This window comes from Pinus tabuliformis, chromosome 2_2 (genome assembly GCF_031772625.1).
Source record: "Pinus tabuliformis cultivar Carrire ecotype Pingquan chromosome 2_2, CPIR1, whole genome shotgun sequence".
Lineage (NCBI taxonomy): Eukaryota > Viridiplantae > Streptophyta > Pinopsida > Pinales > Pinaceae > Pinus > Pinus tabuliformis.
The window spans coordinates 474,066,811-474,138,899 of NC_142300.1; the positions used below are offsets into that span (position 1 = coordinate 474,066,811).

The following is a 72,089-nucleotide window of genomic DNA, read 5'->3' on the forward strand; positions in this document are numbered from 1 at the left end:
GTTTCGACTTCCCAATTACTTCCTACATTGTTCAAGTCTCATCAAACTCAATCCAATCCTTAATTGCTAATGGAAATTCACTAACTAAACTTTGAACCTTCGTATTCTGATGTTTAAGATATGATACACACCTCAAAAACTCCAAGAACTTAGTCATATAGTCTTCGCATGTCATAAGTCCTATCGTCAATTTGTAGAACTCCTTAGCCTTACCATCATAATATCTCTCTGACAAGTAGTTCTTTTTTAAGAGTCTATTAAGCTCATTCCAAATCAACTCCTATATCTTGATACCTCTAACACGCTTCATATCTTCCCACCAGATGTCTAATTTCCCTTTGAGACTAAAAATGGCTATCCTAGCTCTCATATTCTCTGTCTAATCGTGCATCTCGAAGAACTTGTTCATACCAATCAACTATGCTTCTACATCTTTCGGTTTATTCATCTCTCCATCAAAGGTAGGAGGCTTGGCGTTCTTGAACTCATCTAGAAAGTACTCATTCTCATTCCTCCTGTAAGGATGATAATGATGATGACCATGATACCTCTCTGATCCGAAACTAGAATAGAACGCATAACCACTACCTCTCCTATCAGGTGTATCCATCCATCCCTGTTTGACATGTTCCCTCCGTGAGACCTGATATCATATGCCCCATTAGTCCTTTCCTCCTGTCCAAACTGGTTCATGGTTGTCCCTATATCTGAAAATTCGATAAGCTTTGAAGGATCACTACATTAACCTATGCTTTCTTTTCCTATGCTTTGACAAGCCCTTCCCATGACTTAATTATCCTGTCACTATCCACCTTACAACTTATGATCTCTACCTTCAAAATTCTCAAGGTATCTGTTATCTCAAGAGAGTACTCATCTCTTTGTTTCTCATTTGATCTGTAAGGAGAGTTACATGAACTTTAATCCACCAAATTTCTTGTCATGTCTGATATACTATTTCGTGCAACATAGCTTGTTAGATAACCAAATATACACATAATCCAACATACATCAGTGAAGTTCAGGGGAGGTTATCTCGTCTGCACAATCAATCTGGATTAGAACAACATATGTATATATAATGAAATCAACATGTCAATCGTGTCAACATCAATATCAACATAAACATAATGATGACACAAGACCACAACAACGACCATCACAAAGCATGCATAACAATCACATCGAAAACTAACATGCATGGCAATCACATTGACAACTAACATGCATGATAATCACATCTACCTCAAGGTCTAGTGTTGCAACCTCGCTATGATACCACCCTATAACAATCCCCTCCCACATTTACCCGAATTCACCAACGTGCCAAGGTAAACATGAGACGAAATGTTACTATGACATGACCTGACCTCCAAGCTCCAGCTATGGAAGTGGGGCAACCCACAACATCCCTCAGGGCTACTTTTCAAGGTGATTAGTGGTATAGAAACATTAATAGCTTGTAACATTGTTCGGTGGTATAAAAATGTCTTTTTTGTATACTATTATATAATTAGATAAAAAATTTAATTCTACTCATAAATATGTGATTAAAGTGTAATGTTTGATTTTTTTAAATGATTAATTAATAATTTTAACTCAAAAAGCATAATAAATAAATATCTCTTTTTATAAATAATAATAAATTTTATACTAATCAAGAAATTATTTATTTTTATTTATAATTGAAAGAAATATTTATTATATAAAATTAAAATTAAAGACAATTTAGTTTGAAAATTATAATGATATGATCATTATAATTTTTATAGCTAATCTTTAACCGTACCCTAATCATTACCTTTTATGAGTGGCCGACAAATTATTTGAAAGGAATCAATTTGGCTCCACGCATTAATCTTACATTACTGAATCATAAAAAATATACCAATAACATTGATTCAAAAGTACGTGGGTTTTCTATTGTTGTGATTATGAGAAAGGTATTTTTCATTTCCGAGCGGGTCACATGAATACCAAATTTCCTACATTGCTCTCATGTAACTACCTTAAATATACAAATTTCCCAAATTTCCCAGTAGGCCGGAACATTTCCATAACAATCAGGATCATAATCATAAAGGACATAAGAATGGAAGCAGAAAATTTATGACAAGGTAAAAAGCATGAAGTGGGATCAATAGAAGATCGGGATTCATCTCTATTATTGATGGGTATGGATGGAAATTTTCCTCAGCATCGCGGAAAATCTTTGGAAGGTGACTATAGACTCAAAAGAGCGTCAGGTCCATTACTAACCACAAACACCATGGCCAACCCCCATTTTATGTGCATGTCCAAGTGGCAGTGCATCACCCAAGCACCTGCATTAATAAGTAATGATCGCCATAATTACCATGACTATGCACAAAGTATCATCCAATTCAGAGTAAGAGACGACACAGAAGGAAAATGGAATGCTGTGAAATAAATACTCACCAGGATTGTTAGCCACAAATCTTATTGCAGCCCAGCCATTAACTAGAATGTTTATAGTGTTCTGCATAGGAGGATCCACCAGGTTGAACTTCTGAAGATCAGTTTGTGGATTATAATTACCAAATCCTGATCCCACTATGTAGAAGTCATAACCATGGAGATGAATAGGATGGCTTTCACCCGCAAATATATTTGTTCCTTGAAGAATTACTTGCACCATTGTGTTATAATTAAGAACTTTCACTCTTGTACCTTTCACAGGGGACCACAAACCTCTGCTTATAGTCAGTGTGGTGTAATCAAATCGCATAGAAGGGTTATCCGGGAAGTCTCTAGAGAATACTCCTTTCATGCCAAAATGTTGAGCTTGAAGAATTGACGAAGTTGTTGGCAGGACAAATGATATGTTTTTCATACTTGCTGCAAATCTTGATCCATTGGGACCTCCACAAGACTGCCCCAGGGATTTGATCAACCCTAATCCTATGGTGTAGAAGAGATTCTCGTTGACCTCCTGAGGAACGAAGACGGGGTGATCTTGTGAGGCCAAGCTTCTGAGACCATTGGCGAAGCTAGTGGCACTCTTGGTGTTGTTATAGAATGGAAGATTTGGCATGATTGGAGTTGATTTATTAGAGCTCCCCTCATATTCTAAGATGGCAGTGGTAGTGGTGTTATCAAATGGAACCCCTTGTCCGCTGGAATAAGCTCGAGCAGTCATATAGTATCTACCTGTAGCCTGATTGGCAGTTATAAGTACATCTGTTGTCTGGCTAGGGCCGAGCATCAAAACATTCGTCTTAAGAGGTTTTGTATACAAAGCATCCACCGCAACAATGGTCATCGTGTGGTTAGCTACCGAGAAGAACAGGTCACTATTGAGAGCAGCATTGATGACACGCAGAAGATTAGTTTCCCCATCTTTTACTGAGACACTGAAGGTATCTATATCCATGATTTGCAATTGATCATTTGCCAGCTGAATAGATTCAATCTATTTGATATGCGTTAATGTAGGAAGAAATGTACCTGAAGTAGAACATTTGTATAGGTCGCCTGGTTGTCCATTCATAGTAAATGCATCTGAAATGTTGGGGGCAGCTCCTATTCGGGTTGCTTGATTCACAACATCAATAACATTCCCATTCCACCATTCTCCTGTGAATTCAAACAGGGTCAAACATTTCAATCGCATTAGAATTTACATTGAAATCACGCTCCCAATTATATTTCTAACCAAAGAGCATAACAAATTGAATAGCTATAGCATACCTAGAAGAATGGGAATTTGGCGATGTGGCCTTGTAAATTTAAAGGGATAACTGCTTCCGAGCCTAGGCAAGATGATCAATGCTCCATACATAGTAGCTCGAAGCCAAGAGCTGTGCACATGCCACTAGAGAGTTCCTCCCGAACCAGTGATGGTGAATTTGTATGTGTAACTTCACCCTGGCTGAATGGGGCATTGTGTTATAAATTCAGGTCCAACAGACCACCCTGTGTGAAATTGGCACACTCCATGCCTGTAAATATGAGCATAAACAAATTATTCCTTTTAACATGCAAAACCAGACATACATGATGCTCTTCCGTTTAACAAGACTTAAAAATGCATTCGCATCAATATGCAGTACTACTCGGTGGGTTAGAGACGTGATGTACCAGTGAATGGTAGTGTTATATTGCACCTGGTTGTGCACTTTGATTTTAAGTTTGTCTCCATTTCTCACATGCAGCGTTGGACCTGGGAACTATCCATTCATAGTGATGATATTGTGTTGTCCCACATAGCCTTTTCACAGGTGTAGGTCGAAGCTGAATTTTCCGATTAACCAGCCACAAAAATCATTACATTAATAAGTGATGAGTTGATTAGATACTTGGGTATTACTCATACACAGTCAATGGGCGGAGGCAATTACTAAATTTTTCCCAGAGAAATTACCGCAATTCATGGAGAAGAATTTATGATACATCCATCTTAGTGACAGAGATATGAAGTGCACAAAGCACTTAGAATACCAGAAATTAGGATTTTCACGCTAATGTTCATTCTATCTTAATAAATAGTGCTTTCCTATTATTTCTATGCATGTATCCACCAAAAAAATTATGTAAAAAAAAGCTAATGCACCCAGGATGCTTCATCTAAATCTATATATTTATTTTTCGTATATAAATACATATTTTTCTAACACCTAATGGATTAAAGCAAAGACTTAAAATTCCAAGGAAGCAATATCTCCCAGCTCATTATAACACCTTTTTTCAAGCAAACTCTAACATACATTTTAAATGGGAATATTGAAAGATGAGAAGATGTACAACGAATATATGTTTGTGTAGCTTCGCCGAGGCCATAACAGTCAGCCAGGTTAGCAACGTTCAAAATTGAACCCTTCCTAGAAGGGCTAAAAAAAATTTACACTTCTAAAAAAATTTAAAATAACAAAATCACTCATCAATTACAAAGTTTAGATTAAATTTTTAAATTTCAAAAAAATAGAAGCACATAAATCACTTTGACTAGTAATAGTTTCGTAGAAGAGACTAGTCAAAGTCCAAATGACCTCATACAATTTAATAGTTATGTCATGATTTGGGGATGTTTCCTTGAGGCCCCCAACTTACGCCAACATGATGCAACTTGCAAAAGTAGGACATGCAACAGTCATGGTACTATTACACCTAGCACAGTGTCGAAATATGGCAACAAGAATATTCCAATTTAATTTGTCCTTGAAGTAAATTGTGAATTAAAATCTAATTTAGTCTTAACAACTACTTGGAAATAATTAATTAATTAATTTTAAATTAATTAATTGGAGAAATTCAACTTAGAAGTTTTTCTGAAGTCATGCAAGAGTTATCCCTTAACTTAAGGAGATAAGATTGAGTTATATTTGAGTTGTAATTAGTTAACACAGTTTACTGAGTTAAGTCTAGTTAAATTAGTTCCAAACTGTTTGAAGAACTAATAGTGAGTTAACAATCAGTTGATGCATGCATGCACTCAACTAGTGCTACTCCAGCTAACTGAATATTCCCTCATCAGAAACTCATGCCTATCTATTCTGAAAAAGACCCTGTTGAGATTAAAGTCAAGGACAATGTACTATCAGTTGCATGTGTTTTCTCATGGAGAAAACTCATGCATGCAATCAAGGATTTATCCTTGAGGATTGTGCAGTTTTGAGGATAGGGTTTTCCACCTGGTAACAGGGAATCATCCACAAGGAACAACGCAAGGAAATGGGAGCTTGGAGGGCAAAGAGGAAGGCTAGAGAGAAGCCAAGATTGCCCGTGAGCATCTGTGAGGATTGTACTGAGAGCTAGCTAGTTGTGAGAGCTAAGGCTTTGTATAATTCCTATGTATTTCCACCATGTATGATAATACAATAGTGTGGGATGTTTAGCTCAGGCTTTTCCCAAAAGTATTTTCATTTGTATTTTTCCATTGATTCTTCTTCTTCTGGTTATATTGTTCAGCTCAATCTTTAAGCTTCCGCAAATTGATAGTAGAAGTAGGTTATAGTGTTCTGACTTGATTTATATTGCTTTATCGAGTTAAACCACACATATTTTCTACATGGTATCAGAGCTAGATTTGTAGAAATTTTCTACATGGTATAAGAGGTGGATTTATAGAAATTTTCGACATGGTATTAGAGTTGTGAATGGTATACTGAGAAGAGAATTCAAAGTTTGAAGTTCAGGGTTGCAGGTGCAAATCGAATTCATATCATACTTCAAGCTTGGCCAATGGTGTTCTATGGCTTGAGAATCGAGTATGCCTTGGAAGGTAGGTCGAATTACATAGCATGGAAAGATAGAATGAAGGCTATATTAGAAGACAGTGGCTTGAAGGAATTAATTGATCAAGAAATCCCAAAGCCAGCTTCAACTAATGCACAAGAGTTAGCTGAGTGGAAGATGTGTGTGGCGAAGGTGAGACAGATCATCCTTGAGGGAGTTCGATACCATATTGTCTCGAGTCTCCATGGGAAGGATACTCCATTTTCAATGTGGAAGACAATGAAGGAACTCTACCAGAATAGTAGCGACCAGAGGAAATTGGTGCTCAAGGATAAACTTCGAAGAATCAAGATGGAGAAGGGCGATACTATCTCCACATATCTGAACAAGTTCACCACCTGCAGAGATGAGCTTGGCAGTGTGGGAATAACTACTATTGATGATGATATGGTGAGTATCGTTCTCCTTGGCCTTCTAAAGAGTTGGAATAGCTACCAAGACTCTATGAATGGAAGGTAGAAACTGCTAGATTGGGAATGTCTGTGGTCGCATCTTATGCAAGACGAGATCAGGAGGAGCACATGAGATGGTTCTTCATCCAAGAATGATGAGGAAGAAAATATGGCCTTAGCAAGTAAGGCAAGGAAAGGGAAGGGGAAGGCTTCCCATTTCAAATCGAATTCTTCTCATGGAGGGAATAAGGGTGACATGTCTAAAGTAAGATGCTTTAATTGTCACAAGATGGGAAATTATGTGACTAATTGCCCATCGAATAAGTCTAAGAAGGGATCTTTGGAAGGATCAAAAGGTGAGGAATTATCCTCTTAGTTCAAAATGGACTTTACCCTCATCACATGCATGGTGTCATCGATGATGGGTTGTGTCTGGAATCTTGACAGTGGAGCCTCATATCACTTGACCGGTGATAAAAATTTATTCAGTGCCTTGGAGGAGAAAGACCTCAAGATGCGCATAGAGATGGGTGACAATGGAAGGTATAGTGTTACAAGAGTGGCCACGGTTTCTTTTCAGAGGGAGCATGGAGCTCCTCTCACCTTGGCAGATGTGATGTATGTGCCTGGACTGAAGAAGAACTTGGTATTGGTCGTGATGTTGGAGGACAAAGGCTACAATGTTGTCTTCAATAAAGGAAACGCGTTCCTAAGACACATAGCCATGGGTCAGACAAGGAGGATAGGGATTCGAGTGAAGAATCTTTATAAACTAGAGGTAGATGATTGTGCAGCATTGAGTACGAAAGCAGAATTGGTGCAAAGACAAGACATTGGTGAGTTGTGACATAGGCGGTTGGGCCATTTGCATCATGGGGCTTTGAAGATAATGCAACAGATATCTACTGGACTTCCCAAAGGTAAACTTGAGCATTTTGACACATGCAAAGGTTGTACCTTGGGAAAGTACACCAAGTCTTCCTTTCATGATCGAGACAGTCAAGCAGAGGCTATCTTAGAGCAAGTTCATACTGATTTGTGTGGACCATTCTCGATGGAATCCACAACGAAGCAAAGGTATTATGTGATTTTCATTGATGACTATTCTCGTAAATGATGGATTTATTTCATGCAGAAGAAGGACCAAACCTTCACAAAGTTTTGTGAGTTCAAAGCTTTGGTCGAGAAAGATTCAAGGAAGAAGATCAAGGCCTTGAGAAGCGACAACGATGGAGAATATGTCTCTCAAGAGTTTAAGGACTTCTGTGCAATGGAAGGAATTAAACGAGAGTTGACAAAACCTCATAACGCACAGCAGAATGGGGTGGCCAAGAGGAAGAATAGAACTATTGTAGGGGCAACACAGGCAATGCTGCATGACAAAGGCCTACCACTTCACTTGTGGGCTAAGGCATGCAACACATCAGTCTATTTGCAGAATAGAAGCCCACATCACATACTTGGGATGAAGACACCAGAGGAAGATTTCTCTTGTAAGAGACTAGATGTGGGTCACTTCAGGATATTTGGCTCATCGGTATATTACCATGTGACAAAGGATGCATGGAAGAAGCTTGAGCCGATAGTAGAGTTGGGGATATTTTTGGGGTACACTGGTACACCTCACAACTATCGGGTGTACTTTCCTACCAGTCGAAGGACAATGGTTCGCAGAGATCTCAAGTTTGATGAGCAGAAGGCCATGCGAGTTTCCCTTGAGAGGGAGCTCCAACTATAGGCTATGGAGGAACTGTTGGTTCCTAAGGAGGAGGAGCTTCAGACTTATGCAAAGCAGCTGCATGCAAAGGTTCCAGGACTGGAGACGTCCACTCAAGCATAGTCTTCCAGAGATGGACAGAGGCACACAAGAGAGGCTGACAGATTGTTGGAGGATGTGAGAGAGAATGTGGGAGCACCATCTTCTCAGCGTAGATAGAGGAGGTCACCTGAGAGGTACACTGGATACATGGCCCTTGCTGGGGAATGTGTTGAGAGTGAGCCATCTTCCTTTGAGGAAGCAGTGCAGCAGCCGATTTGGGTTGATGTTATGGTGGAGGAGTATGACTCCATAGTTCGTAACAGTGTTTGGGACATGGATTCGAGACTAGAGAACAAGTCAGTTGTGAGTTCCCGTTGGCTTTACAAGGTAAAGAAAGCTGCTGATGCTAGTGTGGAGAAGAATAAGGCAAGATTTGTTGCCTGTGGCTTTTCACAAGTTGAGGGGATTGACTATGATGAGACTTTTTCTCTTGTCGCAAGGTACTCATCTATCATATCTATGTTGGCACTATCAGCACAGATGGGTTGGAAGATCCATCAAATGGATGTGAAAATTGCATTCCTCAACGGCCAGATTGAGGAAGAGGTGTACATAGAGCAGCTAGAAGGTTTTGAGACCTTTGATCATGAGTCGCATGTGTGCTGACTCAAGAGAGCATTGTACGGGCTGAAGCAAGCACCTCGTGCTTGGTACACCAGGATAGACAACTACTTCACTGGGTTGGGCTTCACAAAGAGTGAAGCGGATGCAAACTTGTACCACATTGTGGTGAAAGGTAAGCTGTTGATCATCGTACTTTATGTTGATGATCTCATATTGACTGGTGATGATCAGTTGATCATGTCTTGCAAGGAGGACCTTGCAAGAGAATTCGAGATGAAAGACATGGGTCTCATGCATTACTTCCTTGGCATGGAAGTGTGGCAAAAGGATGGGGAGTTGTTTGTGTCTTAGGGAAATTATGCCAACGAGATACTCAGGAGATTCCACATAGAGAAGTGGAAGCCCATGCAAACTCCTCTTGTTGGTAACCGGAGGAAGGAGGATGCTACTTCAGGGGAAGTAGTGGAAGCTACTATGTATAGGTAGCTTGTGGGTTCACTGATGTACTTAGTGAACACACAACCAAATTTGTGCTATGTAGTGAACTAGTTGAGTCAAGCGATGGTTAAGCCTACCAAGATGTTTTGGAAGGTGGCAAAGCAAGTATTGAGATACGTCAGAGGCACATCTCAGTATGGATTATGGTACAGACGAATAGAGGGAATGAAGCTACAAGGCTTCCCTGATGAAAATTGGGCAGGGAGTCCATCAGATCAGAAGAGCACATCAGGAGGGATTTTCAACCTTGGGTCAACGACAATTTCTTGGTACAGCAGGAAACAAAGGTTGGTTGCACTCAGCTCGGCAAAGGCAGAATACATGGCTGTAAGTTAGGAAGCATGTGAGGCCATCTGGATGTGGAAAATCATAGTTGGTTTGTTTGATCAGAGGATGGATCCAACTGTGATCTATTGTGATGATCAGAGTTGTATCAAACTCCTTGAGAATCCAGTATTCCATGATATCTCCAAGCACATCGACATTCAGTGTCATCATCTCAGATACTGTGTAGCGAAGAGGATCATGTTGCTGCAATAAATTTTGACAGAGGAGAAATATGCTGACATTTTGACATAGGCATTGTCAAAGTGTAAATTCGAGTTCCATAGAGACAGGACTAGGGTGGTAGATAATCCCTTTCTTATTGAGAGGGAGTGTTGAAATATGGCAACAAGAATATTCCAATTTAATTTTTCCTTGAATTAAATTGTGAATTAAAATCGAATTTAGTCTTAATAGCTACTTGGAAATAATTAACTAATTTAAATTAAATTAATTAGTTGGAGAAATTAAGATTAGAAGTATTTCTGAAGTCATGCAAGAGTTATCCCTTAAATTAAGGAGATAAGATTGAGTTATATTTGAGTTGTAATTAGCTAACTCAGTTTACTAAGTTAAGTCTAGTTAAATTAGTTCCAAACTATTTGAGGAACTAATAGTGAGTTAACAGTTAGTTGATGCATGCATGCACTCAACTAGTGCTACTTTAGTTAACTGAATATTCCCTCATTAGAAACTCATGCATGTCTATTCTGAAAAAGACCTTGTTGAGAATAAAGTCAAGGACAATGTACTATTAGTTACATGTGTTTTCTCATGGAGAAAACTCATGCATGTAGTCAATGATTTATCCTTGAGGATTGCGCAGTTTTGAAGAGAGGGTTTTCGACTTGGTAACAGGGAATCATCCACAAGGAACAACGCAAGGAAATAGGAGCTTTTAGGGAAGAGAGGAAGGTTGGAAAGGAGCCAAGATTTCCTGTGAGCATTTGTGAGGATTGTACTGAGAGCTGGATAGCTATGAGAGCTAAGGCTTTGTATAATTCCTTAGTATTTCCACCATGTATGATAATACAAAAGTGTGGGGTTTTTAGCCGAGGCTTTCCCCAAAAGTATTTTCATGTGTATTGTTCCATCGATTCTTCTTCTTCTGGTTATATTGTTCAACTCAAACTTTAAGCTTCTGCAAATTGATAGTAGAAGTAAGTTATAATGTTCTGCTTTGATTTATATTGCATTATCAGGTTAACCTACAGAGATTTTCTAGACACAGGGCGACATAGCAAATTGAATAACCATTCAACAACTATGCACATGCTCGTGCTCCTCTATGATTATCCTCGAGCACACTTTCCCTGCATCCATTTTTTCCATTTCCATTTGAATTGGAACCCATCATTGTTATAGACATATTTTGGCACTGCAACCCCAATCACATATGTCCATAAACCAAGGGCTTCTAAGTCCCTAAAAGTGTTGTTTCATACCCTAAAGGAGCAAGGTCAGCTGATTACATCATCTCCCAGAAGTTCTCCATGAAAAGCTACTCAGAACTGGTCAAAGCAGGACCATACAGACTGCCCAGTGCTAAAGGTGTGATGCATCTCACCTGCCACATGCAAAAAGTGTGATGCATACTAGAAAGCCCTTCTATAGGGTGCGATGAGTGAGAGCAGACAAATGGCACAAGCAATTTGCTAGGTGGAAACCCAGAGAATATTCTAGAAACTGCTCATTTGACACTTGCCTCTCTGAGTTCGCCCAGGGATGAGTAAGAGATCTAAAATCTCCATGTGGAACCAGGAACTATCAAAGAGATGACACTAATCAAAATCCCAAAAGCTGACTCACCCCCCTGCAACTATCTATAAATGGATCCCTCATCCAAGAGATCCAAAGGTTGTAATTTGGTAATTTGCACAGAGGTGCTGCTAGTTTCTCTTTGAAGACATTGTTGGGTGATCTTGCTTTGTGTGAGGTGAAGAGGGCTTTCAAGCTAGGAGGATGGCATTGGGTCAGACCAAGTGGTTGTAATACTTTCTTCTACGACTTTTACTAATAAAGCTATTTGAGTTTTCCTCCATATTCTTATGTATCTCTGAATATTGTGTTGATATATGCATTTGTATAGTCAAGATATATCTGATCCTATATTGTCTACAGTGAAAGATCTCTATGCTTTGATGGTATTATGCTGCTGTGAATCTACAGGTGCTCTTTAAAGCAGGACAGGTAAGGAAGCAGTGACGAGATTCTATCAAAGGGGAAAGGAAACAAGCAAGGAGCCAAATGGAATGCTGAGGTTGGTACTCTCTGCTTCTTTCTCATGTTTCTCTCGTAAAGGAAAAACAAGTGACTTTAATCTGTTTGTTTCTAAGATAGCTACCTGTCTTAGTGGGACTAGTAGCTCTGAATAGACACTAGATTTCCTGATAACAAAATGGAAACTCCACTGGGGAGCGATTAGTTTGATTGCTTGTCTCTATTTTTTTGATTCATAAACCACAGATGGAGCTTGAAGTCAAGATAGCTAGCCTTCGAACTGCGTTTGCTATACAAGTGCAAAGTGGATCAACGTTGCTTCAATCAATCTACGGGTTTGTTTATGAACTGAACAATTGACTTGCAAACATCCTAATTTCCCTAGAGGTAGCTTGAGTAACCTCATTAGATCAGCCCTATACTTTGTAGTTACTGACTATCATTTGCTCGGCGTAAATCCCTAAACTAAACTGCAAATCGTGACCAAAAACCAAGTTAAAGTATCGTTCCTTGACCATTTCACCCTCTCCTTTAGGAAATCTAGATGCATCGCACCTCCCATGTGCAGTAGGTGGGATGCATCCCTGTTTCCCTGTGTTACAGGTGCGACGATTAGACAAGACTAGATCTGCCTCCAGATTTTGGTTTTTTCTTCACTCTCTTCAGTTTTATTCAGGAGTTTTGTTGTCTGTGATAAGTAGACAACTGTTGAAACCCCCTTCTTTGCATCATCCAACCTCTATTGTACAAAGAATTTTGAATGTTTTTATGTATTGTGCACCATTTACAGTTCTCTTTTACAAAATAGTAACTTAATCGAACTGTCGTCTTTTGATTTGGAAGTGTCACAAGTGTCGTTTTCAGTCAAAGAAAAGAATACTTCTCATTTTGATGGTCGATTACATTGTTACTATTGTATTTGATCTGAATTTATAAGTATTTCAAGTGTCAAAAGTAGTTTTCAATTCAAAATCGCAATGTGTCGTCTTGCCTTCCTGTCGTTTTTTGAAAAGAAAATTGTTAGTACTGTCGCTTTGAAAGAAGAAATAATTCAGATTTGTATTTAGCATTCTTTTTTGTCATTCACACATTAAGAAAGCGGAAAACAAATACATGCACGTGCATTTTCATTTAGACTGCTTGTTGATTTTGATTTAGGACAATGCATCTAGTGTGTGCTCTCTGCTCTATGTTGAAAGGATTTCATTTCTCTTTCCTTAGTAGCTAGGATTTTCATTGCAAAAAGAAGATTAAACGATTGTTTATCATCTTAGATTGCATTTTAGGAATTGTATATCTACATCACACGGTGAACCTGAAAGGAAAATTTATTAAGAAAGATCAACTGTAAAATAAATTCAATGAACATAAAAACGCTTTGGAACCTAATGCACAACATCTAGAAGTCTAGGCTAGAGACGTATTCTGGCATCATAAAGCCTGGTAACTGTCACTTTCACCGTAGGTTGGGTGATTCCTCCTCTTTGAGACCACAAGTGCCAGTACGGACTTGTGCTCCCACGTACCGTCGAGTATATATTGGGAGACCACAATAGGCTATATCCTTTATCCTTAGGAAGCCGTGTCTACCACCCTATCGATCGCAATGCACTAAAAACATCATTCAGGAAGATTGACTGTTGTATCGTAAAAAGTATTATGCAGTTTTGTGATTGGTTTGGTAATCCCTTTGTCTAGATTCCTAGAGTAGTCTCTTTCGTTCCTTTTCAGACTCCTTAAAGGAAAAGGTCCATTTGAGCACTTGTCACTTCAGGCTCATTAAAAATCGAAGGCGACTAGAGTCATCTTTAGCTTTTTCTCGACTCTTAAAAAGTGAAAAAGCAAGTTGTGTCAAAGTGTCTAAAATTTATTTTAATCGGAATAACGTCACTGTTCCCTCGTTGGTATTAGGTTGAGAAAATGGAGTCCACCAACCAAGGATTTCCCCTTGGGGGAAGTCCTAGTCCTTTCTCCTCTTGGGGAGATGTTGGTGCACCTCATATGGCCACATTGTCCCTTCCAGGACTGACAATTGGCCTGCCGGTATGGCTTTTCTCGACCTCTATCATTCAAAGCACCGTGATTCCTGAACAATCGAATTAACAACTACATGATACCAGAGTTCCCCCCCAACCTTCTACTTCCTTTGTCTCTCCCTCTCTTTCTTCCTCTTCGCTTGGTAAAGATAGTAAAATTAAAAACCAAGTAACTAAGAGGAAGAAGAAGGGGAAGGAGAAGAAGAAGAAGGAGCCAATGGCAAAAAGGGGCAACCGTGCATCGTTTAGCAAAAATCCACACACTGCACTGTCCAAACCTAAATCTCCATGTGTCATCTGCAAAGGAGACCACTATAACCGAGATTGTCCTTGCATCCCACGGATCCTAAGGGATTGATCTCCCCGATTGCACAATCTAGTGTCATCAACCTCTTACGATCATGTTGAAAGTACACCATCAACTAGTGAAAGCGAAGTCACCGGACAGAAAGGAAAATCTAAATTTCCTTGTAGACTGTGTGAAGGCGATCATGCCCTCCACCATTGTCCCTTCCTGGATGAAGCTAAAAGAGTCTTGGATAATCGTCCTGTATCACCGTAGCGACTCCCTCCTGGGTACAAGAAACTCTTGCCGAATCCATTGCTAGTTGAAAATCTGACTGACCCACCATTGGAGTCGGTCGAATCACCTATCATTGAAGATAAACCCTCTGAGTCCACATCGGACCAAAGTCAACAGGTCGAGATGGCAGTCAACCCCATCTTGACTTCAAAAGATTTACCTTCAAATGATACAGTCACCGAAGAGAATGAGAACAACACCATTCAAATTGTTTTCGTAAACACAGACTCAGATGGACATGGGGGCAATCTATCCATTCCTTTACCGCAGGAAGGAAATTCGTCAGAGTTGTATCCAGCCATTTATTCGGTCCCACCTCCAAGCAACCTAGTCGTTTCCTTCGATTGGAATCTACTAGGCAGACCCCATTTACCGTCTAATGTACCATTTCGAATCATAGTGCAAACTTACAAAATGGTCATGGCTGGTACCATCATAGATGAAGGGGCTTCTATGAGTATCCTTTCCTCGACTACTTGGAAAGCGCTTGGTTCACCATCACTTTTGCCTGAGATGCAAAATCTGACAGCTTTCGATAAAGGAACCAATCGGCTGTTAGAGATCCTTCCAAGTTTGCCTATAACTTTGAGAAGGAAAACCGTTTATCTGAACGCAATGGTAGTCCAAGGACCTTTATATTACAATCTACTCCTTGGGCGCGACTACATTTATAGCATGGGATCCATCATCTCCTCACTCTTTCGAGTAATGTGTTTTCCGCATGAAGGCAGAGTGGTCCAGCTCATAGACCATCTTTCATTCCCTAGTTCACACATAGCTAATAGTCGAATTCCATCCCTAACAAGTCTTTTTTCACAAGGAATGTCTCATCAATCTCCAGTCCATCCACCTGATGAGCGCGAGTGATTCGATGTTCAAGACTGAAACCCAGGGGGCATGCACCGTGGTCTGCTTCGGCAGGGAAACTTCAGGTATAGGGTAGGTTTTCGCAGAGGATATATGACTGGTCTGACACACCCATCCATTTAGGAAAATGGGATTAGACTGGAATAAAATACCTTTGTTAGAGGGTAGGCATTTCCCGATAGAACAAATGTTTTGTCTGCAAATTAAAGGGTAACCTGGAAAGGTAGGCCTTTCCTGATAGAACAAGTGTTTGTCTACAAATTGAGGGGTAACTTGGGAAACTCTACTTCGCTATACCTGGGGGCATGCAAAATTTTTGTGTGAAAGTGAAAAGCAACCATTTATTTTCTTAGTTTGTAGGTTCTTAACCCTTTAAACTCGTAGGATTGGTCGTTCCTAGCTTACATAATGAAAGGAGTCGGAGCATAATTTCGAATTGTGCAAGCTCCCTAAAAAATGAACCTATCGATGAGATATCCTTATTATACAACTGGCACGAGCAGTTTTACATGAAGTTCAAGCTCGTTAAAAATTAAACCCAGCAATGAGCATATGTTCCACCAGAGTTTAAGCTCATTAAAAAATGAACCCCCCTCCGGTAAATAACCATTGTGAATGCATTATCATCAACTTTTGAGCCTTGGTCGTGTTCTTACCATCACCTCCACTCCATTGTTGCTGATCATTCGCCTCCATTTGATTGTTTACCCCTTTTGAGGAACAACTGTGATGAGTGATCCTATTAGCCACCTTTTTACACTACCGTGATTCCAAAGTTCCAAACCTTACCTAGAACCAGCTGCTATCTAAAAACATCCCTCATTCCTCAAAAAACGAGTCTCCTTTAAGCTCTTTTCATCTGACTCATAAAATATGAAAAGATTGCTGAGCGATTGGCCTCTCTAGCTCGTTAAAGTGATTGGAAGTGCTATCCCTCTAGATTTTAATATTTTTTGACCTGAGGGATTATTACACAAAAAGATCGAGCATTTGTCTTGTTCGGCTCATTAAAACTATCGAAAAGTCATCCCTTTTGTATTGTTTTATACTTTTTTCAGACTTAAGGGATTATGTTACGAAAAAGGAATATTGGAGTCTTCTTTTCGTCTCTTTTTAGACTCTCTAAAATTGAAAAGAACTGAGTTATCCTTGTCATTAAACTCGTTAAAACAATAGCGACAAACTTGTCCATTTAGACAAGAGTGAGTTTCACTGTTGCTAGGCTCGTTAAAACATAGCAACGGGTTTGCCTGAAGGGAAAATTATAGAACAAGCATATGTTGTCCTCCTCAAGCTTGACAAAAGTAAATAGGTACTGGTCAGAAATGACTAGGGAAAATTGGGAAGAAAACTTGAAGAAACTTTATTGGTAGCAAGTCGCTCTTGAACATGACACTTTCACTCCATCACCATGATTGAGTCGGGTTGGGTTATTCCGTTCACCGGTCATATCACCATTGGTCCACCGTACCATCCACTTTTGGGGTTAATGCTACCAATCCATTTTAGTGTCGCTGATATGTTCAAGAGAAGTCGCTCAGAGAATTCACCAACCCAGCTTGTGTCTCATCCACTACAATACCTTCACGCTTCATTCTTTCATGACCGCCACCCTGAACCTTGTATCATTAGATCGTTTTCACCTCTACAAAATCATTTGCTCCATTCTGTGTCATAGATGTGGGATCCATTAATGCCCTCCTATGATGATTCACTTCTTGTCGACATCAACTCATTATCCAAGAAGCTGACCTAGGGACAACCCTTCCAGTACTTTGAAGCTTGCATGCCTCAATGGCAAGTTTCTCACTTCCAGCAATAGTTTTACACTAATGGCCTTCGACCGAAAGATTTTGGTGGTGTTCGACATCAACTCATGTATTCGCACCACATGAATTGTACTGCAATACCTTGAGCGTCATCATCATCATCGATGATTCCTCTCGCTTCTGTTAACAACTTACATCATTGGCTAGTAATCAGGCAATTTCCTTCCATGTTCGGCATCCGAACATCTTTTCACATGGACCGACTTGTACTTTCGGGTGAAGATTGAACAAGTTTTGTAGACCCCAGATCTAGTTTCATCTATCCGGGCTGTGATATAATCAGGATAATAAAGACATCAAATGTACATCATTGCTATGCAGATAATCATCCAAACTAAGGGATGATGGCTCTACCAGAATCATCAGTCTGCACACAGATGGTTGTCTGACCTATGTACATGAAAATGAATTTATCAAGATGAACATGGGAATGCCCGCCTCAGCTAGATCATGAAAATATTATGAAGATAATGTATTGTATTGTGTCTTATTACAGGTCACCTTCCAATGCGAAAAACCTTGGATCCTCATTATAAAGCATTTCACCCGACATCAAGAGATTTACGACCTCATGCTTTAGGGGGCAACTGTTATAGACATATTTGGGCACTGCAACCCCAATCACATATGTCCATAAACCAAGGGCTTCTAAGTCCCTAAAAGTGTTGTTTCATACCCTAAAGGAGCAATGACAGCTGATTACATCATCTTCCAGAAGTTCTCCATGAAAAGTTACTCAGAACTGGTCAAAGCAGGACCATACGGACTTCCCAGTGCTAAAGGTGCGATGCATTGCACCTGCCACATGCAAAAAGTGTGATGCATACTGGAAAGCCCTTCTATAGGGTGCGATGAGTGAGAGCAGACAAATGGCACAAGCCGTTTGCTAGGTGGAAACCCAGAGAATCTTCTAGAAACTGCTCATTTGACACTTACCTCTCCGAGTTCGCCTGGGGATGAGTAAGAGATCTAAAATCTCCATGTGGAACCAAGAACTATCAGAGAGATGACACTAATCAAAACCCCAGAAGCTGAGTCACCCCCCTACAAATATCTATAAATGGATCTCTCATCCAAGAGATCCAAAGGTTGGAATTTGGTAATTTGCAAAGAGGCGCTGTTGGATTCTCTTTGAAGACATTGTTGGGTGATCTTGCTTTGTGTGAGGTGAAGAGGTCTTTCAAGCTGGGAGGATGGTGCTGGGTCAGACCAAGTGGTTGTAATCCTCTCTTCTACGACTTTTACTAATAAAGCTATTTGATTTTTCCTCCATATTCTTGTGTATCTCTGAATATTGTGTTGATATATGCATTTCTATGGTCAATATATATCTGATCCTATATTGTTTACAGTGAAAGATCTCTATGCTTTGATGGTATTATGTTGCTGTGAATCTACAGGTACTCTTTGAAGCGGGACAAGTAAAGAAGCAGTGGCGAGATTCTATCAAAGGGGAAAGGAAACAAGCAAGGAGCCAAACGGAAGACTACGGTTGGTACTCTCTGCTTCTTTCTCATCTTTCTCTCGTAAAGGAAAAACAAGTGACTTTAATCTGTTTGTTTCTAAGACAGCTACCCATCTTAGTGGGACTAGCAGCTCTGAATAGACACTAGATTTCCCGATAACAATCATCTACAAAAGGAAAGTTATCATTTGACACTAGACTATAAGGTATTTTTCATTATCCTCCTCATATCTTCATTAACATTTGGTTTTTCATTCTGTGGATTCTTTAATGCAACACTGCTTGAAGTAATGGCAGCCTTCATGGTCACACAATGTATCCTTGGCACCATGGAATCGACACCCCAAGAAATCAACATTGTGGCCAGATACCCTGAATGCAACTGCTTGCCATCCTTCCATTCCACACATGGGTGGTTGAGTTGTTTTCTACATTGTTAATGGTGAAATTTTTTATTGTCATAATTATATGAATCTACCGACTATGAAAAGAATATCTATCGTATATCGAGGGTATTGGATTCCACAACTATAATGCTCTCATTCCAAATCTTGCTTATTTTTCTTCGTTGCTTCAATCCATACAGATTTCTTGTCCAAGTACCATTTTGTTGGCATTATGAGACAAGTGTTGTCCTTGATGGCAAATCACACTGATGACAAATCATAGTGCAGAAGGATAGCAACAAGGAATTGATGATCAGACTACAAGTATGAAGAGAAAATATATATACGTCGGTTCACTATATACCAAGTAGGGTATACACGTAGGTTCACTATATACCTAGTCGCGTATACGCAGGTTCGCTATATACCAAGTAGGGTATACACGTATGTTCACTGTATACCAAGTCGCGTATACGCAGGTTCGCTATATACCAAGTAAGGTATAAACGCAGTTTCATGCACGAAAAAGCGCGTACATGTCAGAAAGCTTATTTTTGGGTCCGTGGTATTTAGACCTATGGTTTTGGTCCGTGGTATTGCACCCATAAGTGTTGATCCCAAGTATTGGGTCGATGGTATTGTTTTATTATGGTTTTGGTCCGTGGTATTGAGCAAGGCCTAAGACTATAAAAGGAGAGGAAGATCATTAGGCAAAGGTATTCAGAAAGTCTTGAATATCTGATGAAGTATGAGATCCAGTATGCAGGTTATGGGTTGATGATGCATTGCTTGATCTGAGCTAAGGAGGGATCTCACCGGTTGATGGAGAACAAGATCTAAGGACAAATCGGGATCAAATGGTTTGAAATGAACTATCTTTATATGGTTGATTATGCTTATTCTAGATCTGCATACTGACGCATGTAATATAAATGTTATGAGTATGACTGATGTCTGGTACAGCTGCAAAGTTATAAGAAAATATTTTTAGATCTGTACGCGGGTTGGCCTTGGAAAAAGTGCATATGTACGCGGGTTTGATTCATCATAGTAGCGTATACCATTTGAGCTATGATGTCTGAAGTTACAGGTGGTTCTGACTATTGATGAGTTCTGATGATTGTTTAATGGTGTTAGTATTCTGCATATCTTGGTTGGATGATTGTGTATTGATGGATGAGAACTAATATGGATCAAGATCATAATGACTCATATTTATGTGATCCGATGGACTAGATCTGGGTGCTAACACATATATTATCCTTGTATATGTAATGATCTGGTTATGTCTGAAGTCAGGAAGTGCAGAGAAGTTATGAATAAGTAATTAATGACATATACGCTGGTTCACCTTGATGAAGTTGCGTATACACGTAGATTGAACACTTCCAAGTAGCGTATGCACTATGAGGCATGTTTTTCATGATACAGTTGGTACTGATTGATTTTGCAGAGTTCTGTGACTGTGTTGATTGACAGGGTTTCATTGTTTCAGTGATTCAGAGATTAATGATGCTAGTAGTGATTGTTTTGAGCTTCAATGATAGTTATGGGTCCAGTATGAAAATTTGATGAAATGTGGCCTTCAGATTATAGTGTTGTGCTTTAGGAGTATCCAGTCTGAAAATGTATGAAACGTGGTACCCGGAGGAGAGAAGATTGTAGGCAGGCGCCTACGTACTAGTATCTTAGCTAGTACAAGAGCAAAGGGGGTTGGAGCTCCCTTCCAGGAGAATCTGGAGAACGAGAGAAGGTTGTATCCTTCTGCAGGTTGTAGCCTGCGTGCTGGTAAAGGACTGCACCAATACATTGTAAAAGAAGTTTCTTAATAAAGGAAGATAGAAATGAATTGCAACAGGTGGTTTTCACCCACATTGGGTTTCCACCTTATATCATGGTGTTCATGTGTGCTTCTTGTTCTGTTTTACTGCTCCTGCTTATTATTCATATGGTTAATGAAGTTTTGATGCACTAACTAAAGATCAACACTTAATGGATTAACTGAATCATAAGTATTTTGGATATACGCTAGTTGCTTTAGACACAGTTGCGTATACACGTGGGTTCCCTTGAATGAAGTAGCGTATATGTATCTAGGTATGGAAATGAAAATTTTTTATTGATCTGATAATACTGATTCACACCCCCCCCCCCCCCCCCCCCCCCCTTCTCAGTATTATTTCCAACAATTGGTATTGGAGCAGGTCCTTTGGTAGAAGCTTGATCGCTTGAAGGAGATCCGAGGAACTATGGGAAATAAGCTTAAGAAGAAAGCACCTAAGAAGAAGAAGACATCTCAGAAGAACTATGACAGTGGGAGAATCGATTGGGGATTAGGAATAAGAAGCTCTTCAGATTCAGAATTAGATTCAGAATCATTTCAGAATGGAGATGAACTATCAGGTATGAATTTGATATCCTCTGGTGTTCCTGCTATCTATCCATTTGGAAAAGATGAAAGTGATAGTGAAACAACTGAATTTGCTCTTATGGGTGAACAAGGAAGATATCAAATAGAGGCAGAATTTAAAAGGCTCTCAGATAAAATCAGAGATCAACAAGATCTACTGAACAAAAGGGAATGTGACTTCAAAGAAGAAGATACCAAACATAAGGCCCAACTGGAGGAAGGAAACAAGGTAAGGAAGTTATTCAAGGACAAATGTCAAAAGTTGCAGGATGAAGTAACATCACTAAGAGATGAAGTCAATGAAAGAAGCACAACCATCAAGAAACTCAGAGATAGATCCAGTTACTATGAAAGTCTTGAAGCCACAAACCGCTCGATAAAGGAAGATATTGAAGAATCAAAGAAGCAGAATAAAGATCTACTCCAAGCTATTGAAAAACAGGTAAACGAAGTTATCAGCTTAAAATCTCAGCTGGAATGTGCCTTCAGAATTCGTCAAATGCAGCAGGATCTGAATGAAGAACAAGAAAAGGAGATTCTCAAACTAAGGAATCAGTTGGAAGAAGGAAGGAAAGCTGAAGAAGACATGAAGAAGCAATGTCTAAAAGAAGAAGAACAACTTCAAGTTGAGGTAAATATCTTGAAAGGTAAATTAGAAGAAAAGGATAAACTGTTGCGATTTCAAGATAGTACTAAAGCCTTGGATGATATTCTTAGTAGTCAAAGGTCTCCTGCTATCAAGACTAGTCTTGGTTTCCATGAATCTGAGGCAAGGAACTCTAAAGAGAAATCTAAAATGATCAACAAGGAGATGAAAGGTCAACCCCATCAACAATCAAGGAAAGAGACTCCTCAAAGAAAATCTTTTACTCCTCCTATGAATAATGTTCAATGTTATGTATGTCATAATCTTGGACATGTTGCAACTAGATGTGGAAGAAGGGTTCAAGACCATCATGCAGAAAGATCATCACATTCAAGGTACTTTAATGGATATTGCTTTGCTTGGAATATGTTTGGTCACAAAGCTGCTGATTGCTACAAGAGAAAAATGAAACATGTAATATGTTATGCATGTAACAAGCTTGGACATATAGCAAAGGAATGCAGGAACAAAGTGCGGACATCACACCAAAAGGAGAAAACAACATCACACTTGAAGATGTGGAAGAAGAAAGAAGTACAGTCAGAAAGAGGCGGCACAGCACAACATACAGACATAACAGAATCAGAGGGAGCTGGAAGTGTAAAACTTCAGTGTCCTGAATCTCATACGCAAGTTCCATAAAGGGAAGTCGCGTATATACACGAGTTGGATACTGCACAGTCGCGTATATGATTATCTGAAGAAATGCAGTAGGGACAGGTTCAGGAAAAGGATTTGTTATGTTTCAGACCATTATTTTCTCTGTTTGATAATGTTTACAGTCTGCTGAGGATGTGTGGAAATGTCTTATTACTTGTAAGATGTTTAGAAGGGTTTGATCCTAACTTGATGATGATGTCTTGATGCTTATTGCTGATATATGCATGATCAGATCTAACAGTAAACAGATGGCTCAGGTTGAGGGGGAGCATATGCCTTTAATAATGCATTGTTGGCATTATGGTTAATAGCCTTGATGATGATGTTTATATGGCTAAATGATATATCTTGCTATGATGTGGTTGTGAGTTGTCTATGATAAAATCTCATATGATTCTTGGGGTTACATAGTAGATGTTCAGATCAGATTTATGGTTGATTCTTTAATGATGCATATATGGTGCTTACATGGTGATCTTCATAAGGATAAGGAGAAGTACAAAGCTTGAATACACATCTTCCTCACTTGATGATGAGTCACTCATATGTTGTTGTCATCATATGTATAAAGATCATACAAGCACTCATGTGGATAAGGATTGTTGCTGTTGATGATATCAAGAAGTTCTGTCAAATGAGCTTGAGCTCAAGATACATAGTGCTGATACATGGATGACTACTCAAAGTCGCTTTGTTGAGACATGATGATGAGTTCTTATCTATATGATGATAGGTTGATACTTACATATGTTGATTGATGCAGATGTTCCCAAGTAATGATACTTGGATCATGTAGAGCTTGATGTTGATGAAAGGGCTATGGTGGTTTCACATATGATATAATGTGAATGATTTCATGATGATGTTTTAAAAGGATAAGTTGACATCTATGTTCAGACATACCTTGTTACAGGACATTTACAGGTTGCTGATATGGAAATGGTTGTACGCGAGTTTCATAAGGACTATCCACGTATATACGCTTGTTTATGTGGATATAGTCGCGTATATGATAATTTGAAGGAAATTAGTGGGTCAAACTCAGAATGAGAAGATTCTGATATGGGTCTGACAGAGACCATCTGGCACAGGTTCAGGGGGAGAAGATAATCTTCCAATGATGCATTGTTGGCATTATCTTAGAAGCTTTTGGTTCACAGTTGTTGTTGGTTTCAGGTGAAACAAAGGCAGAGGGAGAACAAAAGGATCTCTTGGTTGCTGATCTGAATGGTGATTGACAGATGCTGGCGATATCAGTTATTGGTGACTTTCATAAAGTCTTGCTCTAGATATTTCGGTCATATATCTCTTTTGTGATATCTCTTTCATGGTGTCAAGGTGATGTAACAGCCTATATTGGTTTCCCCACTATGCCTGGGATGAAGATGTAATGTTCTTGCTTTATCATGTGTAAACTTTTGATGTATCCCCACTTGGTTGGGTAGATGAGTCAATTCTAGTATATCCCCATGTGGTTGGGAAATGGATGTATGTATTGAGTCTTTTGGTGATAGGAAGGTCTCTTATGATGTATAAGTCATGGTTCTTCTTGAAGAACATCTTTTTGCAGATCTTGCCTTCAGTCAGGAAGAGCATGAACAACACACTTTAGCAGTACAGAGACTTGGCATGTACTCAGAGGGAGCATGGACAGATTGGTACACTTTGGCATATACAAAGGGGGAGCACATTTGGAGATTTCAGCAGGTACTTAGGGGGAGTATGGACAGCAGAATGTTTATCAAGGAAAGAGAATATCTTGGTCCACGCTTTGCCCTTCATGTCAAAGGGGGAGAGTGATTTGGTGTTGTTGCCATCAAGTCCAAAGGGGGAGATTGTTGGCATTATGAGACAAGTGTTGTCCTTAATGGCAAATCACATTGATGACAAATCATAATGCAGAAGGATAGCAGCAAGGAATTGATGATCAAACTACAAGTATGAAGAGAAAATATATATACGTAGGTTCACTACATACCAAGTAGGGTATACACGCAGGTTCACTATATACCAAGTTGTGTATACGCAGGTTCGCTATATACCAAGTAGGGTATACACGTAGGTTCACTATATACCAAGTCGCGTATATGCAGGTTCGCTATATACCAAGTAGGGTATACACGCAGTTTCATGCACAGAAAAGCGCGTACATGTCGGAAAGCTTATTTTTGGGTCCGTGGTATTTAGACCTATGGTTTTGGTCCGTGGTATTGCACCCATAAGTGTTGATCCCAAGTATTGGGTCGATGGTATTGTTTTATTATGGTTTTGGTCCGTGGTATTGAGCAAGGCCTAAGACTATAAAAGGAGAGGAAGATCATTAGGCAAAGGTATTCAGAAAGTCTTGAATATCTGATGAAGTATGAGATCCAGTATGTAGGTTATGGGTTGATGATGCATTGCTTGATCTGAGCTAAGGAGGGATCTCACCGGTTGATGGAGAACAAGATCTAAGGAGAGATCGGGATCAAATGGTTTGAAATGAACTATCTTTATATGGTTGATTATGCTTATTCTAGATCTGCATACTGACACATGTAATATAAATGTTATGAGTATGACTGATGTCTGGTACAGCTGCAAAGTTATAAGAAAATATTTTTAGATCTGTACACGGGTTGGCCTTGGAAAAAGTGCATATGTACGCGGGTTTGATTCATCATAGTAGCGTATACCATTTGAGCTATGATGTCTGAAGTTACAGGTGGTTCTGACTGTTGATGAGTTATGATGACTGTTTAATGGTGTCAGTATTCTGCATATCTTGGTTGGATGATTGTGTATTGATGGATGAGAACTAATATGGATCAAGATCATAATGACTCATATTTATGTGATCCGATGGACTAGATCTGGGTGCTAACACATATATTATCCTCGTATATGTAATGATCTGGTTATGTCTGAAGTCAGGAAGTGCAGAGAAGTTATGAATAAGTAATTAATGACATATACGCTGGTTCACCTTGATGAAGTTGCATATACACGCAGATTCAGTACTTCCAAGTAGCGTATGCACTATGATGCATGTTTTTGATGATACAGTTGGTACTGATTGATTTTGCAGAGTTCTGTGGCTGTGTTGATTGACAGGGTTTCATTGTTTCAGTGATTCAGAGATTAATGATGCTAGTAGTGATTGTTTTGAGCTTCAATGATAGTTATAGGTCCAGTATGAAAATTTGATGAAACGTGGCCTTCAGATTATAGTGTTGTGCTTCAGGAGTATCCAGTTTGAAAATGTATGAAACGTGGTACCCGGAGGAGAGAAGATTGTAGGCAAGCGCCTACGTACTAGTATCTTAGCTAGTACAAGAGCAAAGGGGGTTGGAGCTCCCTTCCAGTAGAATCTGGAGAACGAGAGAAGGTTGTAGCCTTCTGCAGGTTGTAGCCTGTGTGCTGGTAAAGGACTGCGCCAGTGCATTGTAAAAGAAGTTTCTTAATAAAGGAAGATAGAAACGAATTGCAGCAGGTGGTTTTCACCCACATTGGGTTTCCACCTTATATCATGGTGTTCATGTGTGCTTCTTGTTCTGTTTTACTGCTCCTGCTTACTGTTCATATGGTTAATGAAGTTCTGATGCACTAACTAAAGATCAACACTTAATGGATTAACTGAATCATAAGTATTTTGGATATACGCTAGTTGCTTTAGACATAGTTGCGTATACACGCGGGTTCCCTTGAATGAAGTAGCGTATATGTATCTAAGTATGGAAATGAAAAAGTTTTATTGATTTGATAATACTGATTCACCACCCCCCCCCCCCCCTCTCAGTATTATTTCCAACACATTTTTCATGAAGTCTTTATTCTCTATCATAAAGCTACAAGTTTCCTTGAATGTTACAAAAAATAATTCAACAAATCAATGAATAACCTATCAAGAAATGTATAGTCAAATCCTATGGCATATTGCTAATGTTGAATTTTTTCAATCTCAATCTTGGTAAGGGATTTTTAATTTATGTATTTACTTATTCTATTTTTTTATTTATTTAATGGTGTAAATCTTGAAAAATGTCTCCTATTGGTCATCCTAAGAAGGATAAAAAATACAATTGTCAATTGTTGAATCATTTGGTCTTACGCAACATTCTAATCAACCATGTAATATTCAAAATAAAGTTGATGCTCATCTACATGAATATGATGAATCAAATAGTCTAGAGCTTATTGAAATAGAAAACCCATGAAAGAAAAACAAAATAATATTCAAATCTAAATGGAATACAAGGTTTCCATGGTCTTATGTTTTAAGAAATCTAATGGTAATGGAAGGATAAAATCTTCTTCACGTGTTAAATTTAAAAGTGAGACTCCATTTTCAAGAGAGGGAACTGCCACTCTTCAAGTTAGTGATATAAGTGGCCATACAAAATCAAAAGCTCAATTTTTGTTTTACAAGTTTTGGAGGGAAAAAGCGATTGAAGCAATATTCCAATCACTAAACATGTAGAACTAATGGTAAATGTTGGGAAGGAGAAAATGATATCAATGATTGTAAACATGTATTTTGTTGCTATACATGGTTTATCTTTAGAGATGTATAACTCAATATGTGACTTGAATTGGTATAAATGCACTCCATGTGTGCTTCTAAAAGATGAATTTTCTGCATACACAAATACCACAGCAAGAAAATATTTTCTTCAAGTTGCTAAAGAGGTGTATTGGAACAACCTAAAAGAGAAGATTTTACATAAGTCATTTTACTCAATTTGAGTTGATGAAAGAACTCATCAAATTATGGAACACCAATTGATTGTTTATATTACATATTTAACGAATGGAGGAAGAGGTGAATGTTTAACAAAGTTTATATGTTTACTTCAAATAAAGGATGGAATAACTCAATGTATGTATGATCTAGTGAGAACTCTTTTAGTATAAATGGATTTATATTTGATTAAGGTTTTTGGTTTTGGTTCAGATGGTGCATCTTCCATGAGGGGTATTCATGAAGGTTTATCTCCTAAGCTTTGTATGCTCTTGATTTATTAGTTATCCATTTCATAGCTCACAGGGAAGCATTAACAATCAATGAGGCTTCATCTCATTTTCTAGAGTTGCAATATATTAACAAATTTGAAACAAAGTTTATTCATGGCTTTGAAAATCAACTAAAGGACATGGAAAATTGAGATAGCTAATGCATACATTTCAAATCACTAAGCTAGTGGTCTCACAAATTCATCAAAGTAGGCAGCTGTCAAGAGGAAAGACCATGGAAAGACTTGTTAAACTCATGCACTATTTGTTAGGATTGGGAGTTAGGGGAGAAAATAATGTATGAGTTGGCAACAATATTTCAAGTGAAAATTTGCATCCATATACTTGCAGACATGCTCGTTGAATTAAATAAGTTGAATCAAAAGTTTGAAGAGGATCATGTTGATATTACATATATTGACACTACATTAGATGTTTCTATTAGCATGCTTTGTAAACAATTTTTGGAATGCATTTTTGGTGTAGATGCAATGCATATGTCTTCTTTTTTAGTTAAAGCATAAAGAGGAACCCTTGAATTCGCAGATAGCATAGGCATGGTACATTTACATCCATTGAGGTTCGAAAGTTTTCCAAAGATGAAAATATTCAGGGCTACTATATGATTGTATTCTTTTGGGAAAATGTTTTATTGCAAAGGTGATTAAATCTTTAGATAGGAGATTCATAGATTTACATGTATTTAATGTCGCTATCTTTTTCACTTAACATTATTATGAAAAGTGAATAATGTAGACTTCCTAATAAAAAAATAGTTGAAATGTTTATGTAATTTATAGCGTTGGGGAATCATCTATTGTGGATATTGCTATATGTTTGGGTGAAATGAATGAATTTATTTGTGCTATTTGTAAATCATACCATAAAAAGCATATGTATGGCATGAGACCTATGTGGAGATGAACATGAACGGTTTGAATAATTTCCATATTTGATGAAATTATGGCAAACTATTCTTGTTATCCCAACAACCACATCAGTGTGTGAAAGAGGCTTTTGAAAATTAAATAGGATAAAAAATGATGATAGATAAAGACTTTCATTAGAGACACTAGATATGTTAATGTTTTTATCTCTAACTGCACATCATGCTTTAAATGAGGTAGATTGTAGTGCTACTTATGATGTATGGAAATAAATGAAAACTAGAAATCCATTTCCATTGGGAAAATAGATTTATATTTTCAATTATGTAAGTCCAAATACTTTTGAAGATCATCAAATGAATAAAAGAAACATATGTTTACCTTTTTTAATGGAATTTGAGAATTTTTTTTGTTTATTTACTAGTTATATTGAGATTTTATAGTGTTTTATTGAAGCTACTCTTTAAATTTTAAAGAATTAGAATGGCACTATTTCATTATGGAATTCTTTTGAGGGGTATATTTAATATATACTTTTCAGTAGAAGTGAATTTTTTTTTATAACCTTTCATCCTTGAAGGGTTAGATGAATATATGCCCTTCCAAATGAAATTAAGAGCAGGCCTTCAAATTTGATCACTACAAGTTAGGCATATGGCTATTCGAAACAACCTAGTCACAAATGGCAAGCCCACAAATGTTGATTAAACCTTTCCATTGAATATATATACTTTTAATAAACTTAGCAAGCTGCACTGTTTCTATTTCAACTTGAAGCTCCACAGAAGTTTGGAAAAAAAAACCAAACATATGTGTCAGAGGAGGAATGGACAAGATAGGCATGAATCAGGGAGTACTGAGATCAAAGTATTTATACATGTAAATTGCCAGTTGAACTCCGTTCAGTTCGGTGATAAGTCTACGTTCAAGTTGTTAAAGCCGTAACAAAAAGGTCAAAGTTGGTGAAGTTAGAAGTTGTTAGAAAAGGCTAAACTCGTTGAAGTTAGGCACTGGGCTCGAGAAAGATGAAGACACACTCTTGGTAGTTGACGTGTACCGCAGTGGAGGACACGGTCGAAGAAGAACACTGAGTAGCATGCGTATTTGAAAGGTCTCTTTCTTCGGTTACACAATGACAACGCCGATAGTAATCAATCAATTATTTGGGGATTGAGTCAGCACTGTTTTCTTCATTCCTTCATTATAACTTCATTTTATGTAACAGGAAAATAAAAATAACCCATATCTTGACGCTAGTCAACATTGTTCTCCTAATTTCTTAATAATAACAACATTGTATGCTTAATTGTCTCTCCACATTATTTCTTATGCAAAACCGGTACCCAAAGAAAGCTCTTAATCAAGTTTGGTCGTTGAACAAATCATAAAACTAGGAAGGATACGCCATTCGCCATTGGATTATTACCAAATATTTGCATTGATATTAAAATCCTTACCTATCCACTTTAGATTGTTGTTCTTCCATGCAACAGTTGATCACGAGATCATATTAATTAATTTCAACCATGTTTCCAATACTCTGTATTTTGACTTTTCCTTTAGAATGCTAAAGAAATCGTAAGGAAATTGAGAGCTGCAACATTTCAAATTAGTCTGTGCTTTTCCAACAAAATGAGATTTCGTCGCTTCTTTATATTTTCTTTCGGTTTTCATTGCATATTCAAACCCGGATTATCAAAAATTATTCTCGAATTTAATGTTCGTACTTAACTCGACTTTACTCAACACTCAAACACTCAATCACTCGGTTAACTGACTCTCTAAGTTTTAGCTAACTCCACAAGCAGGAGTAATTACAATTTCTAACACTCCCCCTTAATTATGACTCAACATGACTCAACATGACTCAACTATGCTTGCTAGGCTTACAATAGAAATTGACTCAATTATCACTCAAACATGCCTGCTAGTCTATGTCTCAGCTAGGCTTACAATGACTCAAGACTTTCACAATTTTGCATTTTCTTTTTCTCTTCTTCCAAATTTTAAATTCTCAAAATTGCTTCATTTTCTGTTGCGCTTTCTTATTGTAGGCTCCATATTCCTTTACTTGTTGTTGCTGCAATTTTTCTTTGACTTTTCTTGAATTTGTGCTGAAACACAATTTGATCTTATCTACTACATCTTCCTCTTCAAACATTCATTCAACCATGGATTGTTGCCATAACATTGCATCTTCAAAATGGTTTCAATGCATTCATCTTTGTCTTTCATATTGTTCTTTCCACTTTCATCATCAGGTACTGTAGCTTTTTTCTTGTGATTTGCACACTTAAGATCAATATTCACCATTTCATTCAATTTTTTTATTCCAGTTACTTCTTTAAGACTCGCATCAATTTGTTTTATTGGTTTCTAAATCCATTCTTCAATGAGCTTCAGATCTGCATCAAATTTATTAACAACCTTTCTTTCAACTTCTACTCCCATGCTATTTTGAACACCTGCATATTAAAAAACAATGCTAAAAACATCTCTAATATGACTCTCCTTAGTGAGAGCTTCTTGCTCTACATCCACCTTCTTTTCAACTGCATGGAGCTTGTCTTCCATTGTTATGTTGTTAGCAGATATTTTCATAAAAAACTCTTCAATCACTTTATCTTGTTCTTGATCATCAACTACTGTTAGATGACACACTGCTTCATGAGTAGTTCCAACTACTTCATATCTCGCTGCTACAGTGGCAGCATCAACCTTCAATGTTTCATCAAACATTGCGCTTACCATATTGCCACGATCAATCTTTGTTTCAAAAAATAAACCACACATAACATCAACATAATGTTCATCCACACTATGGTTGGATATCCAAGCATGCATGTGCTCATTGCCAATTTCATTGACAATTTTAACTTCACCAAATCCATCAGTTGCGGCTGGATTCTTGAATTCACATATAACTTTGCACTCATCATCCACATGTGTCACATCACAGTGCGATTCACCATCATCTGTATCATCCACATTACAGTGGAGTCCTTGAGCATTTATTTTCTCTTGCTTTGTTTAACACACAAAGGCTTCAACTTCTCTCTCTGCAATCTTTGCTACATCTTCTTCATCCATATACATGCTTGCATAATGGGTTTCAATTTTATGGTCTTGAAAACCATCATCCACTTTTGAGTGGGGTTCTCCAAGCTCTATTTTCCTCTCAGAGTCTTGCTTATATACTCTCAGATCTGCGGCTGACTTCTTTGCTTATGACATAACCTGATGTTGCATGTCGCTCCCCTTTGCACCAAACTTTTCTTCCAGGAACTTCCATGCTTCCTTGGAAGTTGTAGCTTTTGCTACCTTGCACAAACACTTCTCATCCAATGCCTGTTTTATAAAATTCAATGTTAAAACATCACATACTTCATCATATGAGTTATTAGATTCGTACTCAATTAACTCTCTAGCTCGAAGAAAAGTTAACATCTTGATAACCCAATGATCAAAATATTCAACTGTAAACATCAGAGGTGGTAGCAAATCAAAGCTACACCAATCACCCTCGATTTCTTCTTTGTCTTCTGCTAGACTTCTCAATTCCTCGGCTGTGGCCTGAACCTCTCTAACCATGGAAATGATCTTTGCCTCTTCTTTTCGATTTCTTTTCTTAATATGCTTCAGTTGCGCTTTTCAACCCATGACTGCGATCATTCCTTTGTTTTATAGTTTATTTCCTGATTGCATGAGGCTATCTTACATATTGCTCTAGCAAAAAAAAATATGATTTTCAATATGTACCCCTCTAAGGCACAATCTTCATCCAAAACACTGCCATTCTTGACAAAAAAAAAAAAAAAACAAAACATTTTGCAGATAAACAAACTTTTGCGTAGCCTTAAATTCTCTTGCCAATAAAAACTCTTTACCTTTTTTTTATTCTCTTAAGAAAACCTTCTCCATAAATCTCTTTAAAAAACACTTTAAAAATCCAAAATTTCTTTCCCATACACTTTTTACTAAAAAGATTTTATCACTCTAGCTTTCCAATGTTCATATACTCACATTATATGAAGTCCCTAAACACTATATAAAAAGTCTTACCAAGTGACTCTCACAAAAGATGTTGAGTCAACCCTCACCACGTGACTCCTTTTACACAAATTTTCGTGCCCTTTTTAATAAAGGAGTTTTCCACTCAACGTATATACGAACCATGGGAAAGAGTAACGTAGGTTGTGATGTATTCGGACAGCCTACTATGGCAATTTCTATTTCCAACCCTATTGAAATATAAATGCGGTCTGACATGCGAGGGGAATAGGAGTTGCCTTGCATTTATATTTCCCTCAAAGTTGACTTTGGCATGTTAGCAGCAAGGCAACTCCTATTCCCCTCGCATGTCAGACGCATTTATATTTCAATAGGGTTGGAAATAGGAATTTCCGTGTGTACTATCGCTTCCCACTGATGACTCACATTAGTGCTATAACGTTACGAAAGAAAGTTTGACCCGTGTGCATATGGAACACGGAATACGGTAAGTCGAAGACTTGTAACATGGCTCTCTGTTATGCCTACCAGTGTTATACCACCTTGTATATCAGAGTAAGGTGCGTTATAGCATTAATGACGAGTTTTTTGTTTTGTTTTTTTTTTTTTTTCCTTCAGAGGGTTGCTAATTGGTTTTTACTCGTTCTTTGTAACCTTGCTATACCAATTTGTTGGAAAAACGGAGGAAACAAAGCATGAACTCACACATAAAACATATGAGTTGTGGCTCTTGTATTGTTCACACAAAATATGATGATTATAATGAATCCGATGAATGGTATTTATCCTTTTTCAACTAGGGATTTCCCTGAAATACATTGACATGCAACCACACACTAAAATTCATGTATCACTTAACTCGACTTTACTCAACACTCAATCACTCGATTAATTGACTCTCTAAATTTTAGCTAACTCCAGATGCAAGAATAATTACAATGTCAACACCTGTACGCTCCGCCCTCCGTTTAATGCCGTTAACGTTCCTATACATTGTAATGTGCCGATACTAATTTAATATTATAAATATAATTATTTATTTAATGTAATTTAATATTGTAAATATAATTATTTAAGGATAGTGGTTGAAATTAACGATGTTAATTTTACTCATCTTTATTTAATTTTTCCCAAACCATTATATATGATTTGCTAAATATTATATTGAACCAAAGATCATTACGATGTTATATTTAAAAATATAAATAGTAATATATTCTAGTTTTCGATTACCTTTAACCCAAACAATCTTAGGATTATAAATTAAAATATCTTCTCAAATAAATAACAATTTCAGGTGACGCTAATAAAGGAATCGAAAGAATTATTTGAGGTTCATGTAAGGCAAAAATAATTCATATTAATTTTCTTCGAATAAGTAATTTTATTTTATATATTTTTTAAATAAAATTTATTGTGCATTAAATCAAAAAAATAAATAAATTCTTTTTCCAATGCATAATAATTTAACCTTTATATTTAATCAATTTAAATTAAATTAATATTAAATAAAATTAATAAAATCTATTATTTATATTAAATATTAAATAAAATTAATAAAATCTGTTATTTATACTAAATATTAAATAAAATTAATAAAATCTATAAATAAGAGGTATTTATCTGATAAGTCAAGAATTTCATACATTCATTTATTCTAGAATTATTATTATTCAATAAATAAATGTAAACCATATAAAATTAATATTATTTATTAAAATAGTATAACTTGTATATATGAGAGTTTATGTAGAATTTTTTACTTTATTAATTAGCACAATCATATTATTATATATTTTGGATATACATTTATTGTTGTATATTAAGTACATTAATAATTATTAGGTGTGTGGTATATATTTTTTTGGTAGATAAAAATTTTCTATTACTGCGTTAGATTACATCATTTCAAGGCATATCTCAAAAATGTGTTTCCATCATTCTAACTAGATTTTTTAGCCAACAATCAGATTCCCAATTACATGTGAAATGCCAAAGCGACTGTGATATACAAACATTAACGGATAACTATTGCAAAAACATTAACAATAGAAAAAGACAACCAACACTCATAAAACATCATTAGAGTTTTCCAATATAGGATGATTTGAAGATAAGTCAGGGGATGATGAGGGTTAAATTCATAATGGACATGATCATCCATGTGTGCTAGACGAGATTCTAGCCTATCTATCTGCCCTTGGAGTCGTCGTTGTTCTTTCCATAAACTAACTAGTTGATTTTTATTCTCTGTGAAAGTGTGTTTGAGGTGGTTTATGAATTTAAGGATATCGTTATGGTCACCTTGATGAACTTGATCAAACTAGTCAAGCGATCTATGCATCTGCTAGAGAATGTTCATAATATCAACCACAAGGGGGTGTTTTCCACCATAGGGAGGGATTCAGGGGATAGAAGATCCTTGCCCCTATCAATGTTGTTGTTGTTTCTGATAATGTCTTTAGAATCTATGCATCTCTATTGTAATCTAGTAAAAAAAATGCATTGTTACCAATAGAGGGACATCAAGTAATCACATGTCAAGCATACACAAAGATGAAAAGAGACACAGTAATGGAAAACCAGTAGAAGAGCATAGATATATCTTCATTATATGTTGAAACCAGAACTATAACAATTACATTGTTATGCAGACAAACATATATATAGATTGTCGGGACAATTATGCTAGTCTAATTGTCCGACCAAACATGGTGCTTAGTCTGTCATTAGTTAACCTTTCATTACATTACAGACTTATCAACTTGACTTGGGCTAGTCGGCTAAGCATAATATCTCCTCCAACATCTCCCCCACCCTTAAAGCCTTCTTTGTCCCGAAGAAGGGGAGAGTTGGAGTGTAACAAAAATTGACAAAAGAAAAAGGAAAGTTTTTACATTCGTGTCTATGGTTATTTAAAGTAAAATGTTGAGTACAATTATTACAATAAAATAAGACTAATACAGAGCATCTGGCAGGTCCTCACCTCGTGCTTCTATTGCTGCGGTCGAAACATCTGAAGTTGGCTATGTCAACTTGTTCTCTGCTTGGTTAACTTCCTCTTCATGAGATTCCTATTCTAAAGTTGCAGCATATGTCGAAGCACTAGGTGCATAGAACTCATGGGTAGGTCATGGTGGGTTTGGTAATGCTAAATGTGTTAATGGAGGTGGAGTCGTGCTCAGAAAGATAGTTTGATAAATCAATGGAGCGAAAATTTGCAGGTGCTTGTTGAAGATAAACCATTCTCAAACTACCACTCTAGCTTTAACACTGGATTCTATGTGATCAAACAAGTATTACACTTTTTCTTCCATAGGTGTGTTCTCCATTATCCTCCGAATACCATGCGCAACTACTTCAAAGCTCATGACTTATTTAAGAATTGCTTGCAAAAATTTTGATGCATTGGAAGCTTCATGTTGAGATTTATTTCCCTCTCTTAACTGTTGGTAGTGTTGTTGCAGTAGTTAAAAATAATTTTCCCTTTACTGTTCCAACTAAGTATTAAATGTTTGTTGCATTTTGGTATCTAATGTTTGTCTCGCCCACATGTGTATGATAAGCAGCTCTTGAGCCCTTATTTTCGAATGAATAGAAGCCAAGTAGGTGGGCCAATTATTCAATGTGGAGATACTAACAACTCCTCTGTTAAGTGTGGCTTCTAGAGTTTGCTTCACTGTTAGAAACTCATTATGGGCCTTCTGTAAGGCCTGTGTAAAATTAGGATTTACAACAATTGTAGGTCAAGTATGCATTTTTGATTATGCATGGAGCTGGATGTTATGATCAACCAATTGTTCTACCAACTATTGGATAGAAATGAGGTTATCCTCAATCTTGGTTGGAGTTGGAATATGTATTTTTTATGTTGTCTAGCTTTGACATGCCATCCAAGTCTCCCTTTCTCATTCCTATTATTGTTAGAGCATGCTAGTATGCTTCTTCCTTTTTTATAATATTTTCTTGGCAACCTTAACAATTTTTTGTATAACTTGAAAATTTTGTTTATCACTGGCAAGTTTGATGCCATCATACTTAGCAGTAATGTTGGCAGGATTCTTTCTATCCTTGGCTATTGGAGTGGTCATTGTAGTTGGATCTGCAGTTGTGTTTGAAGTTGAAATAGATTTAGTACTTGGTGGATTGTTGACAGGTGTTGTATTGGTAACATGCACCTCAATCATTTTATCTTGCAAGTTCTCGATTGACACACTCATTGTCTGATGAGATTTGACAGTTTCATCAAAGAGAGTTAGTTAGGATGAGTTATCTTTTTGAATTGGCTTCTAAATTATTGTGAATTTCGTACTGATTTAACTCTGACTGATTTTCATCCGATTGGTTCAGCCTCGACTGGGTGTTTTTCAACTGAGTATGCTCAGATTGATTTTTATCCAACATGTCCTATTCCAACTGATTTTTCTCAGATTTCTCTTTCTTATTTTGATCTTTCTTGACCTGTTCATTTTTAGACTTCTCTAAGTCTTTAGACTATTCTTTCTCAAATTGCTCATGGTCTGACTGATGGTGCTCTTCTGAAATAGGGTTTGGAGATTGGACAAGAGTATAAGGTTTCAAATCAATCTCAGTTACTATGGGAATCTAGCCTGACTGGTTGTGAGGATGGAACTTAGTTCCATTGTGTTGACACTGTTGAAAGGAAAATATAGCATTGTGCTCAATTTTTGACTAACTTCGTCAATTTTGTTTTGAATGTTGTGAGCAAAAATACACTTGACATGTTGTAGGGCATCGTAGCTTTGACTCTTGATGGAAGGATTTTTAGTTTTCTGGTTTTTTTTAGTTTCTTTTTATTTTGGATGCAGTTGTTTGATGACTTCATCCTGTTGCTGCTACTTTTCAGGATCATCTAATCAATTTTCTTTGAGAACTTTCTGCCACTGAGATGATTTGGTTTTGGATGGGGTGGTCTTGGGACTAACACATTATTTACGGGTTGACTTATGCATAAATTTAGGGAAGGGGAATAACAAGTCAATTTTAAAGTGTTGCAAATATAAGCCAACTTGAACTTATTCTTTGACTTTAGTGTCATTCAAAGGGGTAATGATGTTGTGGGATGGGTTGAAAACTCCAGTGTTGGATGTGGAGCCAGATTATCTTCTTTATTCAAAGGTATCACCACATTGGATGCTAGTTCGTAATATGGCGGCAATGCCACCCATAATATTTTCACTGCAAGGGGGGTCCATGGGGGCGGAAGTGATCTTTAGGAGCCCCCCCCCCTAGCAGGAGATTGGGGGTAGCTCCCTTGAAGCTAAAAATAGATGTAAAATTTCATTGTAAAATGTTGTAATTTTGTAGTCAATCTGGTTCATTCATTAGGCAGAGATCTAGCGGTAGAAGTTATGTTTAATTTAGGGTGTTTTGCCCTAGAAGGAAACCCCTCGCTATATATGAGGGAATTGTATTACGTCCATGTAGATCTGTATTCTGAGTGAAAAAGAGAGAGGAGATTATGTGAGATCCAAGAGGGAATTAAAATGGATTTGCTATAGGTTGTATCTCTTCAGTTTGCTAGATAATATAAAAGGAAGGACTGGTTGTTTCTCTGTGGACGTAACCCAAATTGGGTGAACCACATATATCTGTGTCTCTCTTGTTTTATGTGTTTTCTATATTTATATTTTTGCAATATATTTCATGTGTTCCATTGCTCTGTAATATATAATTTTCTAACAACTGGTATTAGAGCCAAAGGTCTATTTGCTCATAAACTCACAAGAGAGAAGGGTTCCTGGTTCATGTGGGAGTAATGGTGGAAGATTGTAGGTTTAGGGTTGAAAAATTTAATGACCAAAACTACCAACTATGGGAGATGTAGATGGAAGATAATTTGTAGCAGAAATATTTGTACCTACCATTGAGTGGAAAGACAAAGAAGTCGACGAGTATGACAAACAGAGAATGGGATATTCTTGACAGAAAGGCACTTGGAACAATACAGTTGTGTCTAGCGGTGTCGGTGGGCTTTAATATTTCAAAGGGAACGATAACAGAGGGTTTAATGAAGGCATTGGCCAAACTATATGAAAAACCCTTGGCCTCAAATAATGTATTTCTTATGAAGCATTTGTTTAATATGAAGACATCAGAAGGTGGATCTGTTGCTGATCATTTAAATGAATTTAATAGAGTAACAAGTTAGTTAAGTTCTGTAGGGGTAACTTTTGATGATGAAGTTAGGGCTCTATTATTTCTATGACCATTGCCAGAAAGTTGGAATGGTTTAGTTATGGCCATTGGTAACTCTGTCTCTGGATCTAGTACTTTAAAGTTTGATGATGTTGTCAGTGAAATTCTTAGCGAGGAAATGCAACGGAAAATCGCCAGTGAGACATCAGGTAATGCTTTGACTGCAAAGGCTAGGGGAAGAAAAATGGAAAGAGGAAAGAGCCTAGGATATCGCAGTAAGTCAAGGAAAGACAGATCCAAGTCTAGATTGGGGATAGTGTGCTGTAAATGTGGGAAGAAAGGACACCTGAAGAAACACTGCAAGTCTTGGGAGGGAAAATAAGGAGACACGCAACAAAAAAACAATCATGAAACAAATGTGACAGTTGATGTGTTGCAATATGCTTTGATTCTTTCATTAGAAAATATTATTGATGCCTGGGTGGTAGATTCAGGGGCCTCATTCCATACCACACCTAATAGGAAACATTTTCATGATTATGTTCAAGGAGATTTTGGTTAGTTTTGATTGGGTGATGATAGACCTTGTATAATCATTGGAATGGGTACAATTTTCATAAAAAGCAGAATGGAAATAAATGGCTATTGAAGGAGGTAAGGCATGTTCCAGATCTGAAGAAAAATCTAATTTCAATAGGGTAGTTGGGAGGTGAAGTCTGTGTGACTACTTTTACAGATAAAACTTGGAAGGTCACTAAAGGAGCCTTGGTAATAGCAAAAGGAGAAAAGGTTGTTACATTGTATTTATGTAATGGTATTCTATTTCTGTTAATTCTTTAACCTCTACAGAGGCAGATACAACATTGTGGCATCATAGGCTTAGGCACATGAGTGAGAAGGGGATGCAAATTCTTCACTCAAGAAATTTGTTGTGAGGTTTGAAGCATGTTGATTTAAAATTCTGTGAGAATTGTGTTTATGGAAAACATAGGGGAGTCAAATTCCTGAAAGTTGGGAAAGAAAAGAAGAGCCAAATATTAGAGCTTGTGCATACAGATATATGGGGACCTGCTCAGGTATCATCTCTCGATGGCTCTTGTTATTATGCTGCTTTTATTGATGATGCAACCAGAAAGACCTGGATTTATTGTATTTGAAATAAATCTGATGTATTTGATACTTTCAAGAAATGGAAAGCTTTGGTTGAAAATGAGAAAGGAAAGAGTTTGAAATGTCTCAAATCAGACAATAGAGGTAAATATTGCAGCAAAGAATTCGATAGGTACTATTCAAAGAATGGAATTCGTAGAGAGAAGACAGTTCCAGGAACACCTCAAGAAAATGGTGCGTCATAAAGGATGAATAGGACAATCATGGATTGTGCAAGGTGCATGAGATTGCATGCAGTATTGCCTTTACAATTTTGGGTAGATGTTGTAGATACTGTTGTTTATCTAATAAACAAAGGGCCTTCAAGCTCCTTGGATGGTGGTATCCTAGAGGAGGCATGGATAGGTAAAAAGGTAAGCTACTCTTTTCAAAAGACTTTTGGTTGTGAAGCCTTTTTCGAAATTAATAAAGAAAATAGAATAAAGCTTAAGGCAAAAAAAAACAAATTTGCCTTTATTGGATATGGTGTTAATGATTTTGGTTATTGCTTTTATGATTATGAAAAGCACAAAATCATTAGGAGCAGAGATGTCATATTCAATGAAAAGGTTTTGTATAAGGATCACATACAGGAAAGAAAAAACAGGAACAAGAAAACAGAGAATACACAGTGCTTGATGAGATCACAGAAAAAATGAAGGTGCTTGAAAATCATAATGATCAACATCTGGAACAACAACAACAACCACAATAGCAAGAAGCACCTCAAATGCCTGAAAATGGTGTTAGAATATCTACCAGGATAAATAGACCCCTTGAATGATACTCTCCTTCATTATATTATGTATTTTTGACTGATTCTAGTGAACCAAAATGTTATGAAGAAGTAGTGCAAGTAGAAACTAGGAAGAAGTGGTAGCAACCCATGAAAGAAGAGATGGAATCCTTAGCACATAACTAGAATTTGGACTTAGTCAGGTTGCCTGCAGGTAAAATAGAAGTGCAAAATAAATGGGTTTACAAGTTGAAGGAAGAAGATGGAGGTAGAAAATGGTATAAAGCTATACTTGTGGTGAAGGGGTTTGCATAGAAAAAAAGGTATAGACTTTGATGAGATATTTTATCCTGTTGTTAAAATGACTTCAATCATAACTATTTTAAGTCTAGCAGCAACTGAAGATTTGCATCTTGAGTAGTTAGATGTAAAGACAACCTTTCTGCATGGAGATTTGGAGGAAGAGATATATATGTAGCAGCCACAAGGATATGATGTAAAAGGGAAGGAGAAACTATCGTGCAGGTTGAAGAAGAGCTTGTATGGCTTAAAACAAGCTCCATTGCAGTGGTATCTAAAATTTGAGAGGTTTATGTCTGAACAAGGTTATACTAGATGTCACTCTCATCATTATGTTTATCTCAAAAGCAAAAATGATGGCAACGATATTATATTGTTATTCTATGTAGATGACATGCTTGTTACAAGTTCTAACATGGAGGAAATAAATGTGCTCAAAAGAAAATTGGTGAACTCATTTGGAATGAAGGGTTTGGGTGCTGCAAAACAAATCCTTGGTATGAGAATAACTAGAGACAAGAAGAATCGAAAATTAACATTCTCTTAGAGTGAGTACATAGAAAAGGTGTTGAAAATATTTAATATGCAGAATGCAAAACCTGTTACTATACCTTTGGCTAGCCATTTCAAACTAAGTAAGGAGGTGTGTCCCAAGACTCAGGAAGAAATGGCTTATATGTCTAAAGTTCCATATGCATCACAAGTTGGAAGCTTAATGTATGCACTGGTCTGCACAAGTCCTGATATTGCACATGCAGTGGGAGTTGTAAGCAGGTACATGAACAATCCAGGAAAAGAACATTGGATGGCGGTCAAGTGGATTCTCAAGTATTTGAGAGGTACCACAAATCAAGCATTATGCTTTGGTGGTTCAAACATTTCTCTACAAGGATATGTTGATGGAGATATGGTGGATGATAGAGATAATAGGAGGAGCACCACAGGGTATGTGTTTGCTATAGGTGGAACAACTATCAGTTGGGTTTAAAATTGCAAAGTGTTGTTGCACTCTCAACAACGGAAGCAGAGTATGTTGCTACTATAGAGGCTAGTAAATAAATGATTTGGTTACAAAGGTTTCTGGATGAATTGGGTAAGAAGCAGGAGTTAGGTAGGTTATACAGTAATACCCAGAGTGCCATACACCTTGAAAATAACTCTGCATTTCATTCCAAGACTAAACATATACAACTCAAGTACCATTTCATATGGTCAATGTTGGAAGATGGACAGTTGAAGCTCGAAAAGATAAACACTAGCTATAATCCTGTAGATATGTTAACAAAAGTTGTAACTAGGGAGAAACTGAGATTCTTCTCAGTTTCAATTGGTCTTCAAGTATGATGAAGAAGATGAGAAACAACCAGGTCTAAAGTGGAGTCATTTTCCAACAAATGAAGCAGTGGTGGAGTTGCTATAATCAGTCTCCAAATGGGAGATTGTTGGGTGTGGAGCCTGATTATCTTCTTTATTTAGAGTATCATCGCATTGGACCTCAGTTCATAATGTGGTGGCAACGCCTCCCGTAATATTTGTGTTGCAAGGGGGGTCCGGGGGGGGGGCGACATTGATCTTTAGGAGCCCCCCTAGTGGGGGATCAGGGGCAGTGCCCCCAAAGCTAAAAATAGACGTAGAATTTCCTTGTAAAATGTTGTAATTTTGTAGTCAATCCGGGTTGTTCATTAGGCGGAGATATGATGGTAGAAGTTATGATTAATTTAGGGTTTTTCCCTAGAAGGCAACCCCTCACTATATATGAGGGAATTGTATTGCACCTATGTAGATCTATATTCTCAGTGAAAAAGAGAGAGGAGATTGTGTGAGAGAGAGGAGGGAATTACAACGGATCTGTTGTAGGTTGTATCTCTTCAGTTTGCTGGATAATATAAAAGGAAGGATGGGTTGTTTCTCCATGGAAGTAGCCCAAATTGGGTGAACCATGTATATCTATGTTTCTCTTGTTTTATGTGTTTTATGTGTTTATATTTATGAAATATATTTTATGTGTTCCATTGCTCTATAATATATAATTTTGTAACATGCAGGTGGAATGACATAATTGGTGTTGGATTATTGACGCAATTTATCAGATATTTTTTCAATAGATGGTTCAACACATATTTCATTAAAATTGGAAATATTTTATTACAAAGACATCACTAGAGTTGAGATTTTTGGTTATTTTGAAATTCTAGATTCACTGTTTAATTCCAAATTTAATGAAATATGTCTTGTTGGTAACGGAGTTCCTAATGGTCGAATTCAACATCTTTGTTATATTAGACATAGGTATTGTCTAGGCATAACTGAGTATGGGAGCATGGGGGATGGGCTCAATGGATATGTTGAGGGACCCTCCATTTGTTAGAAATTTTCTTGATATTTAAGAGCCAATTTATGAAAAATTTGTTAGGGCTTAATGATTAGGGTTTCCTTGACCAACTATTGGAAAAAATTATGAAATTATGCATGAGGGGTGTATCCTTTCTAGTGAAGTCTACCTACCCACGGGTGGGCTAGAGTTCATGGCTATCCAAATTAACAAGGAAGGAAAGCGAATGGCCTTACCAGAAAGTTGGTAGTCCTAGAAATTGGCTTTGACAAGGTCTATTACATGGTTTGCCTAGTTGTATTCATGACCAAAATTCATTATCTCACCAATGGATTCAAGAATTATAAGTTTAACATCTGAAGCTCAACCGACTGAAGTGAGGAATAGGGAGACAATTGTGCAAATCCATATAACCAGAGGGTCTTGAACTTGGCTAATAACCATACCTCTTGAATTTTTCCCCAATGCACATCTAACAACCTATGCGAGCCACTTATTGACGTTGATCATAGTTGGAACCTTGCTTCCATTGTAGGGTAACCTAGTTAGCAGGTGGATGGTGGTACAAGATATGGATTATGGTTGATCCAACCAAATTTTTCCATTATGATACCTACTTACTAGGTATTTAGCATCCTCCTCTTTTATCCCTTGTAGGGTTTCTACTAATGAGGCACCATGAATGTCATGAAGGCCAACTATTTCTAAGAAATATGTCTAGGAATTCCATTGATCTCCTCTCTTGGCCCATTTGAGATAGGATTCAATTTTTTTTCCATGCAATTTCATCAACCTTCGCATGTTTGATGTCATGCATGCCTATTTCCAACTCTATTTTCCTAGCGAGGTCAAATCATACCTTAGTTAGGGGCTTGTATGTAATCTCTTCTTCATCATACTAGGTTTTTCGCTTTGCCACAGAGAAATCCTTTCGGAGTTCTTCTGTTCAAAGGAAATCAAGAAGTTCATAGTGAGAAACTTAGGTGCTCTTTAATTTTTATAGTAGTGGCATGGATTGTGGCATCATTATCACTCGATCGTTACCCTCCAAAATGTCTCTTTGATTTAGGATTGACTCTTCGATCACCACCATACTCATGCATGCCTCCTACTCGCCACCTTTCCCAGGTAGTGGGTAATAATTGTGAAATATATTGAACTGACCTTTGTTGACAATTTGATGGTAATAGTATCTGAGGAATATATGGCGTGTCAGAAAGGGGAAAAGATACTTGATTAATTTGGTTGATGGGTTCCTCTCTTTGTATTTTGTGAGGTATTCTATCAGGGTCATATCTTGAGTTCTTATGTGTGAGTTATTTTCTCGAACTACTCCCGGATGAATAATCGACATTTCTTTCCTGGTTCACTAAATTATCAAATCATAGTCAATGTGTTTGTTCTGTTGGATGCTACTTCCATGACCCAATTCATTTTCTTCCATTATATTTTATTTGTTTCTCATATTTATATTTATGTCATTCCGAACATTGTTTCACCCTTAGGACATTGCGAATGTCGGGCTCCCGCTGCATAATGTTATTTAGTCTAATTAGCTAGTGCATGCTTTCAATTGATTTTATTAGTGAGCCAACTGTTATGTCAGTTATATATGTAACTGATTGTTTTGATTAATTTGATTAATTTAATTTTAATACAAAGAAACAAAAAGAATTCAGTAAGTTAATAATTTTAATAATATTTATTTTTAGAGAGTTAGTTTCTTACATATTAATCGATTAGCATTTTTCATCAATTGTCTTATGGCTAACCTATGCTAAATATTACTAAGAAATATATATTTTAAGTCAGGCACCATTAACAAGTGATTTTAAAAGGTTCCCCTATAAGGTATTCAATTTTATAGCTCATGAAGATTCGATATCTTCAATAACTAGTGGTCCTATCCATGCAATTTCAAGTTCTTTGCCTTGCCTTTTACTTTACTATCATATAGTAGGACTAAATTACCAACTTGAAAATTTTTAGCCTACAGGTTCCCGTCGTGACATGATTTTTGTTGTTCTTTATTGATTTTTTTATTGTAAAACATGTAAAGTTGACCTTCTTCTACTTGGTGTAATTTTCTGAGTCATTCCACTTGTAAATTTGTATTATATTCTAGTATAGTCGACACGATTTGTGCGTTTGCTAAACAATGGAATGGTATGAAATATTTCTAACCATAAAAAAATTTAAATGGTGTTGATCCTATTGATTTCTTATACACTATGCGATAAGCCCACAAAACTGCTAGAACTTTATCATCCAAGTCATCGGCAGCGACATTATAAATTTTCATTAAGCCTTTATTTAGTGTTTTGTTAAATGAATCGACAACGTCATTGGCTTGTTGATGATACATAATAGTCTTATAATGTTCAATCATAAAATTCTTTGTCAATATTTGGATTGTTCTATTTACAAAATGTGTTCCTCTATGGCTGATAAGAATCAGACAACAACTAAATCGTGTTACTATGTTTCTGCATATAAACTTAGCCGCAACTTATTTATTGCGGGATATGACTAGATCAACTTGTGACCACATTTTAGATATTTACTGCAGTTATTATATATTTTTCTCATGTCCTCTAACCCTTTTTGGGAAATTGGCTGACAAAGTCGATTGCCCATATATCAAAAGGTAGTGAAGGGATAACTGATTTTAAATATATCGCATTTCTGTATGAACTGTCAATAATTGAAGAACAGAGTTGGCCACCAGAGTCCTTCTTTCATTATCTTTCATGCAATTGTTTCTCCTTGATGGTGTCCTTTGGCTCCACCTTTGTGTGCTTTGACAATGATTGCTTCTCTTCCATGTTCTAAAGCACATCTGCGAAGTACTTCATCAATTCCAAACTGATAAAATTGTCCATTTATTAATGTGTATGTTGATAATTTTATGGCAAGTTCCTCTTTCTTCTTGTCTGATAGACCATCAGGTGCTTTTCCATATGTTAGAATTATGCAATTTTAGCAAGTTCGTATGGAATTGCTTCAATTTTGAATAGATGTGTGTTTAGAAGGTCATCATCCATATCAGTCAATTCCTCCTAAGACTCAAGTTGGGATATATGGTTGGGATCGAAATTATGTTTTCCTAGTCATAGATTAACTTTGAATTTGAATTATTGTAATAATAATAACCATTGACATATTCATTCGTGATGAACTAGTTTGTTGACAAGATATTTTAACGCTTGGTGATTAGTGTAAAATATAAAAGGATTTTCCAAGAGATAGTGTCAAAATTTTTGCAATGCAAAAATCATTGCTACAAATTCATGTTGTATCATGGAGTAGTTTCGTTAATCTTTGTTAAGTTTTCGACTGATGTAGGCATTTGGATGGTCTATTAGTTCCTCACTGGGTTATGCTAGGACTACTCCAAATGCAACATTTGACGCATCGAGATGTACGTGGAATTGTTTTTCCCAGTGAGGAAACTTAAGTATTGGTGATTCAACTAATTTATTTTTTAACAACTGGAAAGACTCATCATATTCATTAGACCAAATAAAAGTAACATCTTTCATCAGTAGCTCATTGATTTGAAACGTGGTGTCAGAATATACTAAATGAATTTTCTATAATATCCTGTATGTCCCAAGGATATTTTGATTTGTTTCCAATTTAGAGGAGGCTTATTATCTAATATTACCTTGATTTACCCCATATCTACTTTAATTCCTTCCTTTGAAACCACATGGCCCAGTACTATTCCAATAGGGGTTGCAAATATGATTTATTTATTTTTATATTCAAGGATAATCATATCCGACAATGTCTCTCAAGTATCAGTCCTAGCCACTAAAAATGATTTTTATTAATTTTTACAGTGTCCAATTGATGAATTATACTACCATTTTTTATATATATACCCTTGCAATGTTTTGACAACAATCCTTGAGAATACTACTAGGGGATACTTCAATCTGAAAGGTAACACTCTATAGGAAAAAGAGCCAAATTTAGTAACAAAAGTTGTTTTCTCTCTATCTTATTTCACTATAGGTACTTGATTATAGCCTGGGAACCTATCAATGAAGGAAAAAATTCATGTCCTATGACCTCATTTAGGATTTCATTAGAAAATTGGGTCGGGAATGGGTTAATGACTATTAATTTATTTAATCCTTGATAATCAAGACAAATGCATATTTTGGTTGGGTCATGCTTCTTTGGTTAAAAATCCATATGGCTTTCCAACTCTGATGGTTCTATAGGCTGAATAATACCAACAAATATCATTCTCTCAATTTCTTTTTGTACAATGGGCTTATACTTGTGCGCAAGCTTATATGGTCTTTTATTGATTGGTTTAGCTCCAGGAATGAGATTGATTTTCAATCCTCCCATTTCCTTGACCAATCATTTTAAATCTCTACAATCCTGAGTGAATACATCTTGGTTTTTCTTAAGTAGATCAACAAATTTGATGATTTGTTTCTTCGACCAGTAATCACCAAGTCGGGTAATTTTTTATTAATCGTCATTGGATATGTTGACTTCGCATAATTTAATTTGAACATAAATCTAGTCGGGTGCTTTAGATTCATTCATTTGTTGTTACACGACTTTTATTTTTTAATATTACAGAAGAAAGTCAAACTTTTCTGATTTCTCAACTTCTTCTTCTTCGCTGACTTTATATACTATTTGGATTCTTTTATAATTTTCAGGATGAATTTTATTCAATCAAAAACTTTGACCAGTAATAGGTGTTTCTTCCATTTATAAGTGACTGGACATATTTTGTTCATACATACATGATATATAAATATAGGCCACTGAGGTATTGACTGATTTTCGGTGGTCGGATGGTTTTTCTATGATAAAATCTTTGATTTTCTGAAATGCATCCTTTAAGTCTGATTCATCTGATTTGAACTCAAAATCCTTAATGAAGTTTTCCCTTAATTATCTCCATTGAAGTGAATGACCACAAGATTCTTCCAACTTGTACCATTTATTTAGTAGGTCATCAGAGGTTTTTTGGAACACGTGTTGCCAAAATTGCTCATCTTTATAGGCAGTCCTTCTCCATTCTAATTCACATGTTTGAATAAGAGTGATAGGATATTGTCCCGTGCTAAAAGTGGGTATGTTTGTTTGTGCTAATAACTTTTTCCCTCTGAATATTTCCATAAAATATGTTGTTATAGTCATCCATGTTTGAAGTTGAGATGAATGGGTATCCCACTATCTTGCGACATGTTCTATGAAGGTTTGTACCAAAATTTTCATTATATCAGGTTCTCTAATAGAATTTTTTCATTGCTTAACATGATTGACAAGGGACGCCCTTTCATTAAATAAAATGATGTTACTATAATCATTTGTTAGATCTGTCAGAACTAGAGAAGGTTTTGCTCGACAAATTTTTCTTGTACAGTTGGTATTGCTTTAATAAAATAATATGGGTGATTTTTTGAAGTCAAAATGGCTTGAATTTTCCAACATTATTTTGCTTTCTATTCATAATTTTTAATTTTCCATTGATAAAGCTCCATGTTAGATTTTTGTCCAATGGAAAGTGGAGATCCTATCAGAATAACACCCTCAGCTTTTGATCCAACATTGTCATGATCTTCATGTAGTACTTGATAGATTTGAATCATTTTATCTTCATCATAAGATTTGACCCAAGCCTTTCCTTCTTGGGGGTCTAAGGGGACAATAGTCTTCTTATTATTACCTTTTAGCTTAATTTTATCTTTTTACAATGATATCGTCACCTTCATTTTCCATCCCCAAGCTCGACCGACTAATGCTGGGTATACAGAGATTCCACTGACTAAATTGATGAATTCAATGTTGACTATTGTCAAGATCTCCATTATGGAAGTTTTTACATGTCACAAATTTCCTATTGGTTCAATAAATCTATGGTCGACTAGTTTAAAATGATTAGTCATTCTATGCAAGTTCTTTTGACCCATATTAATCCATTTTTCTTTTGGAATAATGTTTATCTGCAAGCCAAAATCCACCACAACTTATCTAACAATCTATCCATTTATTTCTAACTAATTTCCTTGTGAGAGTTGTCCAACATTTTTCCCCTTTTCTCTATTTACATTGTCTTTTTTCAACATAGTCAACAATTCTACCAGGCGAGCAACATAATGTTCTTATGTTAATAGCTCAAGAAATTCTTCCAATGTTAGATCCTTAGATAGTCCCTGTTATTCACTTTATTTCATAAATAATTTGACAACTTTTGACTTTGTATCATTTTTTTCCTAGCATATAAGGATATTTTGTCGTGTTCTTGACTTGTCAAAGCACTTGGTGGACTTGATTATTGTTATTTTTTCCTGCTCCCAACCTTTTTTTTTACTAGCGGAATTGGCAATGGCGATGGTATTGTACTCGCGTTACATGGGGTCGAATCCCACCGGCTGCCACTATAACCACTAGGAGGAACCGCCCAGCCCCCAAGAATAGCCCCTTGGTTAAGACGAGACTTGAACTCGTGACTTGCACATCGGCACGAACGACTTAACAGACTATTCATTGGCCATGAGACCAAACCCCTGCGGGTTCCTGCTCCCAACCTTGACACTACATGGTTTTTGGAATTTAAAATCTCATGCTTGGGAACTATTTTTAATAAGTTATAGACTTTTTATTTAAGGTTTTATCAATAAATTTAGGGAAATCCTCAAAAAAATTATCACCTATACCACATTTACTGCAAAAGTGAAAATTAATTCTTTATTTCAAGGGGAATTTTGAAGCAATTTTTCCTTCTTTCCAATAGGTATAGTAATAAAATCTTCCTTGGCCTCAGGCATGGCCACGTCCTCTACTATTGTATCCTCGTCGTATTTTGCCATAGCCTCCTCAACCTCATCCTATTCCACCGAACAATGGTGATTGACTAACTTGGTTGGTAGCCTGAGTATGTTAGACAACATGGTAATTGGCTTTGTTTTTTCCATTCAGTGGGAATTCCTGGGTGGAATGCACATTGTCCTCATAGATAGAACACCACTTCAGCTTAGAGTCTCATAGGTCGTATTGGAAGTATTTAGTTGAGTGGTTAGAGGAAACTTGGCAGATATCACAATATACCTCAGACTGTATTCTTCAAACATCTTGGTCAAAATAATATACAAACTTACAAGTATCTTTCATGTGTCCTTCCATGTGGCAATTAGTACACTAGATATGATTCTTTTGTAGTGCCAATTGCATTAGAGAGTTTTGTAAATGGTCTATTTTTCTTCAATTTTGTTGTCAGCCTATGAGATAGTCAACTATCCTTCATCATCTTACTCAACGCATTGTGCTAATTTCAGTGCCTCTTCACAGTTTGTAACTTCATGCATTCGAAGCAGTCCTCATATTTTTTGAGGTAGACCAACCACATACCATTGTAATAGAATATGTTCATTGATAATATATGGAATCTGACTGAAAAAATCATTGTTTCATTTGTCATATTCTCTTACAAATTCATTTATTCTTTGCTTGATTTCCTTTAGTCTCTATGTTACCATATGCCTAACATTTTGTGCTTTAAAAAATGTGACAAAAAATGGTTTTAATTTGGATTTTTGACTTAGGTCATTTCTATATAAGGTTCATAAACCATGTTAATTCTCATTTTCTTAAGGCTACAATGAGCTGCACCATTTTCTTGTCTTCTTCATTTATATCGTTCGTAGTCAACACAAACAAACCAATGTCTTTTTGGGTCCTCGTCACTTTTGTACATGGGTATGTGGTTTAGACCCATTTTGATTGAATGAGGTAGTGGAGGTCAAGATATTAAATTATTACATAAATATTTTTTATTGTTAGGGTCATCATCTAATGCTGTATTCTTATTCTATTCTTTGTTGTTGATAATTTGTGATAATGATTCGTCGATCTGGCATGCCTTATCTATATATTTTGTGAACTGACTTTCTCGAGGTCACGAATCTTCATTTACTTATTCTGTACTTTGGATTTATTAAATGGATACAAGATGCGGAAGAGGGATGTGATCATGATATTGGTTAGTTGGAGAAGTACTTGTTCTACTTCATTATTGTTGTTTGATTAATCTTGTTCATAATTTTTTGTCTCTTGACAGTTTATTTGTTCTTGTTCATAATACTGGACTATGTTGGAGAATGTAACTAAATTTGGTCTTCATAATTGTACTTGTCAAAGGAAAATTTATTATTAAATAAAATGAATTATTAAATCATGTCTTACATGCTTGGGTTAATGTTTTCTAGGTCAAAGACCCCACTCAGGGCTTCTAGGTTTTGTCTTGAATCATTAGAGTCATTGCCATTATTATTACTCTACTTGGGCTTTTGTATTATGTAAAAAGAATAATTTTGTATTCAAAAAGATAATTTTTCACCTCCACACCAAGTCATCCCTGTCCTCAACAAGTCAGCCTAGAGTAGGGCAATTCAACCTCATAAGATGTTGATATATTGAGAAACTCAACTTTATTTGGAGAGCATCACCAACAAATTCGATCTCTAAAAAGCAGTAGCTGGAAAAGAGTGTGAAGTTGCCGGAGGAGAAGGAAAGAAGTTGGGAAGAATCAAGTTTTTGGGCTACCTTTCTCTCACATGTGCGAAGATACTGGGCTGACTCTAGGGCTGAAATTTTGTTTCTATTGTAGGGTCAAATTTCTGAAGATGGGGGACCAAACATCTGATGCTAGGGCCGGAATTTTGATATGAAGTTTCACCTTGAAGTGTTGACACTTGGAAGTCTGAAAAAATGACATCTACAATAAGGAAGGAAAAACTCAATGATTGGAGGAAGTATTTTTCTAGGTATAGAAGTCTCGAAGTGTCTCATCTTCATTTGAATCCACTGGAGGAAGAACTCTTGACTGGGCTTTCCCCTTATAGGATTTTTCGCTAGTTGTGTGCCTACATCTTGTGTCTCTTGTTCTTGTCATATTAATACACATATAATTTGGTAATTTCTTGAGGAAAGATAAACAAAATAATAAATAAAAGAGGCCAACATAAGTCACAGGTAACTATGAAGAAAGAGGAATCAAACCCTAAACCCTACTATCATTGATTTCTCAACATGGTATCAAAGCTAAGGTATAAGAAGGTTGGAGATCAATTTTTTAGCTTCAAAGGAAAGGTTACTCTATATATGACAAGTTACTTGAAGATGGAATTCAATATTATAAGAATTGTAGGAAGATGGATTAGAAGGATCATCTACAACTTATCTAAGAAAGTCAAACATGAAGGGTTCTTGACTGCACTTATAGGTACTCTTGACAATGAAAATGCATGGATCATTGATAGTGGATCATCAAGACATATTACAAGAGAAAATGGACAGCTCCATCGTCTCATGTAATGGGTCTAGGAGACAACAACAATTATGCAGTCAAGGGCCTTGGATTTACATCATTGAAGCTGGAAAATGGAGCAAAACTACACCTTAACAATATAGGTTTGGAAAATAACTTTCTTTCAATTTCGTATTTAGATAAAGGAGATAGTGTTACCTTTATAGATGGAAAAGGTTTGGTTTGGGGGAAAAATCAAGCATTAACAAGAAAAAGGTTATTGGAGTACATGAAGGAAGGCTATATAGAGTTATAATACCATCTCCTCAATCCCTAGTTCACATGGAGATCAATCCTATCGATCTATGACATAGAACATATGGGCATATGCATTACAATATCATTCCCTTTATTAATCAATTGGTAAATGGCATCCCTAAGATCAAAGAAGATCATGAGTGAGTATGTAAGGGATGTGCTTTGAGAAAGAATAGGAGGAATCCTTTTACAAGTAGTGATACAAGGTCTAAGTAAATATTAGACCTCACTCATTTTGATGTGTGTGAGCCTATGTATAACAAATATCTTAGAGGTAATTTTTATTAGGTGACTTTCATTGATGATCACTCTAGAAAGCCATGGCTCTACCTTCTCAAGACAAAGGATGAAGTATTTGAAAAGATCAAGGAATTTATATATGAAGTGGAGACCTTAACTGGAATAAAGATAAAGACTTTGAGATCCGAAAATGGTGGGGAATACACTTCAAAATAAATAATTTCATATTGTAAAGAAACATGTATTAAGAGGGAGCTCATTGTTGCCTACAATCTCTAGTAGAATGAAGTTGCAGAAAGGAAAATTAGAACATTTGAAGAATGTATATGAACTATGATTTTTGACCAAGATCTACGAAAGTTTCTATGGGGAGAAGAAGTAATGACACCAATATATATATACAAAATAGAAGTCCTCATAAAATTCTTGAGAATATGACACCTAAAGAAGAATTCAAAGGAAAGAAGCCATGTGTAGACCATCTTTGAATCTTTGGGTTTCCCACATACATCCATGTTCCAAATGACAAGTGAAATAAATTATATTCTACAAGCATTAAAGGAATATTTGTTGGTTGCAGTGTCTCTTCAAAATCGTATGGAATCTACATCAAGGAAGGAATACAATTTGAAGTAAGTAGGTATATTATAATTGATGAGAATCATGCCTACAAAAGATCCAAGGATATTATAATCCATTCCGATGATGATGATAGACCACTAATTGAAGAATAAGAGCATCATGATAAGAAACCTACAAACAAAGAAGAAAAATAAGAAGGACCAAGTGAGCCTATTCAACTTGTGGTCATACTTGAAACAAGGAATGGGCCAAATTGGTTAAAAAACACTCTTGAAGATGCTGAAGGACATGGAGCTACTAAAGTAACTTTTAGAGAAAGAAAAAGCCCAAAGAGGTTTTTAGGATATGCAACATATATGAAAAAATTAATAGAAGTTGAACCAACGACATTTGAAGAAGCTTCTCATCGAGAAGAATGAAAGAAGGTAGTGCAAGAAGAATATTAATCCGTCATGAAGAATGGGGTTTGGGAAATTGTTCCTAGACCAAGTGACAAATCAATTGTCACCTCAAATAGATCTACAAAATCAAACATGTTATTGATGGAAGTATAGACAAATACAAAACCAGATTCATTGCAAGGTGTTTTTCTCAAAAGGAAGGTATAAAATATGAAGAAACCTTTGCACCTATTGCAAGATATACTACTATAAGATAATTTTTTTTGTTGGTTGCTACAATGGGATGGAATATCCATCAAATGGACATCAAAACAACATTTCTGAATGGAACCATCAATGAAGAAGTATACATTGAACAACCAGAAGGATTTGAAAAAAATAGCAAGGAAATACATGTTTGCAGACTCAAGACATCCCTATATGGCTTGAAACAATCTCCTAAGGCATGATATGCAAGGATGGATGCACATATCTTAAGAATTGGGTTTGACAAAAGTTCTACATATCCAAATCTATACATCAAGGTGGTGAATAATGAACCTGTCATTATTCTACTATATGTGGATGATTTGTTTATTATAGGTGTGGAGCGTAGAATACAAGAATGTAAAAAAAATTCTAGCAACCGAATTTGAGATGAAAGATCTAGGACTTATGCATGTTTACTAGGGTTTTGAAGTTTGGAAAAAACTCAATGAAATATATCTAGTTCAAGGTAAATACATAATCAAAATATTGCAGAGATTCAGTATGATGGATTCCAAGCATATGATTACTACCATGATCACTAATCTCAAGAAATTGAGAAGCTTTGACTCTAGCCTCATCGATCCTACTAGTTATCATAAGTTGTTGGGTTCTTTGATGTACCTAGTAAATACAAGATCTGATATATGTTTTGTCATGAATATTATTATTCAATTTCAATTTCTGCCTGCTCACAACCATTGGATAGATGCTAAGCATATTTTGAGATATCTATGTGGCAGTTTATATCATTGCCTAAAGTATGATGGAAAGGAAGTCAAGTTAATAAGTTATACTAATTCCGATTGGGGTGGAAATGAGGCTAATGGAAGAATTACTGTAGATGGATGTTTTAGTTTGGGATTTACAATGATTTCATGGATGACTAGAAAACAAGATACTATGGCGTTAAGTAGTACTGAATAAAAATATGTTGTTGCATGTGAAATAGGAAAGGAGGATGTTTGGTTAAGGAAAATTTTGTCTGATTTGTTTGGAAAGCCTCTGGATCCTACCATAATAAATTGTGATAATCAACGAAACATCAAGATGTCTAAAGACCCCATATTCCATGCAAGAACGAATCATATAAACAACAATGACCACTACATTATGAGCTTGGTACAATATGGGGTCATAAAGATACAATATATTATGACAGATGAGTAGGTAGTTGATGTGCTCACGAAGTCTCTTCTAAATAAGAAGTTTGAATATTTTAGAAGCATTTTTGGGTTGGTTGATATTACAGATTTAGTTGATAGGGAGAGATGAATCATCTAATGGCAGATGCTTGGGAGTAAATCTGGTTGGCCTGTGTGTTTGATGTATGGATCCCTAAGAGGGAGGGTGTCATTAGTCTTGGAGCTTTGACCTTGGATACACACCTAGATCCATAGGTTGATTGTTAGTGAGTAAGATTGATGGTACCTACACTATATGAAAGCTTTAGTCCATATTAGTTCCACCTGAATAGATTACCATGGTCAGGAATCTAGTCTACAACATTGAGTCTTCTAGAAATATTCGTAGTTAAAGTTCATTTTTAAATCTTCCATGTACTAGTATATATATGTAATTTATGAATACCTTTGTAGTTAAGAGGGAGTGTTGAATAATGTAACTAGCTTTGGTCTTCATAATTGTACTTGTCAAAAGAAAAATTAGTATTAAATAAAATGACATATTAAATCATGCATTTAATGCTTGTGTCAATATTTTCTATGTAAAATCCCCGTTTAGGGATTCTAGGTTTTCTCTTCAGTCATTAGAGTAATTTTCATTAGTATTAGACACTTATTGGGCTTTTGTATCATGTAAAAAGAATTATTTTTTAGTCAAAAGATAAATTTTCACCTCCCAACCAAGTCAACCTAGATTAGGGAAATTCAACCTCACAAGAAGCCTATATATTGAGAAACTCAATTTCATTTGGAGAGAATCATCAAAAAGTTTGGTATCTGAGAAGAAGTAGCTGGAAATAGTGAGAAGCTGTTGGAGAAGAAGGAAAGAAGCTGGGAAGAAGAAAATCGAGTTTTCGGGCTACCTTTCTCTCACATGTGGGAAGATACTGGGCTAAAGCTGGGGAAATAATTTTGTTTTTGTTGTGGGGTCAAAGTTCTAAAGATGGGAGGCCGAAAATATACTATTGGAGCTGAAATTTTGATTTGAAGTTGCATCTTGAAGCACTGACACTTGGAAGGCTGAGAAGAGGACATATACAAGAAGGAAAGGTTAACTTAGTGACTGGAGGAGGTATTTTTCTAGGTCTAGAAGTCTATAAGTGTCCCATCTTGATTTGGATATACTAAAGGAAGAGTTCTTGACTAGGTTTTTCGCTTATAAGGGTTTTTCTCTAGTTGTGCACCTACATCTTATGTCTATTGTTCTTCTTACACATATAATTGGTAATTCCTTGATGAAAGATAAAATAAATAAGAAGTAAAATAGGCCAACATATTTCACAAGTAATTATCAAGAAAGATGAATCAAACAAAAAAACCTATTAACATTGATTTCTCAACAAACTACAAGTATTTTTGAATAATTTCACGACTAAAAAAATTCTTGAATGTTGGGACTCACTATTGCTATAGTTGAAGTTGTTCTTATTGTTGGACCAAAGTTGTCTATTTTCATGGCGTCTAATTTCTATCAAAGGGTTATTAGTAGACCTTCATTCTCTATCAGCGCTACCAGTGCTACGCTTCTCAACTCTTCTAAGGAGTCTCATGCATCTTGGCTGTCATTCTCATGATTATGAATTATTTTCCTCTAGTATTATTGTTCTCTAATTTTGTCTCATCCATATTGTCTCTTGTACCTTCCTATTTTATGTATATCAGTCAATTGTTTATATTGTTGATCATTATTTGGTCAGTTATCTTTTTGTTGTTGTTTCCTAGCAACTGACTTTCTTCCTTTCATCCTTGTTAGTTATATGTACTTCTCCAACTTTTTTTATTTCTTTTCATTTTTCTTCTTTATTTCTCATGATCTGTTAGCCCCCCATTCCTATCGGAATTAGTGTTGGTTTGCGGAGAGGTATCCTATGGCTATGCTTATTTACATAATAATAATCCCATGCTTCCTTTGTATCTTGACACTGAGCATCAAGAAATTTTTGCCACTTGCTTTGATCTTTCTTCCAATCAGTATTGGCTCATATCGCTAACGGTGGTCAATACTCAACAATATTTCCTACACCTTTTTCAAGAAGGAACTTGTGTAAAAGGGTAGGAATTATGCAAAAGAAGTTTTCATGGAGGTCATTGTAAAATCTAGTCCTAATACGTTCGATCAAATTCTAGTCTTCTACCGCGTGCTCTTCGCAATAGTCTTCAAGAATTGACTCAACCACTCATGTAGATCGTTTGACCGTCATCATTAGTTTCATTAACATTCGAGCGTCAGATTCATTGCAAGGGTTTTTCATGGGCAACGTGGCTGAGGTACTTCTTCATTTTGACTAGGGGAAGTTCTATGAATCGTTCATGTGCTTCCATGAATAAGTTGGATCCAACTTCTACAATTGTTATATGACTTCTGCATGTGTAATTATTTAAATAATTATTGATATTTTCCTCGCCCCATAATTATATCTCTTGTAATGTTAAAATTTATGCTCACATTTTCTATGACTTGATTTTTGACTACCGACAATGGAGCCAATGTTCTAATCTAGTGAAAAGCATGGATTTTTACTAGTAGACAGACATCAAGTAATCATATGACAAGAACAGACAAATATGCAAAGAGACACATTAATGGAGAAATAGCATAAGAGAACAAATATATTTTTATTATATGTTGAAACCAGAACTAGAACTGTTACATTGTTATGCAGACACACATATATATAGACTGTCATGACAGTTATGCCAGTTTAATTGTCCAACCAAACATGGTGCTTAGTCTATCATTAGTTAACCTTTCATTACATTATAGCCTTATAAAGTTGACTTAGGATAGCCGGCTAAGTTTAATAGCTCCTCCAACAATCTCCAAACATTGATGTCATCTACAATTCTGAGGACTCATGTTGTATGCGTTACCATTATGTGCATCCATGTTCTCCTTCATTCTTGTAGTCATTTTCCACAAAGTTAGTTTTACTACATCCTTTAGGCCTAGTTATCTGATGATGAAGATATATCAAACCGAACAATGCCCAGGCACCCCTAACTCTATGTGTGGATGAAATAGACCACTAAAAGGTACCCTAGACACCTCAAAACAGAGTGAGCAATGCCAACTGTCACTAACCCAGTCTATACATGCCAATGCGACCCTGGAGGGGATGAAACATGCTTGCTACTTAACACAAGAAAGGAAAGTAGCAAGTTCGAGGATGAGGGGCACCAAAATTAGCAAAAGGAAGCTACTAAATGAAATCATAGACCTAATACTATCCAACTTGACCCCTAGGAGTAAAAATCCCCACACCACTTCACATAGGAAACGGAACCGTTAAATTTGAGAATGAGGGGTACTAAAATTAGCAAAATGAAACTACTAAAAGAGATCATAGAGCCATACCAATTCTGAAGGTAAGTCTCCCCAGTATGACCAAACTTCCTCTCGTGTTTGTGAGACAACCACCAATTGGACACACACAACATTCCAGGTATTACCAAAGTTGAAGAGATCCAGTTCAAAAATAAAGATAGAGCTAGAATTTTTAAGCCTAGTTTGAATTACCCAAAGGTGCTTCAAGAGTGGACCATGCATATCTAGAGCCTCAATATGTCTTGATTGACCCGCCATTTCTCTCCCTTTTCTCAGTGATTTTTTCATTAGTATTCTGGTTATATCCACTCGTGTGCTCAAGGTCTCAATCCCCATACCCTTCCATGTATCCCTCGCTAACCAAGAGTGCAGACATAGGAACTGGGTTCTCAATCCCTCCACACTCAATGATACATACACAGACCAAAATGACATTCTATCTTCTAAATGCCTCTGTATACTCAACCACCATCCCTTCAGAAACCAACCTCATTTATGGTACCATAATGATGTGACAAAGGTTAATTCCATTAATTGGTTTTTAATAATGAAGTATTGAGTCCTCAACTAAAACTGCATGAAAACCACTTTCTAGAAAGAATCTTGTGTCATGGTCGAGCTAATGTGTCAGTTGGTGATCCCTCAGCACATGCCCCAATATCCCATATTTTGTCATCTCCGTCAAGGTAGATCTATCTGTATCCAATATATTCTTCATTTCTTCAACCCATTTGATGTTGGATGAAACCAACCATGTGGAAGAAAACTCTAGATCCTATTCAACACTTCCCCAAGTAGCTAAAAGGTCAGCCGCTTTGTTACCAAATGTATGAGAATTGGTAGTAATCACATAGGGGAATGATAACAACAAATTTTGGATCTACGATATCAAGGACTCGAATTCCCATCCATTCACAAGTGTTGACACTCGTGCCCCATTAATAGGTTTGAGTCTCCATCGAATTAGATCTTTGAGAATCCATCCTCTCATGAAATTTGTAGTCCTCTCTCAAGACAAGTAAACTTCACTACATTATTACTTGTATGCCCATAGTAACATGCATATAGATGTCAAACCTTCACCTCATCATTCGGAGGAACACCCCTAAATAAAGTCAGTATCGGATTCCCTTTAGGTACTATGTCAAAGATTAGCTTAATGAACCCCATTGGGGGAAGGGTAAATCTAGTAGGGGATGGAATTAATTGTTGTGGTTTATTGTTTCTTACTGAGAAAAATATGACCGGAGGTATTTTCATATTTCTCAAAAGCCTCTCTTCCATTAAGTTTTCCTTCTAATCATCTTCTTCCTATACTTCTGCTAGGGTAGTCTCTCTCATGTCTTTCTTTGAAGTATGCCACACATGATCTATGGATGGATGAATGTTGTTGGAAATGACATTACTATGTTCTTTCCATACATTCCATAGAATGAATCCCAAAATTAAGACCCATGCTTTATTAACCATGATATTTTTAGAGAGAGAAAATCTCCATGATTCCAAATTTTCTATTAGACCATTTGGGGAATAATCTAGGTATCCAAATAGGTCAAACTCTCTATTCCATACACTCTAAATGAGGCTATAGGAATTTAACAGATGATTAGTAGTTTCCTTTTGGATATTGCAGAGCTAACAATAGGAGGGTCTAATGTATCCCTTTTTCCTGAGCATATCCCATGTAAGAAGTTTCCTTCTTCCTATTGTCTAGTCAATTTAGTGTCCTAAATTTCTCTACATAAATTATCAATCCGAGTATCATAAACTGATGAAGTGCGGTGCACCATATGTGCTTAGTTAACCTTTCTCTTACTTTGTTGTTTTATAGTTTATGCTTCTTATTCCTAAGGAAATTAGTCTAAGAAAGAAAAGCTGTGCTTCTAGGTGAAAATCTCTAAATGTTAATGGTCAACTAAATCTAATGACTTTGAATGTTAAAATCTAATTTCTAAAAAAGGGAGAAAAGCAAACAAATCAAAACTTTGAACAATTAGATTAATCTAAGCCGGAAAAATGTCTATGAAATGAAAGCAAAAAAAATGATAACAACTAAATAAAATTGCAACAAAATATTCATCATTCTAAAAGAAGTAAACATGAAAATGTAAAGAAAAACTTAGTCTTTAATAAAACATTTCACCACTTAGTCTTATGTTCAACCATCAATCAAGGGCTTTTGGAAATATCTATTTAAATCATGAGTTACTAAATTGATAAGAAAATGGCATTAAAATATCTAACGCTAAACTAATGAACAGTAAGAAATCTCATTCATAAACACAACATTTTCCCATTTAGTTTGATGGTTAATCATCAATGAAAGGCTCTGGAAATATTTGTTTATATCATGAGTGACTACACTAAGAAGAAAAAGGCATTAAACAACAAGAAATCTCATCCATAAACTCAACATTTCACCATTTAGTTTGAGGATAAACCATCAACAAAAGGCTTTGGAAACATATATTTATGTAATGAGTGATTACTCTAATAAGCAAATACAAAAACATGTAAAGGAAAACTAATCTATTGTGCGCTATAATGCTCCAAGCACCAATTTGGAAAATACTTCCTTGGACTATTTTTCTAAGCATAGATTACAGTTAGATAAATCTACAATCAATCGGTTGAACACACTTGCATGAATTAAACTTGCATGAATGGAAAATATAAACTTGAAAACTTGAAAACAATAAAGTGACATGCTTGAATGAAATCAAAGAAAAACTACAAAACAAAATCTACTCTACCTTACATTCTAATATGCTCCATGACATCTACTTTACATCTCCTTCCATGTTGAGAACATCAACGCTTTATTCAAATTCCTCAAAATTGCAAAAGTTTACAAAGCTCTCCAAAGCTTTCCAAAAGCTTCCCAAGCTACAAAAGCTTTCCAAAACTAAAAAGCTCTCTAAGACTCCCAAATGAAGGAGAGAGATCTCCTATTTATACAAAAAGATGAGAAGTCATCTCATTAATAAGAGTCCATGAATCTCTCTTTATACCTCTAGAGTCCTAATTAAAATAGGAAATGATAAGACACATTTCTTCTTAGAGTTTAATACAAATAGGAAATGTGACACATATCCTCATGATCCCATGATCCTCCACACTCAAATTCGAATTTGGCCTTAGGGTGCCACATAAAGGTCTTCTAGAAGCCTCCGTTTTACCTACACATGTCAACAATCTCAACCCACTTGTTAGGTATACACATATGAACATTATTTTCTAATTTTTAACCACAATTTCACTTTAAAAAGGCTAAGAATTAATAAAGTTTGGAAAAACATAAATGTTACCCAATGATAATGAAAGTGAGATGAATGTAGTGACATGGTAGTGAAATGAAGGTGAAATGGAGGTGATATAATGGACATAATAGTGAAAGTGTAATGGAAATGTATGACAATTTCAAGACCCAACATACCCCCCAACTGAAGCTATTGCATGTCCTCATGCAATATATATTACATTAATTCTTTTGATCCTTGAGCTTTGGCTTAAATTTTCATGATGTCATTTGATAACTTCATACTTCTGCAAAGTGTTTTACTTGAATTGCAACATGGTTGGTTCTTCTGTTACAACCATATTTTGTTGTTGCATTCTATTTTGATCTTTGAACTTTGCATAATGATAATTTGATTATTGTTGCAAAGTATATCTTTATTGCATTGCATGATGGTTGGTTTTTGTGTGACAACCACGATTGTGTCTGTATCCAATTATCCTTTAAGCACTTTTGAAAAGCTATTGTATGCTCATAATAATAATGTAATAGTTGATATATTTTGGAAGTATGTAGGCTTCTGAATATGATATGAACATCGAAAACTATGAATATGAATGTATTCCCCCCCCCCACCAACTAATGGTATTGGCTATTTTATGGAATGAGGAAGAGAATGTTTTGCAAACAATTATCATTCTAGCCTTTTATTGAATTCTATGGTCAAAAGTTAGAAAATGACGTACCTTAACTTACCCTTTGAAATGGATGAGTTGGATATGTGGTAGCTACAAAATTCTGATCATAATCTTCTTCAAGTGACTAGACAAAAAGAGTCATGGATAGAAGAGTCAAGATGACTTTTTATTGCTTCTACTAGAACTTGTTGAATAGTGTTGATTTGTTTTATATCTGCTCCAAAAATGTTGAAAATAATAGTCTTCATGTCTTCAAAACTCATTGGCACAATTCCTACTATATGAAGAGATGTTTTGATATCGAACATAGCAGGAAATTATTGACTTAGTGGCCATTAATGGATGTCACTAGTCAACACGAGAACTCTCACCATTGATGACAATGAGAGTCAAGATGCCTAAACACTTCTTGCTGGGTACGAATAAATTTTCCGATGTCGAGTCACCGAGAATATCTAATGAAAAAGGGACATTAATGTATTCCCATTGTTTGTCGGCATGAGGACTTGCCATTAAGGCATGCAAGCCTCAAGGTGTTTTTTTAAGGATCTTAGACTCAAAGGACTATGGACTCAATAATTTGCATTGAAGCAGGGCTTATTTGCGAAATGAAAATGATAGGAAAGGGGAGATGAAAATGGAAGATGATAATGGAAAGTAGTAATGGAAATGGGCAATAAGCATGTAAATGAGCCTCTTGCTTTTATTTGTGGGTTATGAGTCGACAAAAAGTAATGGAAAGTCTATGTGAATGTAAATGGAAAATATGAAGGGAAATGAGGTGAATGGTTTATTATGAAGTATGGATGTGATGGAGACAATAGTATCTGAAAGTTTTTCAAATGTTTGGATCTGATTTTGCATTAGCATATTTCCCCTTTGTTGCTGATCATCTTCTTATGAAACAAATTGGTCTCTTAGAGAGACACCATTCACTTGTAGTCATTTGTCCTTCCTCCTGGAACCTGCAAAAAAAACTAATACTTCTTCTATAATGGAATGTCAGATTACCAAAGGAGAGAGATAGCCAATATCTCAAGTTACGATATTTGCACACAAAACTTAAGAATTTGTATTAATGAAACAATTTCACAAAGGAAAAACAAAAGAATTATACCTGCTTTGGAATTAGTTCCTCAAGTTAATTGTTGTTTATTTTCAGCAATTTATTTCATTATTTACTATTTCAAACTCTGATGATGGATTTCTCATTGTGTAGATCTTGTCGAGATATTTCCAATGACACTTGAATCAACGAAATCTGATTTCGTATGAAAAAGTTAGGTTGATTTGAACAGTGAGGTTTTTCAGCTGCAAATTGATGTTTAGCTGCGGAATCACTTTAGCTGCAGAACGAGCATAGCTTTTGTAGCTCAAAATCTTGAATAAAAAGTTAGCCATTCATTTTTCATCATCGATCCAAAATTAATCAATACCTTCAGAAAAGTGAGCAAATAATCTACTCATTTCATTGATTCAAATTTTTTTACCTATGAATCTTTGGTTTTGTTTTTTTTCTTGACATGCGGTGACTTAGTGATAAAACACACCTTGACTTCCCCTTGACTAGAGTCTTCCTTATTGATATAGGCCAAATGGATAGGATACGATCCATACTCTTATGTTTTCCAAGCTACCCATATGGTCCTTTTCCTCTCTTGACACCTATAACATACAAAAGCATGGAGATGGTTGTAGAACAACCGATTCATTGCAAAACAGGGCTGTGTTCCACAGCTAAAAGACAACCAATCATCAGTTTTCTGATTTAAGTTATTGGAAAAAATATTTTATGTAGCCAAGTACCTGGGAGAAAGCCCAAGATCGTAGCTGGTGCACAGGATCAATTATTCATGAGCTTTTCTGCTATTTTTTAAAAAAAATCTTCATTGTATGCGTGTAGGAACTCTGTAAATGGTAGTGGCATATGAAGCAAAACAATTTCAGCGATGGAAATGGAATATCAGAGTACTGTGGAAAGAAGATGAAAACATGGAGGGTATATAAAGCAGGGAGAACGTATGCATGAAAAAAAAAATGCGGAGGATTTGTATTTTTCCATTTACTTTTAGGAGATAATGATTTTTCCTTTTCTACTCATATAATGTTTGGTGGAGCCTTCCAACTACAGAAGTGTCCATACTCCGGACAATAGATCAGGAAAAAGATGGGGCACAAAGATCATCAGACAAGTACAACTCCAAAAGAATGTTATGGATTTCAATCATGGGACTTCGCCATGTCTATAAATAGGCTATGAAGAGTCGTATCCAACTGATTCACTTCATGTAATTAACCGTTAAAATAGTGAAGTGCGAGTTAAAGACAGGAGGAATTAAAAGCGGGAGATGTGGTGGAGTAAGATTGAATGCCCACACATACTTGACTCCCAAATCAGAATTCCCCTCTCCAAGCACGCTGAATTAAATCAACAGCCTGTTCATTAATTCAAATTCATTTTTCTTCACGCAGCATGAAAAAAGAGGCTTTAAAGAACCAAAAAATTCTCCCAAACCACTTCAAATTTATTAAAACCATTTTTGGGTTATCTAATTGGCCCTGTCCCAAAAAAACCCGTGTTTTATTATTCCCTAATTCATTTTCATTTGGCCGGATTGTGTAGTTAAAATTTTACGTTTTCACTGTTCTGCATTTTTGTGAATTGCTGCATTCCGCTGTAAAATAAATTTTGATTTTTTCTTCTGTTGTGGTTTCATCTTTTGCTTCCTGTCCTGCAGGTACTTATCCTCATAGACACCAAGTCTCCGTCCTTTGGATTGAGCTAGAATTGCAACAATGGGCTTCCCAAAGCTAAGACCTTCTTCATATGAATAGCCCTCTCTTTCTGCCACCATCACCACCCACAGTGTAAGCACGGGTGCTTTTTTTATCTGTATTCTCTCCACTTCATTTTCTTCCTTTCTTTATTTCAGTCGGCTCACTCACGTTCTCATTTTCCACTTGTTTCTCTACATCCCCCATAACTTTCCTTTTCTGTCCTCGGCCTCTTCCTACCATTGTGATAAGAAAGAAGAAGAAAGAGATGTTTGCTCTTCACAGCTCCAAATAATCCCCACAACTTTTAAATTTGGGTTGAGGCCAAAGAACAAAGGATATTTCAAGCTGCAATAAAAATGGGAGAATTGTTTATATTGCATGTTTATTTTTTATTTTTTATTTTTTTAATGTTTTTGTAGGTTTGTTTCAAGGCCAAAGCTCAAATAGGAATGCAGGTTTTTCTATTGAGGCGACAGTGAAAACTAGGATTGGAGATAGCCATAGGTTGTTTCCTTTTTTTTCTCTGAAATTGTGAAATTTTATAAAAATGATTAACGGTTTTCAATTTCAGGCAACAAAGACTTCAAGGTAAATATACTGAAAATAGGACTTTGACTGAGGTCTTAAGCTGGTTTTTTATCGATTTTGGCTGGGTGACTAGGATAGGATCCATGTCAGGATGATTTCAGAGATGCCCATGTAGTCGGTCTCTTCATTGGATGCCTATAACCTGCTAAACCTTGGAAATAGCTGCGGAATACATAGTTAGCTGTGGAATAGGGCTACATTCAGCAGCTAATTTGAAAAATCTTATTAAAACAGGACACAGTGTTTTGAGGCTCACTACAAACCATAATCAGTCAATCTTGGACAGTTGAATCTATCAAAGCAGTTGGATTTTTATTGTTTTTCTTTTATTGAATCAAATGAAATGATGATTTTTTATTTTTTTTAAATAAAAATTACTTTTCTAATCCTCCAAATCACACAAAGTGCAGGAGGAGAGCATACTTGAGAAATTATTAAATTTTTAGATGTAAGAAATAAGGTCGCCTAATTACACTTCCCCGGCAATGGTGCCAAAATGTTTAGTCACTTTAGTGTCCTAAATTTCTCTACATAAATTATTAATCCAGGTATCGTAAACTGATGAAGTGTGATGCACGATATGTGCTTAGTTAACCTTTCACTTACTTTGTTGTTTTATATTTTATGTTGTTTTTGGGTGTTTTGTTTCTTATGCTTAAGGAAATTAATTTAAGAAAGAAAAACTATGCTTCTAGGTGAAAATCCCTAAATGTTAATGGTCAACTAAATCTAATGACTTTCAATGTTAAAATCTAATTTTTAAAGAAAGGAGGAAAGGAAGCAAATCAAAACTTTGAACGGTTAGATTAATTTAAGCCGGCAAAATATCTATGAAATGAAAGTAAAAAAAATGATAACAGCTAAATAAAATTGCAACAATATCTTCATCATTCTAAAAGAAGTAAACATGTAAATGCAAGGAAAAACTCAGTGATTAGTAGAACATTTCACCACTTAGTATTAGGTTCAACAATCAATGAAGGGCTTTTGGAAATATCTATTTAAATGATGAGATACTAAATTGATAAGAAAATAGCATTAACCTATCTAACTCTAAACTAATGAACACTAAGAAATCTCATTCAGAAACACAACATTTCGCCATTTAGTTTGAGGGTTAATCATCAATGAAAGGCTCTGGAAATATTTGTTTATATCATGAGTGACTACACTAAGAAGAAAGAGGCATTAAACAATAAGAAATCTCATCCATAAACTCAACATTTCATCATTTAGTTTTAGGATAAACCATCAACAAAAGGCTTTGGAAACATCTATTTATGTAATGAGTGACTACTCTAATACGCAAATAAAAAGACATGTAAAGGAAAACTAATCTACTGTGTGCTCTAATGCTTCAAGCACCAATTTGGAAAATACTTCCTTCGACTATTTTGCTAAGCATAGATTACACAGTTAGGTAAATCTACAATCAACCGGTTGAACACACTTGCATGAATGGAAAATCTAAACTATTAAACTTGAAAACAATAAAATGACATACTTGAATGAAATCAAAGCAAAACTACAAAACAAAATCTACTCTACCTTACATTCTAATATGCTCCATGACATCTACTTTACATCTCCTTCCATGTTGAGAACATCAAAGCTTTATTCAAATTCTTCAAAATTACAAAAGTTTACAAATCTCTCCAAAGCTTTCCAAAAGTTTCCCAAGCTACAAAAGCTTTCCAAAACTAAAAAGCTCTCTAATACTCCAAAATGAAGGAGAGAGATCTCCTATTTATACAAAAAGATGAGAATTCATCTCATTAACGAGAGTCCATGAATCAATCCCTATACCTCTAGAGTTTTAATCAATATAGGAAATGATAAGACACATGTCTTCTTAGAGTTTCAATACAAATTGGAAATGTGACACATATCCTCTCGATCCCATGATCCTGTCCACTCAAATTCGAATTTGGCCTTAGGGTGCCACATAAAGGTCTTCTAGAAGCCTCCTTTTGACCTACACATGTCAACAATCTCAACCCACTTGTTAGGTATAAGCATATACACATTATTTTCTAATTTTTAACCACAAATTCACTTTAAAAAGGCTAATAATTAATAAAGTTTGGAAAAACATAAATGTGACCCAATGATAATGAAAGTGAGATGAATGTAGTGACATTGTAGTGAAATGAAGGTGAAATGGAGGTGATATAATGGACATAATAGTGAAAGTATAGTGGAAATGTGTGACAATTTCAAGACCCAACACCTATTAATATAGTAAATGAGAAACATTTGGCCATAATTTCCTTGTTTAGATTCTTTACCGTAAAGGGTCTTGGGGAGCTTCTTGGTGACTTTCCTTGATACTATAGCCTTATTTAACAATAAAAGTAACTTTGGGTTAATATTGGCCATGATTGTATTGATTGATGCTCAGGCCAATGTGATTCAAATTTTGATTCACACCATTGAGAGTGTGGGGTAAAATCTAAGCAATAGTCCACTACAAACTAGGATCCTTAGGAAATTGTAATGTTCTAAATCTCTCTTAATTCTTCTTGATGATCTAGCTTAGGGAATTTATGCCAAGCTTCACTCTAAAACTTGCTCGATTAACCATTTCGAATCTCCCTGAACATATGGTCCTAAATAAGGGATATATTTTCCTCTACTAAGTTCCAAATGGATGATCTTGGTGGAAATTTTTGTTGGTCCATATTTTCCTCTTGAGAGACATGTTTTTTATACTTTTCGTCCCAGACCTGCTTCCAAAATTGGGATCCTTCTTACAACCATCTCCCCCAAAGTTTCACTCCCAATACCTTGTTGAGTGTCTTTGGGTCTCATGCCCCTAGACCTCCAAATTTTGGCAAGAACACTTTATCCCATGTCACTAATTCCATTTTTTTTCCTTTTTTTGATAACTTAGGGAGGAAGTTATTAAAACACACCATGACCTCTTTGTTTCTCATTTTAGGGGAAGGGAGGATGGATAGTTGATTCACCGAGAGGGCCTACAGAACCAACTTTTATAAGGTGACACTTCATGTTAGTTTCAATGAATGAAAGATTTAGTTAGTAAGGTGTTTTTTGATTAGATGAAGAATATCTTGCCAACATGATACTTTTAGTGAGTTTTCCAATATTGGAATTCCCATATATTTTTCCAAGAGGCTGCAAATTTGAAACCCCATAGTCCATACCAGATGAACTTGAACCCTTCGACTGGTATGACAGAAGAAGATATGATATTTATCCCCATTGATATGTGTTCTAGAATCATATTCAATGTCAGAAAAGATGAGGGATAATATGTAAGCTTCCTATAAAGAAGATTGCCCAAAAATCATGTTATCATTAACAAACTCTTGACGTATAATTGGAATATCTTACCCTGCCACCTAGATTAATTTTATTTCCACTATGTCATTATTGTTTTTATGTATATTCCCATTCATTCTTCCACCATGATGAAACGGAATGGGGATAAGTGATCCCCTTGTCTCAAAACATGTGTTCCTCAAAAGGTATGAGAGGGGGAGCTATTGAGATAAGGGATTTGATCCATTTAAGCCATTGAGGTGAAAACCTAAACACTTCTAGCACCCTTAAAAACTATTTATAGTTAAGATGATCATAAGCTTTATATAAATCAAGTTTAATGATAATACCTTATTGTTTGGCCTGTCTTAGAGAGTGAATCACCTCGTTGGCCATCATGGTGCTGTCAAGAATCTGTCTCCCTTCCATGAACCCTATATACTCCAGGGAAATAATGTTATTCCGAGCGATTTGAGGAATTTTACTAGGACTGATTATATGACTTTCTATAACACATTACACAATGATATAAGCTGAAATACCCTTGGGTCACTAGATTTACTAGATTTAGGAATGAGCATTAAGAAGGTGGAATTGACGCTAAAAAAGCTCACAACTACTGGCTTGATTCTTCCACCAGTGTATGAATTTCATTACCTTTAAAGTGCCAACACACTTAAAAAAATTATGTTGTGAAATCATTAGGCCCATGGGATTTTTTATTTGCCATTTCTCTCACAACTTATTCCATCTTTGTATTTATCTCTCTCATCAAGGATGAGTTTTTCTCTGTGTCCACTAGACAAGGAACGAAAGAAATAAAATGATCTATTGATTCTTCCTAGATTACATCATATTCTGACAATAACTCTTGGAAATAAGATAATAGCTCATCTTCCATGTCCTCATGTTGTAAATGTTTATTCCCTTCCTTTGACATCAACGAGAATATTTTATTATCTTGGCTATGGTTGATCATGGCCTTGTAGAAGAGACTAGCGTTCTTATGCCCCTCCCTTAACCACTAGACTCTTGAATTTTTCCTCCAAATAATTATTCCTTTCTTCAACACAGCTCCAACTCTTGGATGATCCATCCCTCGTCTAGTGCTAATATTTCAGATTGGTCATCTTTGATAACTTATTGTTATAGCTACACCATCCTTGATTCTAGATTTCACTTCTCTTGATGAATATTGTTGAACTCAATGTAGTTCCATTATTTGATTCTCAATTTTAGTGGCTTGAATTTAACTTGGAAGGTTTCCATCAATTTTCTTCCTTGCGCACCAATCTCCTTCTACCATTCTCAATCTTGGGGACAAAATATTGGCATTGGAACTAGAAAGATTCAAATCTAAAGGGTCTATTTCATGGAGCCATCATTATATCTATCTCGAAACGAATAGGCTAGTGGTTCAATCCTAGATATGGGGAGAATTAATGATTCCATGACACATCCTTCCCTACTAAAAATTATGAGGGGAAGAATTTATCTAACCAAGAGGCTACTTAATGTCTTCCTCCTCATCGATTATTCCATGTGAAGATATTGTTAGTGCTTTCCGTATCTACTAACCTTAGATCCTGGATTATTTCTTGGAACATATAGGATGATGGATATAGGCACCAAAATCCCCCTCTCTTCTCTTCTAGGTACCTAATCATGTTAAATTCCCCTTCGATTATGCAACACTCATCTGTATGAATACTCCTAAGATGGTGAAGATTCTCCAAGAGATGCATTTTATCCTTAGAAACAATTGGGTTGTATACCACTGGGATGCATATCTCTTCCTACACCCCCATACATCAAATTCTATATGATAATTTATGGGGGAGGGATACCCAATCCTATAATTTTGTTTACACTTGGGTTCCAAATGACTACCATTCTATGAGCATTGTTGTGGGCATATAGGGTCATTCATGCAGAATTCCTCTAGAATTTTCATTTAATCTCTCACTCAGTAATTTTGTTTCGTGTAAGAGGATTATATCTCGTTCTCTTAATAATTTTTTTCCTCCATGAACCTCACTTTACCTTTGTCTTTGAGGCCTTGTATATTCCATGACACTAATTTCATTTGGGATTAGAGGTAATAAGGGCGGAGTATCACGTGATTTCATTGATATATCTAGAATTGATGAGGAATTATCCATCTTCTCTTATTAATTTCATCATAATATTTCACCCCTTGTGACTTAATTCATCCAATTTTCAAATCCTAATTTTACCTAGATGTATTGGTCCTTTACATGCTATGATGAGACTCTTAGAATCATCCTCTGGTTGCTTCTTCTTTTGACACCATTAAACATATAACCCATAAAAATGTTGAAGGTTATATGGTGGGATACATCTAGCTTCTTCCCTAGCCCAAGTTTTAAGGAAATTAACCAT

The 72,089-nt window shown here is 36.2% G+C and overlaps 1 pseudogene; it reads right to left on the minus strand.

Annotated features, from left to right (window-relative positions):
• Positions 1-2,223: 2,223 nt before the first annotated feature.
• Positions 2,224-31,572, minus strand: LOC149193395 (laccase-12-like; annotated as a pseudogene).
• Positions 31,573-72,089: the final 40,517 nt, after the last annotated feature.